This window comes from Phragmites australis, chromosome 11 (genome assembly GCF_958298935.1).
Source record: "Phragmites australis chromosome 11, lpPhrAust1.1, whole genome shotgun sequence".
Taxonomy (NCBI): Eukaryota; Viridiplantae; Streptophyta; class Magnoliopsida; order Poales; family Poaceae; genus Phragmites; species Phragmites australis.
This window is the reverse complement of record NC_084931.1, coordinates 29,548,989-29,618,424: the sequence shown is the minus strand read 5'-3', so window position 1 is coordinate 29,618,424 and position 69,436 is coordinate 29,548,989. Positions and strand designations below refer to the sequence as shown.

General features: G+C 44.3%; 7 protein-coding genes and 2 non-coding genes across 10 annotated transcripts; 4 read left to right on the top strand and 5 right to left on the bottom strand.

Moving 5' to 3' along the window:
- The first annotated feature begins 6,298 nt into the window (after nt 1–6,298).
- Nucleotides 6,299–11,075, top strand: LOC133884609 (sulfite reductase [ferredoxin], chloroplastic). Its single transcript, XM_062324075.1, has 8 exons — nt 6,299–6,577; nt 7,251–8,033; nt 8,137–8,433; nt 8,758–8,955; nt 9,238–9,372; nt 9,466–9,582; nt 9,712–9,870; nt 10,734–11,075. The coding sequence occupies exons 1-8, from the start codon at nt 6,410–6,412 to the stop codon at nt 10,788–10,790; spliced, it is 1,914 nt and encodes a 637-aa protein (XP_062180059.1). The 5' UTR covers nt 6,299–6,409; the 3' UTR covers nt 10,791–11,075.
- Nucleotides 11,076–15,485: 4,410 nt separating this feature from the next.
- Nucleotides 15,486–16,890, bottom strand: LOC133883955 (uncharacterized). The gene has a single exon (XM_062323365.1). It carries the CDS (start codon nt 16,643–16,645, stop codon nt 15,794–15,796), a length of 852 nt encoding a protein of 283 aa, XP_062179349.1. The 5' UTR covers nt 16,646–16,890; the 3' UTR covers nt 15,486–15,793.
- A 10,223-nt stretch (nt 16,891–27,113) lies between these two features.
- On the bottom strand, nt 27,114–27,252 carry LOC133885959 (small nucleolar RNA Z247). Its single transcript, XR_009903291.1, has one exon. It is a non-coding gene; the product is annotated as a small nucleolar RNA Z247 (small nucleolar RNA).
- Nucleotides 27,253–34,385: 7,133 nt separating this feature from the next.
- Nucleotides 34,386–39,557, top strand: LOC133885475 (secretory carrier-associated membrane protein 3). The gene is made up of 12 exons (XM_062325197.1): nt 34,386–34,560; nt 35,324–35,422; nt 35,712–35,774; nt 36,319–36,352; nt 36,805–36,927; nt 37,244–37,306; nt 37,411–37,504; nt 37,607–37,652; nt 37,761–37,828; nt 38,555–38,603; nt 38,997–39,062; nt 39,177–39,557. The coding sequence occupies exons 1-12, from the start codon at nt 34,504–34,506 to the stop codon at nt 39,261–39,263; spliced, it is 849 nt and encodes a 282-aa protein (XP_062181181.1). The 5' UTR covers nt 34,386–34,503; the 3' UTR covers nt 39,264–39,557.
- Nucleotides 39,558–40,580: 1,023 nt separating this feature from the next.
- LOC133885444 (H/ACA ribonucleoprotein complex non-core subunit NAF1-like) lies at nt 40,581–44,245 on the top strand. Its single transcript, XM_062325163.1, has 3 exons — nt 40,581–41,528; nt 42,061–42,138; nt 42,783–44,245. Exons 1-3 carry the CDS (start codon nt 40,821–40,823, stop codon nt 44,019–44,021), a joined length of 2,025 nt encoding a protein of 674 aa, XP_062181147.1. The 5' UTR covers nt 40,581–40,820; the 3' UTR covers nt 44,022–44,245.
- Nucleotides 44,246–47,694: 3,449 nt separating this feature from the next.
- On the top strand, nt 47,695–50,281 carry LOC133883876 (uncharacterized). Its single transcript, XM_062323264.1, has 6 exons — nt 47,695–48,131; nt 48,820–48,897; nt 48,986–49,020; nt 49,106–49,161; nt 49,656–49,763; nt 49,946–50,281. The coding sequence occupies exons 1-6, from the start codon at nt 47,763–47,765 to the stop codon at nt 50,002–50,004; spliced, it is 705 nt and encodes a 234-aa protein (XP_062179248.1). The 5' UTR covers nt 47,695–47,762; the 3' UTR covers nt 50,005–50,281.
- Nucleotides 50,282–52,668: 2,387 nt separating this feature from the next.
- Nucleotides 52,669–52,740, bottom strand: TRNAD-GUC (transfer RNA aspartic acid (anticodon GUC)). The gene has a single exon. It is a non-coding gene; the product is annotated as a tRNA-Asp (tRNA).
- Nucleotides 52,741–53,338: 598 nt separating this feature from the next.
- Nucleotides 53,339–57,115, bottom strand: LOC133885600 (probable 1-acyl-sn-glycerol-3-phosphate acyltransferase 5). 2 transcript variants are annotated; one of them, XM_062325329.1, is made up of 5 exons: nt 56,801–57,115; nt 56,501–56,649; nt 54,935–55,674; nt 54,465–54,595; nt 53,340–54,056 (listed from the first exon to the last, which is right to left on the bottom strand). In XM_062325329.1, the coding sequence occupies exons 3-5, from the start codon at nt 55,573–55,575 to the stop codon at nt 53,617–53,619; spliced, it is 1,212 nt and encodes a 403-aa protein (XP_062181313.1). In that variant the 5' UTR covers nt 55,576–55,674; nt 56,501–56,649; nt 56,801–57,115; the 3' UTR covers nt 53,340–53,616. The 2 variants fall into 2 exon arrangements, with proteins under 2 accessions (XP_062181314.1, XP_062181313.1); XM_062325330.1 differs by lacking the exon at nt 56,501–56,649 and having other exon boundaries at nt 53,339–54,056.
- A 610-nt stretch (nt 57,116–57,725) lies between these two features.
- On the bottom strand, nt 57,726–61,279 carry LOC133885764 (cyclic nucleotide-gated ion channel 4-like). Its single transcript, XM_062325509.1, has 4 exons — nt 60,549–61,279; nt 59,383–59,598; nt 58,473–59,222; nt 57,726–58,386 (listed from the first exon to the last, which is right to left on the bottom strand). The coding sequence occupies exons 1-4, from the start codon at nt 61,122–61,124 to the stop codon at nt 57,874–57,876; spliced, it is 2,055 nt and encodes a 684-aa protein (XP_062181493.1). The 5' UTR covers nt 61,125–61,279; the 3' UTR covers nt 57,726–57,873.
- Nucleotides 61,280–69,436: the final 8,157 nt, after the last annotated feature.

The following is a 69,436-nucleotide window of genomic DNA, read 5'->3' as shown; positions in this document are numbered from 1 at the left end:
CTACAGTCTATAGAACCTGAAGATCAGTGAGCATAGAGACAACAGATCAGGCCATAGCTGCAGGCGAGCTGGGCATGGGCAGCTAGTCGTGTATCGACGTACGGGCACGATGTACCTACTGAGTTGTGAGCTGGGCGACGGGGCCGGGTCTTCAGAGCTTGAGGGCGGAGGCATGACCGTGTGAGGTCGCGAGCATGGTGTCGCCGTTGTGGGCTGGCGGCGAGCACTGGAGCCTGGAGGAGTGGAGTCATCATGCCGTCGTGGAGACTGGAGCGGCGCCTGGAGCCCCGACGTCCGGTGGTGATGGCTGATGGTTGTTGTCTAGATCCAGCGGTGCACGTGGTCGAGTGGACGGCTCAGTACCTCACAGTTGGGGGCTGGAGGTTCTAGGGTAGGGCAGCCAACAACAACTGGGGTCTCATGTCTAGAGTGAAAATGGATCAGATACGGATGAATAATAGTCATCCCCGTAAGCAGCAAGCGCTAAAAGGGAAGTGCCTTATCGCCGGGATGAGTCTACTTCTTAGCTGCTCTTAAAGTTGAAACTAAAATGAATACAAAAATTCTGTATAAGCAAATAAATATGAATAGTATCATAAACAGATACAATGCAAATATGAATTGAATACAAATACGAATCTAGATATCTATCAAATTATAAAGACCCCTTAAATTGTGTGTATAAAAATAACAAAATGACAATATAGTATAACATCACACATAAGGGAAATAAATTATATGTATAAAAATAATAAAAATAATAATATAGTCTAAGTATTTAGGGCTATGGTGGGTTGTTGCCCTGCTGGCGATGGTGATGGGTTTGTTCTTCAATAGGCTGGATGAATATGATATTATTTGTATCATTATCCAGATATTATCCGTATCCGACTCAAAACACGTTTTATGTTTCTGTATCCTTATCCAGATAAAAAATATGCATATCCGTATGCAATTCGGAAATATCCATATCCATTTTTCAGATTCAGAGCGGAAAATATCTGAACCGTTTTCAAGCCTACTCAGGTCTGGTCGTCTCTGAATTGGACTGGGTCACCATGGGTACTCTACTATATTTTTTGGGTGTGCCCCGGTCCACTCGGGGACCCACTGAATCCGCCCATGTTATTAAGGAGGACGCTTTCGTCACATTATCTTATACCAGGTATTATATGAGAATTATTTTTATCCCCTCACAAATTAGTCATCATCTTAATCATGCTCACAACATGGCTACAGATGACCAACTCTGATTGAACGATCCCTTCCACCCTCATATCCAGGTACTCGTCATTCTCCTCCTTACTGAAATTTTATGATCATATTATGAATCTTGTGAATGCAAATATCTTTTTTGTTATGCATTGTTTTACTTCTTTGGGTTGCTATATCCTGAATTGGTTCTATGTGTATGAAACACGTGTTCAGCTACTAGTTGAGAAAATAAAAAGACTGCGACGTGGTCCAGTGACGGCCCATAATTTTTAATTTGGGGTATACATACTATATAGTATATATCTTTTTTAGAACCATAAATATTAAATAATTATAAAATTCAAATAAAATTGTTCATAATAATAATATTATATAAGGTATTATAAAGCAGCTGCAAAATAAAATAAAATTACAATACAACTTTATGATTCTTCATCTTTTAAAATATAGTTATGATGTCATCATCCTCAACCTGCATATAGTAATATTAAGCATATGAGCATGTGAGCAAATACACACAAAAAAAAGTACAACAAAAACATAACATAAATCGCAAAGAAAAAAGAATGCAGGACATAATCTCCTTTTGCGTATAAGATACATGATGCTGTTAAATTTCTGGAAAACGTTCAGGCATTTCCTTCAGTTGTCGTCCACACAACCTATATGACACACGTGGTTGTATATATTTAGTTCAAACAGGTTTCTTATTTTTAGCTAACTCTTATACTAATTATAAGTCTTCCTCTATTTTCCATGGCTCTGTTCCCTTCCTCCCCCCTGCATATATCCTTGCACATCATCCTTGTTCTGATAGGGCAGTCCAATATTTCTCAGAGTCATCAATCCTCATGTCCTGAGAGGCATTGTTGAATCCCCCCGGGAAGCAAGAGACCGTTGTGACATTACATCAGAAGTGCATTCCTCAATTGACTCTCATTTCCCAAAATTATGGTTCACTGGTTTCATCAGATTACACTGAATCGTCTCCCTCACACACAAAATTAATTATTCAATTGATCGCTTGTCTTTGATAAGAAGAGCCATTTATCTCAGCTAAAAAAAACTAGATTTTACTGATTCACAGTTTCAACCTACGGTTACCATAATTTCACTTTGGTTATGGACTGATTTTCTGTCCAGAAAAGGCTATAAAGCTCCTTTCTTGCCAATCTGATTCATCAGATCAATATGAAATTTGCACATCAGGCGCACATACAAACTATGACATATAGGGAAAAAATTATCTAAAATTTTAGATATACATATGTACACCATGTCCCTGAGTAAGCCCGCCACTCACCGTTGACACCTTGACAGCATGCGGCATCGCAGCAAAAGGACAATAAAACAACAAGGTGCAGACATGGAGCTCTGGAAACGAATTCTACGAGACCCGATCTGATACTAATCTGAGAGACCTTCGCTCTTTATGTGACATGTGGTTAGTCACAATCTCAAAGCGATGTGCCCTAATTCCATCTCAATCCTGCTAAACTACGTCGTTTCTCCGTTAGAGCCTTACGGCGTGAGTCGAGCGCGGCGGCGAGAGGATTTCCTCGATCGTGTCGATCGCGTCGCTCACGGCGACGGGAGGATTTCCTCGCTCGCGTCGCTCGTGACCGGAGGGAGCGCTTCGTCGATCGCGTCGATCGAGTCGCACGCTGCGGCGGGAGGCAGTAGCATCTCATCTTCGATCGAGTCGAGCGAGCTGCTTCAGCCCATCCTCACGGCCACAGGAGGCAGCAGCATCTCATGTAGCTGTCAGTGGGAGTATCTAAAAGTTTTGTCTAGCTCTTCAGGTTATTTGATTAGCTTGGTGTTAACTCCTAATGAATCAATTACTTGTGAGGCCCATCAATGCAACGTGAGGTGTATTTTGGTTGCTGTTCTTGAGCGCTTCGTTGGACCCTTCCCTTTGCACATTTGCTCTGTTGTGATGAATGAATTGGTACTGCTTTGGCGACTGCTTTGTTTCTCTCCACTTTAACTGCTATACTGTCGTGGGCAGGTGTGCTCGTATGTCACAGCTGCCTATCCATGGCGATGTGGGCGAAAGCTCATGTCCCAATTTTGAGGTTGGTGATGGAGATTTCAACTCTGATGATGATAAATTTGAAAAAGTTGCTCCTGCAAATTTGGAGGTAAGTGATTTATATAAAATGAAGTACATTGCTATGAACCACGGTGCTCCAGCAAATAACACTTGATTTGATATATACCTTTGGTGTAGGTTAATGATCAAAATGTTTCTAGTGAACTTGTGCCAAAGGTTGGCTTGACCTTTAATTCAGAGGATGATGCATACAAGTTCTATAATGCATATGCCAGAAAGATCGGGTTCAATATTAGGAAGAGCCATACTAAACATCGTGTAGATGGCACATTATCTTCCAAGTACTTTGTTTGCAGTAACGAAGGTCAGAAGAACACTAGTCAGATATATCAACCAAAGAAAGAACGTGCTACAACAAGGTCATCTTGTAATGCTCATGTTCATTTCTATATTTCCCAGGATGGTATTTGGATGATGCAGAAAGTCTTCCTTGCTCATAATCACAGTTTTGTCAGTCCAAACAAGGCACATATGCTTAGATCACAACGAAGGTCAGAAAGATCGGGTTCAATATTAGGAAGAGCCATACTAAACATCGTGTAGATGGCACATTATCTTCCAAGTACTTTGTTTGCAGTAACGAAGGTCAGAAGAACACTAGTCAGATATATCAACCAAAGAAAGAACGTGCTACAACAAGGTCATCTTGTAATGCTCATGTTCATTTCTATATTTCCCAGGATGGTATTTGGATGATGCAGAAAGTCTTCCTTGCTCATAATCACAGTTTTGTCAGTCCAAACAAGGCACATATGCTTAGATCACAACAACATATGTCAAATGCCGATGAACATATCATTAGCAAGATGCGTGAAGCAGGAGTTAGGCCAGCTGAAATATATGATTTTTTTCAACGGTGGTCCGGTAGAGCAGAGAATGTGAATTTCTTAAAAATGGATTGCAATAACTTCATCGGTCGTGAGCGCAAAAAATACTTGGAAACACAAGATGCACAAACCCTATTGGAATACCTGGAGAATAAACAGGCTGAAGATCCTTCTTTTTACTATGCCGTGGAAATAGATAAAGAGGATGGTAGAATATCTAATTTCTTTTGGGCCGATGGTCATGCAATTATAGATTATGCTTGTTTTGGGGATGTCATGTGCGTTGACACTACATTTCAAACAAATAAGTCTGAGATGCCATTTGCTCCAATTCTTGGAACAAATCATCACAGGCAGACTATTGTTTTTGGAGCTGCACTGTTATTCGATGAAAGTGCCGAGTTGTTCATTTGGCTATTTAGTACCTTTTTGAAAGTAATGTCTGGGAAGCAACCTGAAACAATTTTCATAGATCAATGTGCTGCAATGGCAAAGGCAATTAAGATTGTATTACCAAACTCAAGCCACCGTCTTTGCCTGTGGCACATATACCAGAATGCTGCAAAACATCTCAGTCATGTAATCTCCAACAATCATGATTTTCTCAAGGACTTTAAGAGTTGCATATATGAAGAAAGATCACTGGCACATTTTAACATGAAGTAGCAAGAGTTATTGACTACTTACAACCTTGAAAATAATTCATGGTTGGAAAATTTATATGCATTGCATGAGAAATGGGCCACTGTCTACCGCCATGATTCATTTTGTGCAGACATGACATCCACTCAAAGGAGTGAAGGTATGAATAATGTGTTCAAGAAAACTTTTCGTAGGAAATTTTCCATTTCAGAACTCTTGGTAGAATATGATAAGTGTGTTGCACGCCTCCGTGGAAATGAGTTATATGAAGACTACAAATCACGGAATTCAGATCCGGTTCTTTGTATTAGTAACTTGCCTTTGTTGAAGACGACTGCTGAATCATATACAAGAAATATGTATACTATTTTTGAGGAGGAATTTTAAAAAGCAATTTGTTCTATCATGCACATTGCAAAATAGTGAAGGGACAACAAGCACGTACAAGATAATGTCTATGGATCGAAGCGAGGATGAAGCTACAGTTATATTTAATTCAGATGATATGCAAATGTTGTGTTCTTGCAAGAAGTACAATTGTTTTGGTATGTGCATATGTTGGAGAAGTTCCCAAATATAATTATATTTATTTATCTCTTATAGTTTTTTAACTATGCAGGTATGTTATGCAAGCATGTACTAAAAGTCTTCAACCACAACGATATTCCACAGAATCTGGCAATAATCTGCAATAGGCATGTCAGCTGCGACCATGATATTTTGCCAATAGGCTACAAGTCCCAGCGCCATCAATGATGACGTTCTCGCTTGCCTCGTGGCTCAGAATGAGCAGCTAATTATCCGGTGCGGCTAATTATCCAAGAGCAAGGAGGAGACCAGGAGGCCACTGTCACACCAAAAAACAGGAGCAGCCACACGAGATCCAGGTCCACAAACAAAAGATTGCCTCTGATCTCATTTCTGACCTCACTCCGGTCGTGCGGTGTGGCTGCGGACCGCGCGGAAAGGGAAGGGAAAGGAGGAGAGGGTAGGAAATCCAGCTTTTGGCAACGAAAAAGACGTCCAGGTTCAATGCACCCACACGAACCCGGACGAATCCAGCGCCATTCCCGCCGCACCCGCAAGCGCACCTTGGCCGGCCGCCTCGTGCCTACGAGCAGACAAAAATGTAGTCAAATGTAAACGCTACGAGGCCCCGATCGCGCTCCCCTAGTGTCCTTGACGGGTGGGGTCTCTGTAGAGCAGGTCCACCTGTCACTCGGCGGAATGTGACGCGTGGTTAGCACAGTTGTCAGGTGTGGACCGCGCGATGATGCTTCGCCACCGCCGTTCCCGGAGTCCACCACCCTCACACGCCCGCACCGCGTGCATACACCGCGACCCGTTTGTTTCCATGACATACGGGGCCCACTCCCGTCCCCGTCCGCAACAATTCGAAGTTTCTCCGTACACCGCGTCCACGGGATGATCTCCACTCGCTTACCCCGGTGGGGCCGGGGGCGCTCGCCCCCTCCCCAATAAAGCCCCGTGCCCGTTGTCTCGAGCGGCCCCTCGACCGCCGCACGAACAAGTATCTCTCGCTCGCTCGCTCGCCGGTCGCCACTACACCGCCGCACCTCCGTCCAAGCGCTCCTTCCGGGCTCCGGCGATGTCGGCGGCGGTCGGGGGCGCGGAGTTCCACGGGTTCCGGGGCGCGGCGGCGCGGCTCCCCAGGTCGCGGATGCTCGGGAGGCCGCTCCGGGTGGCGCCACCCGGCGCTTCCCCGGCGGGCGGCGGCGGGGGGTCTTCCGCGGGCAGCATACGCGCCGTCTCCGCGGTGAGTGCTCTTCTGAGGTTTCGTGTTTTTGCGGGAGAGATTCCTCGGGCCGGGGCGTTTGGAACGGCGCCATTTTTAGGGGATCATGGTTTTTGTTTTTTATGGGAATTAAGGAATGTTCTGTTGAAAATGATACGGCGAAATGTGATTTCAACCTGCGGTTTTGGGTGAATTTGTCGTTTCTTTGGTTAGCTTGTACATGATTTACGCTGGTGTTGGTGTATTTGTCCAGTGGTGATGGTGTTGGATACTTGGATACAGTATGGACTATTGATTGTGTTTCTCAGGAATTCTAGAACTAGCAAGGAAGAGACAAATTTTGTTAAAATTAGTTGTTCTTTCCAGTATTTTCGTATTGTAGTAGCAAGTAAGAGACAAATTTTGTTAAAATTAGTTGTTCTTTCCAGTATTTTCGTATTGTACTAGAATGTTTCCTGCGAAAGCAGTCACATAAGCTCTGTCATCAGTGGAAAAGGTTCCATTTGAAAACGTAAATAAACTTTTTCCAACAAAAAAACATTGTATCATATTCGTCTCTATACCCTGGAATGTTGGTTAAAACTTCAGCTATAATGTGTATTGCGAATTCCATTTTATAGAAAATGCTCTGCAATTACAGAACACTTTACACTTATGTTACCTAAAGTTCTGAACCCGTGAATCGTGCCTGCAGCCTCTGAAGAAGGATGCATCTGAAGTTAAGCGAAGCAAGGTTGAGATAATCAAGGAAAAGAGCAACTTTCTCCGGTACCCTTTGAATGAGGAGTTGGTCTCAGATGCCCCAAATATCAACGAGAGTGCTGTCCAGTTGATTAAGTTTCATGGAAGCTATCAGCAGTCTGATCGAGATGTTCGCGGGCAAAAGAATTACTCATTTATGCTCCGAACAAAAAATCCTTGTGGAAAAGTTCCAAACCAGCTTTACTTGGCTATGGATACACTAGCTGATGAGTTTGGCATTGGAACACTCCGTTTGACGACCAGGCAAACGTTCCAGCTGCATGGCGTTCTTAAGAAGAACTTGAAGACTGTTCTCAGCACTGTGATAAAGAATATGGGCTCAACATTGGGCGCTTGTGGAGATCTCAATAGGAATGTGCTTGCACCTGCAGCACCTTATGTCAGAAAAGATATTCTTTTTGCTCAACAAACAGCAGAGAACATTGCAGCACTTCTTACACCACAATCGGGGGCTTATTATGACCTGTGGGTGGATGGAGAGAAGATAATGTCAGCCGAAGAACCTCCTGAGGTCACAAAAGCCCGCAATGACAACTCGCATGGAACAAACTTCCCTGACTCCCCTGAGCCTATCTACGGCACCCAGTATCTGCCGAGGAAGTTCAAGGTTGCAGTTACTGCAGCTGGTGATAACTCTGTTGATATTCTGACCAACGACGTTGGTGTTGTTGTTGTTTCAGATGATGCAGGAGAACCTGTTGGCTTTAACATTTATGTAAGGCCTATGAAGAACCATCTGCAACCCATCTCTGCATTTGGAACGCTTTTCTCTTACCTGTTAATTCATTCTATAATGTCTCTCTTACCCTATTTTCCAGGTTGGAGGCGGCATGGGAAGGACACACCGAGTGGAAACTACATTCCCTCGGCTGGCTGATCCACTGGGTTATGTTCCAAAAGAAGATATATTATATGCTATTAAGGCCATTGTTGTCACACAGAGAGAAAATGGAAGAAGGGATGACCGCAAGTATAGCAGGATGAAGTATTTAATTGACCGCTGGGGAATTGACAAGTTTCGGGCTGAAGTTGAAAAATATTATGGGAAGAAGTTTGAAAGTTTCCGACCATTGCCAGAATGGCAGTTCAACAGCTACCTCGGCTGGCAGGAGCAGGTATAATTCCTTTGTTGTCTTAGGCAATCCATGCTAATATGTGTTCTTTTTTAAAAAGAGAAACTGATGGTACCTTGTTAGGAAGGATGCTCCAATATGTTGTAAAAAAAATATTCGTTTACAATGAAGTATCAAATGTTCTGTTACTTCCCTTAATACTTCTAATTTTTACATAACATACTTACTTTTGCCTTTACTTTGTGGTCTAGAAAAGAGCATTTGATAAGTCTGTTAAGCCACTTACATATCTTGCTCAGTCACAACATCTGTACTTGAATTAGCTATTTATTGATCTCTAACTTACCTCTGTTTTGTTTATTGTAGGGTGATGGGAAATTATTCTATGGGGTGCATGTTGATAATGGCCGTGTTGGTGGGCAAGCAAAGAAAACTTTACGAGAGATAATTGAGAAGTATGATTTGGATGTTAGTATTACCCCAAACCAAAATCTTATTTTATGTGGGATCGATCAGGCATGGAGAGAACCCATCACTGCAGCTCTTGCTCAAGCTGGCCTGTTGGTAAGGTTTTCATTCTCTATTTCATATGCCTGGTTTGTAATGTACAAATATATTTTCGTGGTGTACATTAAATTCTTTCAGTGCTCCTTGCTTCTTCTGCTGCTCCTCTTAATACCATTGTTCTTCGTATTACTACTTCACCACATACTGATGCTTTTCTCACACTAAAAATTCCCAAGAAACTATAAGCACACATGATTGCTTTCCACTATAAGTTGGATTTCTGCAACATTGTGGCATTCTGGTGGAATATGCCTAATGTTGGGGTGTTCATGTATGTAGGAACCAAAGGACGTAGACCCCCTGAATTTAACTGCCATGGCATGCCCTGCCTTGCCACTGTGCCCTTTGGCACAAACAGAAGCTGAACGAGGGATCCTGCCCATTCTTAAACGAATTAGAGCAGTTTTTGATAAGGTATTTATCTGTTATGTTGTGAAAAATCAGTTTAATAGTTATATAGTGTGTATTAGAGCCTTGTCATTTGATATTACTGTATCTGCTTAATAGGTTGGTATCAAGGATTATGAGTCCGTGGTTGTGAGGATAACTGGCTGCCCTAATGGATGTGCTAGACCATATATGGCAGAGCTTGGTTTTGTTGGTGATGGCCCGAAAAGTTACCAGGTAATAAGAATAGTGAGATATTTTGTACATCGTTTTGGTTACATTCACTTGGCTACCATAGATCTGGCTGTACTCTTTGCTTTTCGGTTTCTTTCTTATTTACTGTACTCTTTTTTACTACGACCATAGATCTGGCTGGGTGGAACACCAAACCAAAGTACCCTAGCAGAATCGTTTATGAATAAAGTGAAGCTCGATGACATTGAGAAGGTTTTGGAACCACTGTTTTCCTATTGGAATAGCACACGACAAGAAGGTGAATCTTTTGGAAGCTTCACAAATCGAACGGTAAGTGGATTCTATTCTTTGTGCATATACTGTTCCTGTTAGTAATTTGATCCATTTGGAAGGAAAACGGATCCTATGATTTGAAGGAAAGTCACGGATAAATGGTATTTTTCGTGAGAGGACAAACAGTAATTTGCAGTTAGCTACTGCAGCACGAGTATTGTTCATGAGGATACTGTGCTTATTCTACTGTATCAGTGGTACTGTAGCAGTAAAGTGTCGTACTTCACCAATGAATCTTGACCGTCCATTTCCAATCCAACGGTTCACATACTCCTGACACAGTGGCACTACTTACTAGTCACTGGAAAACCAACTAGATAGCTTAATCTTCACTTTTATGTATTTGTATTTCCCATCAGGAGAAAGGCTATATGAATGTGCATACTAATTCAGAATTTACGGCATGATTGCACCTGCATGTTCTGTTTGAATTGATAGTAAGATACCAAGCTGCCTATCATCAACTGCAACCATTGTACCAAGGTGCTAGTAGAGTTATCCATGAAACAAGCCTGTGTTTTCAACAGCAGCTTAAATACCAGTATGGATCACTAAGAACATGTTTATCATCAATCATGTTGGACTCCTACATGCTAATATTTGATAATGTCAATTGATTTGCTGGGGGGGGGGGGGGGGAGGGGCAAATCTTTGTCAGAATTTTCAGATGGTGGGATTGCAATCATTGAATGGTGTGCTTTCTATAAACTGGGTGAACACTCGTGATTTCCACTAGTGAAGCCAAACTATCATGTTGCGAATTCTATTTTGCATATGTTCTTTTTGGACTTGCTCTAGTCCTTTATTTATTTCGAGAACTGGCTTTTACTTCGTTATCTCATCCATCGCTTGCATTTCAGGGATTCGACAAATTGAAAGAGGTGGTGAACAAGTGGCAATCACCATTGGCCGCTTGAAGAATTGCTTTGTTGGATAAGTTCCAGGGTCCCAGCACAATTTTGGCCACGGGATTGAAGGGTTCTGAAAAGAGGGTGAAAGTTTGACAATAGTAAAATGAAGGCTCGGTTTTAGCTTGTTCCTTGTGTTTGATCGGTTGGGCAATCGAATTTTTTGTGTGTACTTTGAAGGAAACTTCCGTCAATTTGAGAATAAATTCCTCTCAAAGTTGTACCTGAGAATAAATTGGGGCAAGGTAGTGAGTCTTGCCATTTTATTAAAAAAATTAACCTCCTGAAAAATAATCCTCCAATAAGAATGGCATGTAGGGTCAATGTTCCAAATATAAGACCAACCCCCCGCGCCCTTTTGTGAGTACATTCTCTAAGCATGGGAGGCAGAGGTACAGAGCATCTGCGCCCATTGGGAGCTCACCAAGCATTTTTTTTTGCGGCAGCCTAGCTTAATGCATGTACATCAGCGATAGCAAGCGGACATCGAGCGGAAGACAACGTCGTGGCGATGTTTCCACAGCCACCAGCAGCACAACCGGATGAGTGGGCGGAGGGCACCGTCGGGGGCAGTGCAAGGTCCCACAGGTGGTCGACGTCCTGCTCGGAAATTTGAACCCCAAAGCGCGCCCAGGAACCCTGCGAGAAAGAGCAACCGACGATCAAGTGCGATTGCCCGCACACTTCTCGGGCATCGTCATCAACACAGTGAGTGTGTCGTGCTCCGGCGACCACGGGCACGTCCGAGGTGTCGCGCAGGCTGACGCCCACGAGAACTGGTTGCAGGCGCACGAGCTCGGCTTCGGCTTCCGGTGTCAGGCGGGGGACGAGGTAGCTCTGTTGGCCGGCTTCCATCAGGACCATCACCCGGCGAACGTAGATCACGGGGCGGGCAGCGTGGGTGGGGAGAAGAGCGCCGGGATCGCACTGCTGAGCGGCCCGAGGGGCAGTCAGCAATCATGCCGAAGGGAGGTGAGTTTTGCCATTGTTCTGGACAGACTGAATATGGGCTCTGGTGCAGGGTTTGAAAATGCGACGATAACCGCTCGGTTATCGTGGTTATTGGCTAATTCAGTCCGCACCGTATTTAAAAATCGAACGGTTATTGATCAAGCTCAAATTCAAAATTTTGATAAAAATTTAACCAATTTTTACGAATTTCACTAAATTACTGTATAATTACCGCGGTTGCCAACTTTAAGCGTTTTCAAGTCCATCGAATTTGTGAACACTGCTATGGTGCAGCGGTTCTGGAAAGAAATAGGCATTTGATTTCCAGTTTTTGGTGGGCCAGATCCGCACGAGATACGGACCATCACCTTCTCCTCTTTGGGTCTTTGCATTGAAGCCCAGCCATAAGTGATGTGCTGCTCGTTCTGGCCTTTTGGGCTGGGGCAGTGGGGGAGGGACTGCGTGTTTTGCTGCGTGCTCGTGCTAGAACATGAAAGGTTGCGGTATCCCGACGAGTTTTTTTTTATGTTTATATTTTCTAACCTAAATAATTAAATAAATGCACCCCGGATGAAAAAATTACAAAAATAAACCTACCGCCCCTCTCTCCAAAAAATACTACTTTTATAAGTTCTAACAATTGTCAGTATCTCAAATAAATTTCCAAAAATCTAGAAAAATTCACTAATATTTTTCTTATATGAGGGACTAATTTTTCAAAATTATTTGCAGCCATAGATTATATGGTGAAAAATGAGTTCTTTTGTAATATTCTATTTATATGTATTTTTATTATTTTATGTGATATTCTTCTTTTAATTCAATTTGATCCGGACTCAGATCTGGTTACCATGAAAGGCATTGTGTTGGAATATGTTGAACATACATTGTTGAGGTAGCTCTCGAAAGAAAGAGGTAGCTGGTACTCTAAAGGCCGAGGAGAAAAAGTAGAGGTTGAAGACATCTCGCAGGAAGAGTGGTTCAACAAGTATATACCATTGAGTTTGTTACTACCAATGTATTTCACGTAAGGTATTCATGTGCCGTATGCTACGTGTATCGTATCGTTGTATTACAGTTTATGAGGGTGTTGTCAATTTAGTATAACTAGAAGTAATGTAACCCGATGTCTTGTCTTAGTCTTATATAATATTTCTTTATACCATACAGTCAATGGGTGTATATGTTTGAATTCAAATTGAATTAAAAGAAAAATGTCACATTAAATAATAAAAATACATATAAATAGAGCATTATAAATGAACTCACTTTTTCACCATATAACATATGGCTACATATTATTTTAAAAATTAGTCCATTATATAAGAAAAATATTAGTGAATTTTTCTAAATTTTTAGAAAATTATTTGAGGTACTGACAATTGTTAGAAGTTATAAAAGTAACAATTTTTTTTTAGAATTTTAGTTTAAATTCTACACATATTTTTTTAGTAAATCTAATTAAAATAGGTTCCATATGGATTATGGAACACGTAAAAAAAATTAGAATTTTTTAGAAACAAAAGACTACTTTAGCCTGTGAACAGTATTTTTTTTAAAAAAGTAATTTCATTAACTAGAGGCCAACATCAGCGGCCACAAGAGCACTTACATCAGCTGGAGTTGTATCATGCCAGACTAGAACATCTCCTACCTGAAACCTAACACCCAAACTGACTAGTTTATGAGCTACCCTATTACAAGAACGAGGACAGTACGAAACCCGAACATCAGTAAACCTAGTGAACAGTAATTTTTGGCGCTACGGTAAGTGTCTAACCGCCCGGGTCTATTTTGCAGATTTTTTTTCTTCTGAAATACATTTATTTAATTATTTATGTTAAAAATATAAAAAAACTCGTATCCCAACAACAACGAAAGCTGCAACACGGTGAAAAAGGCCGAGCCTGACGAGCCTCGTGTCACTGTGCGCATGTCGGCACGCGAGTGCCCTTTTCCCCACGTCTGGATCGAGAAACTGCTGCCACTGCCCAGGCGAATGGGGGCTCGTCTCAGCCGCCGCACCTGCACCCGTCACCCCAGGCTGCAAAGCTGGGCAAGTGGCGGGCAAAAGCGCGGCCTCTCTGGCGCGCGCAGCACGCCGACGGCCCACCCCGTCTCGGACTCTCGGCCCTAAAAGATCCGACGCGATCTCCCCGCCGTACGCGGCGGAAAGCGACCGGAGAAAACGTTGCGGTGCAGTGCAGAGGCGACCACTTTACCGCTGTCTCCGTCTACCCCCCAGCAGTGGTGGAGAGCTACGGAGGCGCGAGCGGTGGGGGCGGGGACGGACAATGGCGCGGCGTGATAGGAATCGGAAAAGGAGACCGGGAGAAGCACGCGAGGATCACAGGCGGCGGGTACGGCGGGCACGTCAACGCGCGCGCGGAAAGGCGCGAACAGAACCCGTGATCCCAATCCGCACGCGCTGCCACTCACGCCGCTGTCCACTGCGCCGCGCGGCAGCGGCAGTGAGAGCGCCGCTGCAGCGACTCCGCTCGCCTTCTGCCCGGGGATCACGTCGGTGCAGTGGCCGTCGTACTGCTCCAGCAGCTTGGGCTATGTTTCGATGACGGATACGTGTTACCTACCTAGACCGAGATCGAGCTGTTAGCAATATCGTCCAGACGATATCAAGTGGATAGTAGTACCAAGGACCGACAATTGTCCGTGCAGTAGCGTACGTTTGTCAATCGCAGTGCGCTTTCGATGCTTGGCCCCAACTAAAACAAGCATGGAAGAAAGAATAAATTTCATAAACTAGTACTATAAAACTACAATTTCTAAGATTTATTTCACAAACTATAATTATTTATGTTTTTTATAATACAATTTTTTTCTGATCCCATTCGCCAAACATTGATATGTGAGATCAGACTAAAAAATTATAATTTTATATTAAAAAACACAAATAGTTATAGTTTTATAAAATAGATCTTAAAAACATAATTTTATATTATAAAATATAAATAATTTAGTTGTAGATTTGTGAAATTTACTCAAGAAGAAACGGGTCACGGTTCAGCTGCAAAGCTGAATATGCTGGCACGAATTATCCCATCGCATTGGTCGGCAATTCGGTGGCACGGACATGGCGAGAGGACTCTATGTTGGCTACGTGTAGAGTAGAGTACCTGCTTGCTGTGGAACTGATCCTCTGACGTTGGCTTAGCTACGTCAGATTGCAGTCCGCGTTCTAAGCGCAGAGAAAATATTGGCAGCAATGATACTCGAAACTATTTTGAAAAGCAACAACTAAAAATTCGTGTGATCTCATACCAAAAAGAACAAGCATGAAGTAGTATTACGCGTGACAAACCAAAATTTGTGTGATCTCATCTCATACCAAAAAGATTCAGCATGGGTAGTATTACTTACGAACAGCTAAAATTCCTGTGATCTCACGTAAGAAAGAACAAGCACGGAGTCGATTTACTTACTTATTGGATCCATGGTGCACTGCGTTGGCCTTTTCTTCCATCTCAAGAGTGCAGAACTTGTTTTGATGGCAACAGGGAACTAGATCTTCAATCAATTGCTTCTTGCATCGCTTTCCATCAGTATCTTTTTTCCCCCTTTGGAAGTGACAAGAGAAGTTAAAGGATCGCCCTTTTTCTTGAATCATGAAGTAACGGAGGCCCTATTCACGTAGGAGTAACATTCTGCGAGAGTTGCACCATCTGTTCTGTAGAAATACTGCTTGCTGGTGATTGCCAATTGGGCGCATGTTAGGGAATGGTAAATGAACACAAATGGAGAACCTTACCAGCTCTGAACGGCTCAATTTTGCAACAAGAAACAAAAGATTACAACTTAACAGGAAGTAATCAGCGAGGTACTCTACAGATTATTACATCAAGGACAAGGACACGAGGAGACCACAACAGCGCATCACATAAAGCCACGCGGCTAACATAGCCTGGGAGTGATTTTCTCCCGGGGATAAAAAAGCCAACCCAGGGGAAACATTAGCAACGAGATTACTCATCAAATTATGCTGCTGGCTAGGTACTCTATGGAGTAGTTAAACTTGCTCAAAAGGGAGGAGGGGAGGATTAGCGCTACAGGAAGATGAAGCATTCCATCGCCACCAAGGGGTTGTCCAAGGACTCCTTCCCTTCGCCGTCGCCGGCGGCGGTGGCGGCAGCATTATCCTGCGCTCGCGGCGGCGCCGGTGGAGATGCAGAATACGCAGGCCCGAGAAGCTGCATCGGCGGCGAGAGCTGGGGAGGCGCGGGCGCCTCCTGCCCATGCCGCGGCGACGGGCGGCCGCACGGCCTCGCCGTGACAGGCGGCTTACACTGTGCGCCGGAGGTGGCGGCGGCGCCCGCGCCCGCAGCGCGGCGCTGGTCCTGCGGCCGCTTCGCTGCCGGCGACGGAGACCTCCGGCCAGGCCGCTCACCGGGGTCGCGCCGCCGCTGCGTAGGCGGCGGCGAGGGGGACGCGCGCCCGCCACCGGGGCGCCCTGTGCCGGGGGCAGTGGCAGCACCTCGGTCCCGCCTGGCGCGGCCGAGCTCGCCGGACACGGCTGCGCGCCTCATGGCCGGCACCTTCGCCGGAGACCGCTCGGGGCCCGCAGCCGTTGTCGCGGCCGACGACTCCGACTTCTCGTCGCCGGAAGGCCCGGAACGCGCTGCCCCCACGGCCCTACGTGCCATACCACCATCCCTCACCCTCGCACCGCCGCCCTTCGCCTTGGGCGCCGTCCCCCCTGCTTCTTGCCCCACCGATGCAGCCACTCGCCGAGGCCTGGGCCTCGGCTTGGCCTTCGGGGTCTCCGAGAGCACCTCCTTGACCTTCTCCTCCTCAGGCGGCGGGGGCGGCGGGTCGCGCGCCTCCGACCGCCGGCGAGAGTAAGCCTCCCCCGCCGTGCCCAGCGGCTCGTCGCACTTCTTGCTCACCCAGCAGCCCATTGCCTCCCTTGTCCTCCTTGCCTTCTTGCTGTGCTACGCGGCCATTTCCCGAGAGCTGGGGCCTGGAGCAGGTTCTGGCCGGTGCTGGTGAGGGATGACCAGATGAGCGAGCGGGAGCAGGACTGCAGGAGGGGTAGTTTGGGAAGTTGTGGCGAGAACGCCGAGGGGAGAGCGTGGCGTTGGGTTTCCCTCCCGTTGTGCTTTGAGTTGTCTGAGGAGAACCGGGAGTCAAAAGGGCTGAGTGAGCAGAGTTTGTTGTGTGATGCGGCCATGCGGGCTTAAAATTAAGGACGCGGACGCACGTGCATCCATGTATTTTTTCTGGTAAAAAATGTTTTGAACAGACTTTTCTTTTCTAATACTACATTCATTTTTAAATAACTGTCACCATTAACTTTAAGTATCAATATTTGACCGTCAATTTTTTACAAATACACATATAAACCATTCTAAATATACAACATACTTAAACTATTTTTTATAGCAAATCTAACAATACTATTTTTATTTTACTTGCTTAAATATTTTCAAAATTATTGTTAGTCAAAGTTACTAGTTTCTACAGTATCAGTGCCAATTATTTAAAAACGGAGGTAGTAATATCTTATATTGCGTGAATGGGTGTAAACAAGAAAATTCTGTTTCGCACGTGCGGGGTGCGCTGCTCGCGCCTCTCGGCAGGCCCACTTCCGATTTTTGGAAGATTATTTTAAAAAACCTCTCTCTTAAATAAATTCGAGCAAACTTTTCTGATTAATATTTACTAAAAAAATTCTCAAAATTTTTCTCGTTAATTTGTTCAGATAACTTATTCAGAAAAATTTCCCAAAAATAGAAAGACGTGAGAAGAAAATTTTTCTAAAAATGGAAAGGTGAGAGGAGCTATCAAAAAATTGCTACTTCTGCACGTGGCGCGTGCGAATTAGCCTTGTCCGTGTAAACAACACATGTTCTTTCCCCATACAGCTTTCCTTATTCACCATATATATATATATATATATATATATATATATAAAGAATTCAAAAGGCAATTTAAATCCGTGTGAAAATAAAAATAAATCAATCTACTGCATGTTTCCAAGAAAAAAAAACAATGTGTATGCTTTTCTAGGTTTTAGAGAGCAAATTACCTCTGTCAGTGTAATAGGTAGAGAGGAGCCCTACCTAGTGGGGCTCACGCTGCTAAGTGTCAGTTGAACGGTTGGCGTCATCAAGACCACAACTTCACTTCATGACCAAGGTAGTGCTCAGACGACCAACTCCCTAGTTGAGGGAAAAGCTCCTACTGATCGCAAAATAGATACTCACCTATCTAGTCAAAATCAAATTTAATATCGTCCATTTGAGTTTTTTTATTCTCTAGGCACCTCCTTTCAGCAATCATGATCGAGCAGACGTAAAGTTGGAGTGATCTATCCCATAGTTACGAAAGGGCCTCGCAAGCGAACGTGACAGTGCTCGGCAAACGTGACAGGGCCTGCAAGGCAATCAGAGCAGGATGGACGTGCATAACCCATATAATGATGATATAAGAGTAATTGGTTTCGCCAGGAGTAGGTTTGCTGCATGGCTTGACACGATACGTTTGTTTCTTCTTCTTTTCCCCTGTTATATAAAGGGAAGGACCCAGCTTGTAGAGTAGAGTCTGTAATAAGTTCATTCAATTCATAAGAAAATATACATGATATAGGACTATTATTCAATGAGAGGTCTGAAACTAGATAAATCATCGCGTTCTTACGTCTATTTGATTCAACCATGAGAAACACCAATCAACACGCCTATCGTTCGATACATCCTGAATTCATTATTAGGGATCATCTCCTATAGCCTCAAATTTGCAAAAGCAAACCAGTGAGACACATAAGAAAAAAAATTATTTAATTTTACAATCAAATCTTTACCAACTCATATAGCAAGTTTGTTTTATTTACAAATAAATTAATCCATACAGAATTCAGATTATTTACAAATAAATCCATAGAAAATCATAAGAAAGTGTATCTTTTACGAGCGTACGACAACGTTTTTGAAATAAACAAGATGCATGAGTGTATACATATATGCATGAAATAATGGATTAAAAAATAAAAGAAAAAAGAAAGAGAAAACAGGCCGGCCTGCTCCTTTCTTTCCCAAGCCAGCCAACGTCTTATCCCACTCTCTCGTCTCTCTAGGCCGCAGCCACCTGAGCCGGCCCATGCCCTCTTATCTCTCCCTCCGGGCCACAGCCTCCCAAGCCGGTCCACGTGGACCTTGGCCCAAAGCTATCCTCCCTCTCCTCTCTCACCCACACCGTGGCGTGGCGCAGCCCAAGAGGAGGACACCTTTTCTCCTAGAAATTCTCCTATCAGGAGATGAGATAGGGAGATTTTTTCTTTCACGAATTTATATAGGACGGAAATGAGACGAAGACGGAAAGACACTACTTATCCCTGCTCCCAGATATCACATACACACACAGATATATATATATATATATAAATATTATATTACATAGAGTAAATAATAAATTACTATTTTTTTTTCTAATATACGATATTTAATCAATCTTGTATTAATTACCCTCGTATGCATCAATAAATTATTTATTTATACTACATATATATTGTTAATATATATAAATAATCAAATATAATTCAATTTTACATCTTTATTGGAGATCCAATTCTCATAAAATTTCCCGCAGAGATAGGGAAAGGAAAAATCTTCCCCCAATAACTAAATAGAGACGGGAATGAGGAAGCATTTCCCGGCAGGGATTGACCCGTTGCCATCCCTACGACCGAACCACCGCCGCAATGGCTGGTTTCCTCCCTCCCCTGCTTCAATCTCCCAATGAGTCGCCCTGATCCTCAACAGAGTTTTCCCTATCTCTAATCAAAATCTTGTTTGATCTCTACACGGGTTCAATTGGAACTCCCTCCGAGCCAATCGGGTAGAATCAAGTTGCCTTAAGCTTTCCCAAATCCTAACTAACTCGGGGGGATTTCTTTGTTCCGTAGCCCTAACCTCGGCCTATATATAGGAAGGGGAGGTTGTGCAGAGAGGGGGAGACCGAATTGCTTTTGGTCGATGATGCTACAATTCATTTAATGGTCAATGATGTGGAAGAGACGGATGTTACTGTTCTATAATGAAATCTTATTATTTATTGTTGTGTTATCTTCTTTACAGCTATGCAGGCTGGAAGACTGTCGAAAGTGATGATTATCCGGCACAGCTTAATGGAAGGTTGTCTGTTGAGACAGACGTAATTGATTTAAGGTTTCGCGAAGCAATTAGAACAATCGCCAGATGTTAGTCAGATGAGTGTGTGGCCTAATCTGATGTAAAAGTAGAAACTAGCTTTTATGATTTTAGATGAAATTAATAAATATCAGTATTTCCTTTACATTCATATCTAATATTTTGTATACGATGTGTATACCGGCACATCCGTGCTTTATCTACTATTCTTAGCAGATATGCTGGCGAGAGCACGTTTCTCTTGCGCAACAACGAGTAAATTCAAGAGAAAATTTGTTTAAATCTAAAAGCGAATCTAGCGAGCTCGTGGCTAAGGACAAGATTATTACTCCAAATGGACCGCTCCGAAGCCCAGAGCAGTGGGGCGGCAGCGGCAGGCTGGAGGGTACCGGTTGCGGGATTGGTGCTTGTGGCGGCCAGTAGGGGTCGGTGGGATGGATCGAACGGGAGGGCGCAGGCATTATGTACGAGGCAGAGGGCCATCTCAGCATCGATGTGCTGGTTGTTGGGGGCAACGAGCGATGGTGCTCACAGCATGCGGGTGCCCCTCGAGGTTCCGCAACCGTAGGTAGGCCCTCTCCGCCGCGCGCAGATCTAAGGTGGACATCCACCTCCTGGACGACATGGGCAGGGTGAGGGCTGAGAAGAGAGATGGAGCATGGCGCTTGCCTAGCTCGAACCCGCGGTGGAGCAATGAAGAGAGAGGGGAGGGAAGGCCTCACGATCCTCGATTTGGGCTTGATTTGAGCCGAGAGTTGATCGATTCGATAGAGAGCTCGAGTGCTCGCAGTGCTTCTGGATGAGATCGAGAGGCCTCATTCAATGAAGACAAAGACGAGAGGCCACGTTGGGTTGCGAGGCCCACGGAGGAGATTTTTCTTGGAGCTTCACACATCAAACGAATTAATTAGTTTGGTTTCTTTAACAATATAGTCATCTATATATACTAGAATAGGCAGACATTTCAATAAACTAGCTACATTATTTTTTCCTAATTAAATACGGATCCACATGTAATAAGTATTAAAAAATATACATACATCTTGAAATGCGTTGTGGACTGATTATTCATTCTTAACTAGTTTTTATCTCTTATCATATTAACTCTCTTTCGTATAGACAAAAATAATGACGTGAATATATTTACACCTAACTGATATGGATTATTAAAGATAGTGTTAGCTGTTCGGTACCAACCCGGTCAAATCGCCAAATCAGCCCGTCGAAACCGCAGAGATGGTTTCTATGCAAGTTGGGTTGGATCGCGGTTTGAACCAGCCAACCTGTCTAATCTAGCTAGGCAGCACCTAGCAGAGCAGATGCTAAGCTCGAGTTCTTCTGCTAGCATGGATGCCATTTTGCATCGGCACCCTCGCTTAGCCCAACTGCCAGGACTACTGCTTCCGCCTTGCCGCGGACCTCTCGGCGCCATCGTGATCGCCCGGGACTACCACCTCGCTTCGGAGCATCGCCTCCCCGCTGCCATCGAGGAGACGAGGATGGCGCCATGGCTCTCTTGTGGTTGGCCTCGCAGGCGGAAGCTGACTCGTACGGTGACGACCCCTCACTCACCGAGGCCACCGATTTTGGCCAGTTCTTCATCTTCGGGGACTTGGTGTAAAATTTCACCGAATTTTTGGAAATTTTGTAAATTTTAGAGGGAACAAAATATTAAATTTTGAAATTTTATTTCGCTAGCATGTAAGACTCACATAAGTAGAGAACGAAAAATGATCGAAATTTCGATAAATCTCGTTTTTTGCCGTGAAAAAAATTGTAAAACGAAATTAAAATTCGTGATGACAACATCACACACTAGCTCACCGTGTGGTTCGGCGCAGACGTCGGCCGAGCGGAGGTGGCGCTCGCCAGCTTCAGGGGCTATGTCTAGCCAACTATACACATGTGGAGTGCAGGTGAACGGATAATAAAAGGCTGCAGCCATGGATTCTTCAGTCTGCAGGCATGGAGATGGTTAATGGAATAATGGCGGTGACGCTGTTTTCTTTTTCTTTTTGAGAGGACGGCGATGCTTTAGGTTGAAGACGGTGTAGTGTTTGGCTTTGTTTCTTACTATCCACCTGCCCACAGAGCAATTAAAGCACCGAACGGTTCAAACCGCCTAAACCAGTTTACTTAAGGTGTACTGCACGTTTCTCAACTGAAGAAAGGCTTGCCGCCAGCTACTCCTGTGCAAGTGTCCCTGCCTACGTCCTAGGAGATCGAGCACGTCGAGCTAGCGGTGCCGAAACGGGTGCTACAATGCATATTGTACCGCGAGGGTTCTAAAGCAACTAATCAAGTTCTGGTACAGTGGACAAGTATGTCACTGAAAGTGGCAACTTGGAAGGATGAAGCGGAGTTGCGGCATCGTTTGCCCCTATCCACGGCTTTAGGGCAAGCCGAGACTCAAGGAGAAAGGATGTCAGGGACTCTGATCAACACCCTGGACCTCAAGCTTGGATGGCATGAAGAATGATACCCAAGGAGAAGGGGCCAAGGATCAGCGCACGCGTGTCTAAGCCGAGCTCTCGCTACCCCGTGGCCGACTGGGCCGTGTAGTAGCCTAACAGGCTAGATAGGCTCCGGTGGGGGTTTAAGATTAGGGCAAGACGTATGGTTGAGCATGACTGTTGTGATCTGGTAAACAATACGGGGAAACCTGTCCCTCTGTTCTTCCCTAACCCTGTGTTGTCTTTTCCAATTCCCTTTAATCCTCTGCTCTGGATCTTCCTCTTCCCTATATCACCGGATTGGTACGTAACAGACTAGGATCATCCTTTTGATCTGGGAATTTATTACCACAAGACTAGGACAAACGTTCTGTACGGGGGTAGAGTATTACATTCAATCATGACCACTAGAACCACCGCCCTGGTCCACATCAGGCGCGGCCGCGGGTGCCATCGCCGTCGTGCACGGCGAGATGCATCAGCAACGACGATTGGGGAAGTCACAGCACGTGCCGCCAGTGTAGCCCTTGCCATCGGCTCTGCAAATAATTGCGCACTGGTCCGGCCACAAGCACCACCCATGAAAGTTGCCTCTTAGACCACGGCCAACGGCTTTTATTCGGGGACGAAAATACCGTTATAGAAGGAATGACCTTGGAAATTCCTTTATGATGGGAAACTAGAAGGAAAATTGTTGGAATTTTGAAAGGAAGCTGTTGGAGATGAGAGGTGTTAAGATCAGAGGCGCAGTAGGGGGAACCGCTGACCCTATCTTGGGCTCAGCGTGCTGCATGTTAGATGGGATCGGAAAAGCCCCGATCGTGGCTTACATATAGCGGGGGTCAACCTGGGAATACCGGCCAAGGGAGTTGTTACAAGTCTATCTTCTATTCCTTAACAATGAAGACCTATTCCTTTGGCCGAGTACACCAGGTAGATGAGATTACAACGCATGCACGCATGCATACATATCAAATATACACTACATCTAACAGCCTCCCTCAATCATAACCGTACTAGGTTAAGATTGTACTTGAAATTCTCCAAGAGTCGATCTGAGAGTGGTTTTGTAAATCCATCAGCAACTTGATCACCTGAAGAAATAAAATCAACTTCCAGTAATTTCCAAGACACTCTCTCCCTGACAAAATGATAGTCAACCTCTATATGTTTGGTTCTAGCATGGAACACAGGATTAGCTGTCAAGTATTTAGCACCCAAATTATCACACCATAACTTAGCAGCCCATGGACTACTGATATTTAATTCTCAAAGAAGAGTCTGTATCCACATCACCTCTGCTGTAGCATTGGCCAGAGCCTTGTATTCAGACTCAGTACTGGACCGTGATACTGTACCTTGCTTTCGGGCACTCCATGACACAAGATTGGACCCCAAAAACACAGCAAAGCCTCCAGTTGATCTCCTGTCATCTGTGCTTCCTGCCCAGTCTGCATCTGAAAAAGCACTAACCAGAGTAGAGGTTGATCTATGTATCTTAAGTCCCAACTTGGTACACTGTTTCAGATATCTTAAAATTCGTTTCACCGCTGCCCAATGAACAGTGGTTGGTGCATGAAGAAACTGACAAACCTTGTTCACTGAATATGCAATGTCTGGTCTAGTGAGAGTTAGATACTGTAAAGCACCTACTATACTCTTGTACTGTGTTGCATCATTAGGACCGAGAGGTGTACCCTCATGTATAGATAATTTCTCACTAGTGCTTAATGGAGTTGTAACTGTTTTGCAGTCTGACATGCCAACCCTTTTTAATAAATCAGAGGCATACTTATCTTGTGTTAGTATAATCCCATCACGTACCTTTGTTACTTCAATGCCAAGGAAATAATGGAGTTCTCCTAAATCCTTCAGTGCAAACTCACTCTGAAGATCTTGAAGTAGTGTTGTTGTCCCTTTCTCTGTGGAACTTGCGACTATAATATCATCAACATAAACTAACACAAATATAGTAATGCCTCCCTTGCTATAGAAGAACAGAGAGGTGTCTGCCTTGGATGCCTGGAATCCAAGAGAAATCAATTTAGCACTCAGCCGAGAGTGCCATGCCCTCGGTGCTTGTTTCAGCCCGTACAACGCCTTGTCCAGCTTACAGACATAGTTTGGTTTGGAGGAATCTTCAAATCCTAGAGGTTGCTGCATGTAAACCTCCTCTTCCAGGAATCCATGAAGAAATGCATTCTGCACATCAAGTTGTCGAAGGCTCCATCCACGGGAGACGGCAATAGACAATATAGCACGAATAGTGGCAGATTTAACGACAGGACTGAATGTATCCTCATAATCTATTCCATACCTTTGTTTGAATCCTTTAGCCACCAAGCGAGCTTTATATCTGTCCAAGCTTCCATCTGATTTTCTTTTAACCTTGTACACCCATTTACATCCTATCACATTTCTCCCTTTTTGTGGTGGAACTAAATACCATGTTTTGTTTTTCATCAATGCACTATACTCAGTATTCATGGCTGCGCTCCAATTCTTATCTTCAAGAGCTTCATCAACACTGCAGGGCTCACCAGTGGAGGTTAGAAAACTGTATCTAACTGTGCTATCAGTATATACCTTTTCTTTCCTAATCCCATGCTGCAGACGCGTGCGAGGTCTGTCCACTGGTGCAGCACTCGGATCACCATTCGCCTCAACCACAGAGGATCCAGGCGATGGTGTTGTTGCATGCACAGGCGATGATGAAGACGCCAAGTTAGGCCCACCTGGGCCCCTCTCGGTCGGTAGCAGAGGGGACACGGAGTGCTCGCCCCCCGTCGTGGCAGGCTGGGACTGGCGAGGACCACCAGCGCCCGGTGCAGGAGTTGGTGCTGATCCGCCTGCCGCGATCCGAGGAAGGGATCCCGAGGGGGATCCACTGTCACCGCTGTCAGGTCCTGGCGCCGGATCTTCTTCGTGTTCTGAAGCAGCAGAAGGCACCTGATTTGTAGATGAACTGTGCTCCAAATTTCCTGTATTTTCTGCTGGATCTTCTTCATTTAACTCAACAACAGAATTAGCATTAGCAGGAGGACGATTAGTAAATTGATCTACAGCTGCTACACCCCTAGGATTAAGCAAAGTTGGATGAAGGAGATCAATTTCAGAACGTAAACGGGCACCAGCATTGGAATGTAACTCAGAGAAGGGAAAAATATTCTCATCAAATACCACATCCCTAGAGATGTAAACACGGCCGGAGGAAATTTCAAGGAACTTGAAGCCTTTGTGAAGACTGCTGTAGCCAATAAAAACACATCGTTTTGATCTGTACTCAAGCTTGTGAGAGTTATAGGGACGTAGATTTGGCCAGCATGCACAACCAAAAACACGAAGAGTAGAATAATCGGGTTCCTGCTCAAAAAGACGTTTGAAAGGTGTGGAGTTCTGTATGGTTCGACTAGGAATTCTGTTGATTAAATAGGTAGCTGTAAGAAAAGCTTCATCGCAGAATTTTAAGGGCATAGATGCATGCGATAAAAGAGATAGACTAACTTCTACAATATGACGATGTTTTCTTTCAGCGGAACCATTTTGCTGATGAGCATAGGGACATGATACATGATGAGCTATCCCAATTTTATTGAAGAAGGAATTAAGCTTCTGATACTACCCTCCCCAGTCTGTTTGCATAGCAAGGATTTTCCTGTTGAACAATTTTTCAACAAGAGTCTGAAATTCTTGGAACTTATGAAAAACTTCAGATTTATATTTTAGCAGATAGATCCAGGTAAATTTGCTATAATCATCAATGAAACTCACATAATATTTATTCCGACCAATTGATTCTGGTGCAGGACCCCAGACATCAGAAAACACAAGTTCCAAGGGAAATTTAGAAACACTAGATGACCTTGAATAAGGTAACTGATGACTCTTAGCTTGCTGGCAAGCATCACACACAGACTCACTAGTTGACTGCTCTAAGACAGGAAGATTATTGTTGCTAATAACTTGCTTAACAATTGCTGATGCAGGATGACCTAAACGGCTGTGCCACCTCGACAAGGAGACTCTGGTGGCACTGCAGGCTTGCTTTATTGAATGTGCAGGAAGAGGGTACAGGCCTTTCTCACATCTTCCTCTAAGAATGGTACTCTTCGTTGCCTGATCCTTAATTAAAAAGAAACTGGGGTGAAATTCTAGATAAGCAGAATTATCAGAAGCTAGTTTATGAACAGAAACAAGGTTCTTTGTGGCTTGTGGAACATATAAGACATTTTTTAGACGAATATCACGATTTGGGGCATGAACAGTAGTATGACCAATACGACTAATGTCCATACCTGCGTCGTTGGCAGTGTGAATTTGATCACCACCATGATACTTGTTCTTGACCGTCAACTTCTCCAGTTCTCCTGTGATGTGATCTGTGGCGCCCGTGTCGATGTACCAGATGGTGTCGACGGTGTATGAGCTGGTGGCGGCCGCAACTAGCTTTGGATCTGGCACATAGTCCTCCTCAAACCTGTGCCAATAGATTTCTGCTGTATGCCCTTTCTTGTAACATACCTGGCACAAGGGCCGATCATCTTCTGTATTCTGAGGTGCCGCACGACTATTGTTGCTGTTGAAGCCACGCGCACCTCCTCTTGGTGGTCCACCGTTGCCGCGACCGCGCTGAGATCCACGGTCGCGACCGCCACCGCGCTGTTGCCCTCCTTGGCCACGCGGTCCGCCTCGATTACCACCACGGCCACGGCTTGCTGCATTGGCCGCTCCATTGCTAGAGTTCCCGTATGTGAGATCCATACGAGTCTCAAAGTTGAGCAGCTGCGAATACAGCTCCCCAACTGTGATCAGTTCTACCCTTGCTGTAAGGGCAGTTACCAGCGACGTGAAGTCTTCGCCGAGCCCGGTGATGATGTACTCCACCAGTTCTTCATCGTCGAGACGTCGTCCTGCCGCCGCCATCTCATCTCCCAGCGACTTCATCTTGGCGAAGTACTCAGCAACACTTGAGTTGCCCTTCTTGGTTGTGGCGAGCGCAATGCGCACATTCACGGTTCGCGCTCGAGTCTGCGAGGCAAACGTCTCCTCGATGATCTTCCATGCTGCCGCCGCAGTCTCGCACGCAGATACTTGTATCATCACGTCCTTGGACAGGGATGTGAGGAGGAAGCTGAGAACTTGTTGATCCGCCGCCTCCCATTCTTCATACGCCGGATTCAGCGTCTTCACTTCTTTGTCATCTGTCTTAGTGATCAGATGAGTTTCTGGTGCTGCAGAGTCGCCAGTGAGATGACCCTGGAGCCGAGCGCCGCGTACGGCTGCCTTGACCTGCGCCTTCCATAAGGTGTGATTGGACTTGGTGAGCTTTTCAGCGATGATGTGGCCGGCGAGAGGATTTCCAACCGAAGAAGAGCTCGCCATGGTGGAGGATGGAAGATTGATCTACTGAGATTCAATCTTTTAATTGGCTCTGATACCATGTTAAGATCAGAGGCGCAGTAGGGGGAACCGCTGACCCTATCTTGGGCTCAGCGTGCTGCATGTTAGATGGGATTGGAAAAGCCCCGATCGTGGCTTACATATAGCGGGGGTCAACCTGAGAATACCGGCCAAGGGAGTTGTTACAAGTCTATCTTCTATTCCTTAACAATGAAGACCTATTCCTTTGACCGAGTACATCAGGTAGATGAGATTACAACGCATGCACGCATGCATACATATCAAATATACACTACATCTAACAAAGTGAATATGAACGAGGAAAGGAATCGGGAAGAAAACGAAATGAAGAAAATATAGTTGGAGATGATCTTAAATAACATCAGTTTATCACGTGAACACGCGCTATGTCTGCATGAACAACGCACACACGACGACACGCAGAAAGGTTAGCCAAAGCATCCAACAACAAAGTGGCCGATTGAGTTGCGACTTCTTAGTTCATGCATGCACGTAGTGGTGGTCATAACGAGTAGGAGGATGACGACAACGGCTACAGAGATATTCATCCGTGAAGACTCCATTGCCTTGAATTTTTTTGTGTGCCGAAGAAGAATGATCGGATAGCGAATGAGTGAAAGCCCAGAGCCTCCCAGCATGGCAATATATTATCAGATGTGGAAGAGCAGAAATTAAAGGATGCTCCAAAACCCTACTGCAGCAACTATAGCAGAAAATTAATTGTTAACATTACAAACATGCCCTTCTTATGGTAAGGCTGTGATTTTTAGACAAAAGGATAGCCCTGTTTTTATTGAAAGTAAAATACTCATAATAAAGTAAGACTACAAATTAATCCTCCTGTAAAGTCTCCTTTTGAGCGTCTAGCTGGCTGCAAGGGTCTTCTCCGACATCGATGTTCCCAAACCTGTACTGGCTGGCAGAATATGCGTAAGAAGAGATCAGTGGCGGACTCCTTTTGAGAACGATATTTGGATCCGCGACATTGAACATGATCTGACGGAGGCATTACCGTATGCGTGGCCCCCTACAGCTTAAGGCCTCGTTTGGCTAGGCCTGGATCGCCCGGGATTGGGGCTCAATCCCGCCCTCGCGGGGAACAGAAACCACGGGTGGGAATGGATCCCGAGGTGCACCGAAAATGCATTTGGCACGGGCGGGAGTTGGAATGAATCCGTCCCAAGCCTCGCCAATCCACGGGAGAAATCAGCACCCCAAGCCCAGACCGGGAACAATTCATTCTCTTTTGTGTCGGTCATCCTCGTTGGCGGCATCGGCACTCGCTCTCTCGTGAGCGTCACCTCCAACGGCGAGGCTGCGGTCCCTGCCCTCCTGGCAACCTAAGTCTCTTCCCCTCCTCGTGCTCCCCGCTTCCCCGCTGACGCGCCCACACCGCCGCCGGGCCCGATCCCCGCGCCCAAGTCAAAAATCCAAGCCGAGGCCCTGTACCCAACGACAAATCTCGTCGCCAGTTCCCTTCTCACCGCTCAGGCCCAACGCCTTCACGGCCAGTGGTGCTACAACGTTTTCCGTAGCGCCATCAAGTGGGAAAAGATTCAGTGCGCCTGCTTCTCCCAAGACAGCGGCATGCTCTGGTTCACTGCTGTCAACGACCGTCGCATCGCCGTCGTCGTCCCCAACGACGTCGACCTCATCGAGATACTCGTCATCAACGGCGTCGACATCTCCATCTCTGAGGGTGACACCGTGAGGCCCGACTGCTTCCTCGCATTCATCGGCAACCTCCTCTTCCCCCATCCTTGTGCTTCAGCTATCGAGCACTACGGCCGCAGCGTCCAGCGTGCGTGTTCAGCAGCCAGCAGCATGCGAAGTCCACGCTGCCGACCCTACAGAATCGGATACGAATGAGAGTTCAGTCTACCAGATGGCGAATGAGAGTTCGAGACAGAATTGAAGAGGTGTGCACACGCTGCATGTTCGATGAAATGTGTGAGCGGTGAGAAATTGCAGAAATTTCATCAATGTTCTTTTTGCTTGACATTTGTGAGCTGCTTTGAGTTCTTTTTTTCCTGGAATTTATAGTTCTTCTAGGTTCAAACTATTTTTAACCTTTTTCAAATTCTTTTGAATGGACGGGATTAGTTCCTAAACAGCTCGCAAATGATCACTTGGATTATAATTTGGTTTGGTTTTAAACCCGTTGTGGATTGGATGGTTGGAGGTCGATTAACCCAATCCAAGGGCGTGGGTTATTCCATCAACGTGCCAAACTAGGCCTAAGGGATGATCCGTGATATTGAACGGTTTTCTTCGCAGCTAATGAAAGCCCCTTTAGACCCTTAATAATTTGTTCCTATGGATGAAAGAGAGGAAGAAGAAAAAAAGAGAGGAAGAAAAGGAAAGTAAGAGGAAGAGAGGTGTGGATGAGCCTCAGATCCTTTATCTCTGCCACTGGCTTAAACCATTTGAAAAATCATAGAAGAACACCACTACTCGTCGTTACATGAGTCTAGAAACAGTCTCGCAACAACCAGAATCCCCCGACCACACTAACGTGACTCTACAATTGTGTGGAGATAGAACACAAGATTTGCTCGTTAATTCCAACTGCCAATTATTGTACCTACAAAAGTAGGAGTGACACCGCCTTTGTTCCGGTTGCTCGGCAATGGTTGTCGACCCAAAGCTTCCCTTGTAACTCGAGCACCACTCGGCATGTTTTATTGGTTTCGACCCTAGTGAAGCAGCCATATCCTCCACTCAGCTCAGCATGGTTCAATTAGAAAATTTGCTACCTCAGTTGGTCCCAAACAAATCCAGAGTTCCGAAATTTTTGTTGCTATGTTCCACTCACTGATTCGAATTTGTTCGAGTAGTTAGCATTCCTTAGCTATGCTGCTACCTGCATGTAATTGAGGGAGGTTTCTCCCTGACCCTTGTACTCAATGGCTTAAGTTAATATATGCCTGGTTTCTAAAAAAGGTTGGGTTGTCGACTTGTGGAATGGATTTACAGGCTGCAGTGTCGGCCACGTTGTAAAACTTAGGTGGATTAGAGAAGAGAACAAAGAGTGTGGGTTTGTCAAGTAGGTCAGCTCGAGACAATTTACCTACAATGTTGCAGGTTAAGTAGGGAGACTACCTTTAGAATCGTCTAAAAGATTTATATAGAGACTTAATTTCAACGGTATTTCCTTTTTCGTAATTACCGTGTCTGTGCGATTTTTTTTTTATCATTAGTAGAGGACACATAAAACTTTAGAAAATGTGTTGTGGCAATTTGTAGCAATCTCTCAACTAAAAGGCTATACATAATCGCACCACCATATCATGTTAAATCCTTAGGTCCAATATTTTACTCATGAGTGCCATGTATGATGCACTCTTGCAAATTTGTGCTTTTTAGGGTCTTAATTTTTAGTCTACGCCGCTTAGAAAATTGAAGGCTTCTAGGCTTCTTACTCGTCGTGTACTGGAGTTGTTGAAACAACTTTGATAGGAAAAGGGGCTTTCATGCTTCCTTCAAATGCAGTGGTGCGGTTGCCCCGTGCTACGAAGTGTAAATCTCCTTATATGACGGATATAATATATTTGCTGGTAGAATACTCTCTCTGTTCATAAATAATCTATGTATTTTTAGAAAAATCAATTTTTATGTATTTTGATTAATATTTAATTAAGTTCTAAAAATATTTAGTACATAAAAATATACAATTAAGTTTATAATTTACAATAATTTCACACATACTTATATAGATTTTGTAGTTATAAATAATATATTTATAAGAAAATCTTAGTTAAAAACTAATTTTAAAAACTGAGCCTAAAAGTTTACTATTTCTGAACGTGTAATAGGTTACACAACAATAGTAGAGACCGGAAACTAAACGTCGTAATATTTATATTTGTACAACTCTAGGTTTATTTATTAGGGCGATGATTGGTGGATTTGAACATGACAACATCAGCGATGATTTGTTGCGACGTAGAGTCCAATGCGATGGCAAAGGCTATGTAGCAACATTTGACGAGCTTGGACTGGTCCGATTTATGCTTTTTTTCTGAATTGATTTTTTATGTCTTTGTTCTAGTTCAACACGAGAGCTCTTGTAAATCATTTTTTTAGTGTGGTGATGGAGATGTAAATGTAAGAATACTCTCATCAGAGTTCATATGTAAGGGTAAGACTATACTCACCAGTGCTTTTAGCTTGGGCTGGTCCGATTTATGCTTCTTTTTCTGAATTGATTTTTTTTATTTCTTTGTTGAAGTTCAACACGAGAGCTCTTGGAAATCATTTCTGAGTGTGGTGGCAGAGATATAAAGGTAAAACTATACTCACCAGAGTTCAAATACCGGTGTCTCATATATGTAAGTGTTTTTTAGCGGTATTATCTGTAAGTTATGACAGTGAGCGTACTTGAGTCTTAATGATTTAAGGGGGAGTGATATACTTGGTGAATGCTTCAACAAGGATTAGGGAATTGTCAACTCCTCGATAACTCGGATAAAAATCGGTGTTCTCTTGTATATCTTTCTACTTTTTTCATATTTAATTTGAGCATTTACATTCTTGTAAGCTTTAAATTCCGCAATTTGCTTACTGTCTTTGCTTGCTTATTTTGTTATCTTGCTCTATCTTGTTCGCGGAGTTACATTATATTTATCTAGGATAAGGTTGCTACTGATTTTAGTTTTTAGTAAAAGTATTTTTAATTAAAGCCCAATTCACCCTCTTTCTCTTTGGTCATTCGATCCTTTCATAAGAAGCTTGTGAAAGCAGCTTTTAATAATCCATCATCAAAATTGCTATCATCCGACAATATGTTGTTGGATAGCTCACTTAGCTTTTGATCTTCTAAAAGACCAAATTGTCTATCAAACCTGAGGTAGAATTACCCACCACTACCCTTCCTTTACCTCGCTACCTAAGCACCTCTGGACCCCTGAACAGATCTTGCTCCAGCCTTCCGGCAAACCTAGCACCACCACTATGGAGGATTTCGGCTCCACCGACGTGGTTGACATTGCCCTCTCCTACTAGGACGGCCTGCAAGCATCTCCCTCCCCCTCAGCATCTCGCGGTGCGCAACTATTCTCAGGCGTTGTGGCAGGCCAAGGCGATGAGGCGGCGCACAACTCGTTCCCCAGTGACGACGTGATGAGCTACTTCCCTGGCGATGACAGCTCTCTGTAAGGAATTATCCAAATAGTATTCTAATTAATCATTAAATTGATTATGTACTTAATCATGACTTCAATGATTAATCAGAATACCTCTCTGGTAGTCCCGGTACGTGTTTTGTGGCTAAGATCGAAACACATGCTTTTTCAACAAATCAATTACAACAAATCTTAACAAAGAGCGAGTAATTTAATTATATTGTAAGTTCTTAAGCATCCACAATTTCTTACTATTTACATCAAAAGAGAGTTAATAGGAGACTAAAACTAATCAACTTCTAGACAAAAGAGAACTTTGCAGCAGAAGCTAAAACTATAAACAATAAAAGGAGGATGGAGCCATATACCTTTAGGCTCTCTCACAAAAATACAACCACTGAGTAGTTGCCTACTCGTGCCCATCACCACCATCGGTGGACGTAAAGTAGCCAAAGATTAGCTTTATCTCGTCGGTAGCACCTGAAAGAGCAGCGTGAGTACAAAAATACTCATAAGACTTAATACATATTTGATACTTATAGATAACCTAACTTCAAGGATTATGAATTAGAATATTAGCAAGAATACGATCACATAGTTAAGTAAATTTTTATGCGAAAGTAAAATTTTATAAAAACATGTGCGTATATCTAGATTTAACCAACGCAACTATCTAACTTATAACCATCAATTGAACACATATGTAAAAAGAACCTTGGTAATAAGTTGTGTCAACAACCATTTCAACATCTCAATAACCGGATGGTCATCTCCTGCATAGACTCATCCAGCTAGGACGTGTTTGGATGAGTGGCTCAGCTCGTGCATGCACCCGCTCATGCAGTACGCTCGTGAAGACATTCGTTTGGATGTCTGGATGGCCTGCACCCGCTCATGCAGCTGCATCCGCCCAGCCAGGCTCGGGGAAACGCCGAAATCAGTCGTTTCCGGTGGGCCTGGCTGGGAACACTGTGCGTATGATTTTTTTATTTAAAATTTAATTTTATGTAAAGGTCTAAAAATTCTAAATATTTTTGTGAGTAAATTAGAGGTCACTAACAACCCATTTTAATTAGTTTGATCTAAAAAACCTAAGTCAATATTTAATTAAAATTCTCTAAAAATCATAAAAAATTCACTAATATTCTTATCCGATGATATACTAATTTATAAAAATATTTTCAACATAGGTTATTTGGTAAAAAAACGAGTTTCTTTGTAATACAACATATACTCATGCAGACAACCAAACACAATCTATTTTCAATCAGACTGAACACATGCAACTAACCAAACAAACCCAACTATATCTCTCTAACCTATCTCAACTTAACATGTATAACTCATACAGCTAGACTGAAGTATACATTCAACCAAAACCCCTAGCAAAACGCAAGCTAAGTCCTGCACCGTACGGCCAGTCTGGCCTTTCGCATTCCTGGGCCGCCTAACAGGCTTGCTGACCCCACCTGTCATAGCAACAACCCCCTGCCACTCTCGTTTCTCTTACCCCATACTCGAAACACGCAGGCAGGGAGGTGAGCGGTACGCTACCAGCGCAGCGGTTGGCCACCACACCACGCCGGCGGAGGAGGGGGCAGCGGCGGCGGCGATGGCCGGGAAGCAAGGCCGCAACGGCTTCGAGGACGACAACGTGAACCCCTTCGCGGTGAGTGCTCCTCGCGCTACACGCCCCACCACCCTGTCTCTACTCTCTACAGCCTTTCTACTCGCGTAGATCTCGGGGTTCTTATCCGATCCAATCAGCTTCCGCTGCGCTCGCATTTGGTATCCGGCTCTTGATGGTTCATCGCGCGCTGGATCTGAGCTCTGGAGGGGGGGGGGGGGGCGATGGCGAGATGCAGATTTGCGCGCTTGGAGCTTGGTAATCACGTGCGCTGTATAGGTTGCGCAGGGTGCTTGGGGAGCGGTTGCTTAGCTCTAGATCTGTTCGTTCCCATGCGTTGAACTAGGTTGCGAAGTAGATGACCGATAGCCTGTTTTGCGAGGTTGGAAGTGAGATATGCGGTTACGCGTTTAGCTACCTTAGTTGTTGGAACTCGGGATCTGGTGTCATTAGCTTGCTAATGCGATGTGGGACCTTTTACTGTGATGCAAGGGCATCTCCCAGCTTTGCTGCTCAGGTGCCATCTTATATTACTTGCAATGTTTTGATCGTGCATATTTACTGATCGTTGGGCAATGCAAGCCAAAGTTTCAGCTACAATCATGAGGCAATTCTTCTACCCAGCTTCAATTGCAACTGTTGACCTTTTTTTTTTGTTTTAGTTAGTTTCCTTCATCGGCTTTTCATTTTGTAGCAGGTTTAGTTGTAGCTCGTAGAAAATAATATGGTTACCAAGTTGCGTTACGTGGAGACTTCTAATTCTGCATCTGTTTTTTTAACAACATGACTCATTTGTCTTCTGCAGGGAGGAAGTGTTCCACCTGCCACCAATTCTCGACTCTCACCTCTATCACATGAACCAGCAGATTTCTACAATGTGGACATTCCTCTCGATTCGACTAAGGTACTTGTAATCCAAATGAATGTTGAGCATTGCACAGTTGCACCGTATGGAAGTTTTGAGAATATTTTCGCCACTTAAGAGTCAAGAGAATTGTGTTAACTGAGCTTTTTTCTGTAACTGGGCACATGCACTCTTCATCATGGATTTTGTCAATTTTCATGTCCAAATAGCATACCATGTAATTCCTTTATTGTGCTATTTGTGTGCCAAGTTAGTTTTGATTATTTATACGGTTAATTTGTTTGCGGATGATTCCTCATGTGATACATCCATCGGTATCTACATTTAGGATCTCAAGAAAAAGGAGAAAGAACTTCAGGCTATGGAGGCTGAACTAAACAAAAGAGAAAGGGTATGTGCCTTCGATTACAGAATTTTCAGCCTTTTCTATGCCTTTTGCCAGTTATAGCAATTCTGATAAATTAAATACAAGCTATGTCACGCGTAGTCCTGAAAACAATATGTTTCATAACTTACTCTAGGATGTGCAATTTACCTCTGCTACCGGAGGCATTTGCTTTATTAAGATATCCAATGAAACCATAAATGATATTTATTGCCAAAGCATTCCTACTCCAGACAGTACTCAAATATTTCATTTTAGATAACCAGGTTGATTTGTATATGATTTATATTGATTACCAAAACACTCCTGCTTCGTACGGTGCTCAAAGATTTCATTTGAGAGGGCCATGTTGCTTTACATGTATAGTGTGTTGATTTTTTGAGCGAGATATCTTAGCATTTTGACTCAAATAAGGAAATTTCCGCTGTGTCCCATACTCCCATGTGTTTGAAACTTTGAATCCATGTTCCATATGTTTACTGTATGCAGTGCACTGTTCTTTCTTTAAATTTCTGGTCTGATTCTTTTTTATGTGTCTCCATTGGCCTAGGAATTGAAAAGGAAGGAAGAGGCAGCATCCCGAGGTACATTTCATATTCATTCCTGTTTTCGAATAGCTGTTTATTTCGCTTTGGTACATTTGCAGCAAAAAAATTTGAACTCATAAGAAAGATATTGCTTAAGGTAATGGGTTTATTGAGGAAATTTACTGAGAACTGATGTCTGTCACTCAACTCGGGCGAAGCATTGAGTGTTATTTCTATGTTCGGTTATTGGCGATATTTTCTGAGAAGATTACTTTTCCTAAATTATGTTTGCAAATATCATTAAGTATGTCTTCCAATTTGATTTGTGTGTGTTTTTTGGCCTTTTAAAAAGGAAAAATGTTTTTTCTTCTCATAAAGCAAATAAGATTGGATACTTATTTCGCATTGCCTGTTAGAATGGGATTGAACTGTTTGTGGCCAAGCACCCTGAAGAAATCTGGCTCGCTATTTATTTTCCCTAACCTTTATCACTTATTTGTTTTTTGCAGCTGGCATTGTGATAGAAGAGAAAAATTGGCCACCCTTTTTCCCTCTCATCCATCACAATATTTCAAATGAGATACCTATTCATCTACAAAGGATGCAGTACCTTGCATTTTCGTCATTTTTGGGTAAGCTCTTACAATGTCCAAAATGTGTTGATCAGTACTAATGTGCTGTGCTGCCTTTGTCCTTTTTTTTAGCTTAAGTATGTTTCATTGATCTTTTTACATATTATCCATTAACAGTGTCACTACCCCAATAGGGAGTGAAGGTGATAAGCCTCCACTCCTTTTCTTATTGCATAAATAATTTATCATGTTCATTTGATTGGTGGATTGATGAATTTCGCAGACAAGGAAATTCTGATATATAATGGCTAGTTTGTTCATTTGGCATGCATTTCTCAACTGAAGTTCTCTTTTCCAATGCTTGGATCTCATGCAGGACTGACAGCGTGCCTGTTTTGGAATGTCATAGCAACTACAACAGCATGGATTAAAGGGGAAGGTAAAGTTAAAGTGTACCATATTGACATCTCGTCTATCTTCTTCAAATCAGCACTTGTTACCTTACTGACGCTTCAAACTAATATGACTTCTCTTCTTCTACAGGTGTTATCATCTGGCTGCTTGCCATTATCTACTTCATATCTGGTGTGCCCGGGGCTTATGTGTTATGGTATCGCCCTCTTTATAATGCTATGAGGTTGAGCATATGCATTCGTCCTTTAGTATGACACCTTTTTTTTTTCACCTTTTCAATTGTTTGTCATGACTATATCTTGTTTTGTTTGACTGTCTGTTGCAGAACTGAGAGCGCTTTGAAGTTTGGGTGGTTTTTTCTGTTTTACATGGTAAGATACCGACATACAATAAACTAAAGGTTCCACACAGTCACCTCTTAGCATTAATTGTTCATACAGTTACTGCATGCCTTGCTGACGATCTTTGCCCATTTCCAGATTCATATAATCTTCTGCGTGTGGGCAGCTGTGGCTCCTCCATTTCCTTTCAAAGGAAAATCATTGGCGTAAGTCTCATGTATTACTGAAAGAATACTTGGTTTTTTACTTCCTGAGATGCAATAACTCATTACTGTTGTAAGTTCTCTATGAAGTTAGCTGCGAGGAGCTATATTTATCCCTAGTCATAATTTTATTCCATTTTTTTTATTTCACTTAAGAAATGGTGTAAGATTGTGCATGCTCGAGGTCAAGCGACAAGTTCATGAACCCATTTGTTGCCTTCTCCTGGGTTGTGGTCAATATTGATATTCACAAGGAACCATTGCAGAGATACAATTGTTGCCCCCAAATTTTCGGCATGAACACACTCACACACTTTGTTATTCTGGAACTGGATGTATAAGGATGTATAGGGATAGAACTTAAAATCAGGTACTTGCTAAAGTTGAGATCGTTATATTTCTTGCTAAACATGTGACCATGTCACTCTTAAGTTTCACTGACATTAATTGATAAGACATGGACCACTTGGTTTATAAGAACCCCAACGCCACCAGTGCTGTACTAGTAGTACAATTTAAAGAAGTTATTAATGCTATTGATAAAGTTTGGTTGGTGTTAGCAGCATTGAAAATTTTGATATATTTTGGGTGCTGCAAATCTTGACGTTGTCATCTAAACTTATTGGGACAAAACTCTGGTTGATTTAGACCTTTTCTACCACAGCATGCTCTCTTTGTTTACGTCCAAGTTTATTTGTAGTACTAACTATTTCTTTGCTGTTTCATCAGTGGGATTTTACCTGCAATTGATGTCATAAGCAAGAGTGCTATCGTGGGGGTAAGTCTACATCAGCATTTAGCCTTATTATGTGGTTATTAAGTTTACTGTCATGACTCAGTTTACTTACATGGCTTTACTTTACTCGGTTTCATGAGCTACGAATTTATTTACCGAAGGAGTGATATGTATGATGTTAGTACTTTCTATAGCACTAGCAGAGTCAACTATATAGACAGTGGAATCCTTGCATTTTGCAGCAGACCTCTTGTATCATTTCCTCAGCACTCATGCACCAATGATCCTTATAAGCACTTGATAGCATTTGCTGTCTGCTTTAGTTCCTTAAACTGCACGCTTAATCAAAAGTTGCTGCATTTAATAGTCATATGCTGGATTGGCATAGCTTATTTAGTTTCTTACTGATTTCCATTTCTTATTTGCATTTGACAGATATTTTACTTTGTTGGATTTGGTTTGTTCTGCCTTGAATCACTTCTGAGCATCGGTGTCATTCAGGTGATTGAATTTATTCTTTATTCAAATGAACCCTTCATTTCAGTCATTTCAATTAGGATAGTTGTTATGTTCTTCATATCTCTTGATCACCGAACTATTACACCCAACGTGCAGCAAGTATACATGTACTTCCGTGGAAGTGGAAAAGCCGCAGAGATGAAACGTGAGGCAGCGCGTGGTGCTCTAAGTTCCGCCTTCTGATGAAAATACGTCAGTCTGATTATAGCCAGTTGGTGGATAGAAGGAAACAGGGTTGTGTCAATTGAGGCATGGGTTCTTATACATCACTGCAGTACGCGGATTTGGATGGTCGAAAGCGTACATCTGATCATCCTTTTGCTGAACAATCCTCGTATGGATGCGTCAGGGTATTGGTTTCCATTTCTTGCCACGGTTTAGATGTGGATTATAGGGGATACGGTCGATTTTGGTGGTGCAATAGTCGAATACAATGTATTTGCATACGCTTGCTTGTGAGTGAAATTGCTTGGTTTATTTCCTGGCGTCATGCTTTGTCGGCCAAGACATCCGCTTCTATGATACAGTATGACCGATGCTCCCTGCTATGTTGCTTTCATCTCCAATGCATCTGCTATGTCGTCCTGTCTGTCGGCGTTGCGCTGTAATCTCGTCGAAACGAGGAAAAAGTTCATTTAAAAATACTTTTGAGGCCTCATCTTAGTTTGAATTTTAACTTTGAACTAGAAAATGGTCTACTTTACAACTAAACTCTCAAAACAGGCTACCACACAGCCCTCGTCCTAAACCACAGTGTTCAACCCTCATCCGAAACCAGTGTTTTTTGTTAAAATATTACGTGGCGACACGTTGGATTCTCACTGTCAACTTTAGTCATCAACATATAGACAAAATTCAGCGATTAAAATAAAAGCGTTCGTAAATTCATATCATCAGAAATCACTATGGTTTAGTGCTATACTTCAGGCAGTTATGAGAGTTTAAGGCTATAAAATGGACAGTTTCATACTTATATTTGAAAATGAACCAATGTCAGAGTTTAGGGTTTAAAAGCGAACCTTTTCTTTAGCTAAACCATATAAATTGCATTTCAAACCAAACACTCTAGTTTTTTGGGTTCTCAACTTCCCTACAAGCCAACTTCTTCAGAAACTAGGCTCTATGTCTAAAAATACTAGGGGCAAAAGCTTTGTCAAAAAAGGGCCATACTCTTTTTGGTATGGAAAAACTGTTTGAAAGGCTCTATTCCTGCGTTTGTTCCTATGTTTTGCATTTTATTTTATTTTATTTCTTTGCACTTGATTTATTTTTCAAAAGACATTTATGTTAATTTGGAGCACAGCCATTGCATGATACCCATTGTATCGGTGAACTGCACCTGGTAATAGTCGTTGAACTGCATTAGAGGTTGCAACAAGGCTCTAGCCCTGGAATACTGGATCAAAAAAGATTAAAAACAAAACAAAAAGAAAGAAAGAAAAAAGACAAAAAAAGAAGAAAGAAGGCTCTGGCTCCAAATGCAGCTGCCCTCCTCTCCTACTTCACAGCATAGTCCATACCCGCCGCCACAAGGTCTAAAACCCTAAACCCCCCGAGCTAGCGATAAAGCAAGAATGGCGCCGCCGCCGCAACACCTCCCACCCCATCCCCAAAGCCCTACCCCAGCCTCCCCCACCCATGGCGCGGCATCCTAAGCCCCCGTCCCCCTCCCCGCCCCCGCGTTCGCCACCGGACTCGGACCCCGGCGCCGGCTTCGATCCCGTCGACTTCGACTAGGCCATGTGGGGCGAGCTGGGGGGCAAGGGCCTCGGTCCCGCCGAGGAGGCGGTGGCTCCGCACTCGCCGGAGCCGACGACGACCTCCGACGACGCTGGGAAGGCCTCGGGTGGTTCGGCGGTGCCCAATAGCTGCGAGTTTGGTGTGAAGGAGGAGCCCGTCGAGGAGGACGGGTCGCTCGGCCAGGCTGGAAATTTTTGCGGCGAAGAAATTGACGAGAAGGCTGAGATGGTGAGCGGCGGATTGGGCGAGCTGCTTGCTCCGGATCAGCTTCTGACGTCGGGGATTAGTGATTTGGCTGTGAAAGAGGATGTTTCGGAGGGAGCGGTTGCCATGGAGATGGTTGCCGCACCTACTGATGTTGAGACGAATACCGCAGTGTCTGCGAAAGAGGAAGGCGGAGGCGACAAGGAGGAGCATGAAAGCAGCGAGGATGAATCGGATAGTAGCGAAGAGGAGGATGAGTCGAGCGAGGGTTCCTCCAGCAGCGAGGATGAGGAAGAGCAGAGGTCCAAGAAGGATGTGGATTCAAGTGAAGCCTTGTCCAGTAGTGACGAGGAGGAAGAGCTAGGAGTCAAGATGCACAGTGGTGCTGGTGGAACCAAAGGTGGTGGCCTGGAGGCCCTCCTCGAGGAGGGTGAATTGATGATTGGGAGCGATGAGGAGGGCGACGAGCCTAAGGGTCCTATCAAGTCCAAACACGAAGCAGAGGTATTGCGTTGTCGTATCTTCATCTTGTGATATGCATCTTCACTTGATACTCATTAGGTGCCATTATCTTGCCGCAGTGGTGCACTAATAGTTCGCGAATGGGTTGCGATTAGGTTTCTATTTGGTGTAATGACCTTGAAAGAAACTTTTGTTACATAGTTGATTTTGGAAGAGTAGCCTATACTTGGTATTAAATAGAAGTTTATTGTTGTGATTGTTAATTTGTTCATACTGATACCCTGTACTGTCTGTAAGGCTATAATAGTCGTAGAGATTGTGTGGTAGCACACTAATCTGTGTTGCTATGCAGTTCCAGTGCTAAAGTCAATTGTTTCAAACAGCGCATTCAGTTGCCATAAGAATGCACAAAAGGATATAAGCTGCCGTTTTTCAATTTTCCTGAAGTTTCAAACAGCGCATTCAGTTGCCATAAGAATGCACAAAAGGATATAAGCTGCCGTTTTTCAATTTTCCTGAAGTTTTTTTTTTCTGTTATTAGTGTGTGTCTTCTAATGGTATATATACATTGCAGGTTCTTCCTCCTGTCCCAAAAATTGAAATACAGTTGGAACCACATCATCAGACTCTTCCAGTGGGAACTATCTCAGCTGTAAGTCTTTTACTTATAGTTTGTTGTTTTCCTCTAAACCTTTGTCAAAAAAGCTGTATTCTTTAGTGTTTTATACTTACCCAGTGGAGTTATACTCTAAAGTTTTGTTTTCACATATCATGCACAAAAAAGCTGTGTTCTTTTGTTTTGAGAGCTTTGGGAGTGCCGGCTCCTTTTTTCATGTCATGATCATCTGTTGAAGATTAAACTAATGCACTTCATTTGTCTAGGTACTAAAAACAGTAGTTATTTTTTGGAAGATAATGGAGCAAATATTTTGTTTTTGGATTCAACTGTGGGTTTCTGTGCCCACTTGACTATATTTCATTACTTCAAAACCATGAAACTTGCACAAAGCTGCCCCAGGCCTGCAAAAATTCAGGTGCCTCGGCATGGAGTGGTGGGTTTGCTATGCAGGGTGGGTTTGGAGGGTTTTGTGGTTAGCTGCTTACACTAAGCTGTTGATTAGACCGGTTAATAACTGGACCTGTTAGCAGCTGTTAGCATTTTCAGTAGCTTACTTCTCAGTTGTGGTGTTTGAGATTGTTGTCAGATAATGGTCGATCTAGTCCTTGATTCGCGAAATGCAGTCTATTATGTATGAGTTCATATCCTGACTGTTTGCCTATCTGCTATCTATCCAGGTAATGGGTGAGAGGGTTATTGTTGAAGGGTCAGTCCAACACAACCCCCTGAATGAGGGCTCAATTCTCTGGCTAACAGAAATCAGGACACCACTTGGTATTGTTGATGAATTGTTTGGACCTGTGAAAAACCCATACTACCTCGTGCGATACAACTCTGAGGAAGAAGTGCCTGGTGGGATCAGTGTAGGAACCAGTGTCTCTTTTATAGCAGAATTTGCAGATCACATCCTGAATATGAAGGAGCTTTATGCAAAAGGCTACGATGCATCTGGAGACAATGATGAGGTTCAAGAAGATGAACTTGAATTCTCTGATGATGAGAAGGAGGCTGAGTTCAAAAGGTCATTACATCAAGCAAAAAGGCAGACTGATAGACAGCATGAGCCTAATAAACCTTCTGGTGATAAGAAGAGATCACAGCCCAGAGGTGCCGGATTTCGGAAAGACATGCCACCAAGGAACCGAGAAACACTAACACCAGGTCACCAGTCACAGCCTCGTTTTCAATGCTCAGATAGGGCTCCTGCAGTTGCTGAAAATATGGCCCGGTCATTGGGGCCTCAAAACATTTCTATGCGTGCTCCAACAATGCTGCCACCTCCCCCGACGAATCCTGCCATGCCATCACCTGTTCATCTTGCAAATCAGATGGGTGGTTGCTTCATGAATCCAGTGCAGTTCTTGCCGCAGCAATCAAACATGATTTGGCCTGGCAGGCTTCCACCACCGCCCCATCCTAACATGGGGGTAGAAGGAGCCGCCCTTGCTGCCAATATCATGCAGAACCTCCTCGCTGGAGCTAACCAGTTCCGGCAACAGTTCCAGAATCAGAATTTCGGTGGCTTCCCGAACCAAATGGCGATGCCCTTTCCGCAGTTTATGCCCCAGACCGGAGTGCCTGCAAATCCAATGCCGTTTGGTGGACCTCCTGTGAATTCCCCATTTGGTTCGGCACCTCAAGTGCCTATGGGACAAGGCAACTTTGGCCAGCCTCCACACATGGCCGGGGATAGGCAGGAACAGGGACACCCTCCTGGATTTCCCGCCAACTCACAAGGATTTGCAAACCTGGCGCAACCCCATGGAGATGGAGAACAGCCACCTGCGCAGTTCCATTCCGGGAAGTTAAATCAGGGGAGCTCGTCCTTCCGCTGCAGAAGGCCGCAGCAACACGTTGGCCGGCATTCCTCTGGCAGAGGTGCCTCTGCCAGTAGAGGCGGCCGGCATCGCAGATAGGTGGGCGGGGTGCTTTGCACCTGTGTAATTTTGACTCTTGTCGAACTTGGCTTAAATTCAGTGTGCGTGTTCCCGTGTATTCTTAGACGAGATAATGTGATCAGGTTGCTGTAATACCAGAGTTGTTTCCTGTAATGTTGCTGCAATACCAGAGTTGTTTCTTGTAATGTTGCTTTCTCGCATCGGTCGATACCATGCGAGATATAGCCTGCGGCAGTGCTGGCCAAGTGAACCGGTACGGGCATGCCTAGGCTAGGCTGGTTAGGCCTGGCTATATAACTGGGCTGGACTGTGCTGTGCTAGCCCATAGGCCAGAGGCTCAGCTCATGGTATAGCTTGTGAGGCATCAGCCGGCCTGAGCATGGTCGGTCGGCGGGGTGGCAGTCGGGGAATATATATATATATATATATATATATATATATATATATATATATATATATATATATATATATATATATATATATATATATATATATATATATATATATATATATATATATTAATTACAACCCATGAGCAGTTACTATTCACATTGCGTATATTTTTCAGTTACAATTTTAGGTAGAACAGTTACAATTTTACGTTCAAAAATATATAATTGTAACACGAGAAGCTAACACTGTGAATTACAATTTGTTATTCGTACTGCACATATCTCTCAGTTACAACTCGATACATTATGAGTTACAACTTGTTAGGTAGATCAGTTACAACTTCACGTCCAAAAATGCATAATTGCAATATGAGAAGCTAACACTGTGAGTTACAACTTGTTATTCGTACTGCGTACATCCCCAGTTACAACCCGAAACATTGTGAGTTACAACCCGAAATACTGTGAGTTACAACTTGTAGGGTGTGCGCAGATATGAACTACAGTGAGCATACCTGCAGAATATACATATAGTATATATATACATACATACACACACCCGATGATCGGGTGACATCTTATGAGTTCCGACTGGCAACATATTTAATAATGGGGAAGAGTAAGGTCTCGCCTGTTCAGCGGGCGATACCTTCATTCAATTTAATTCAACTGCACAACTATATATATAATTAGTTTTTTTAATATAACTACCTTTTTAGTGACTATTGTGATACTTCTAGGTACGAAGTCTGTTACTTATGTGAGTGTTTATAATAGTCAAAATATTTAGAGGAATGGATGATGGCACCATTGAAGTTCTTCATCGAGGTCATACGTCTGACCTTTAATCATATATTACACGACAGAGCTTCACGCATCATATCCTATAGCTTGGAGATATTCTACACATATGACATACGCTTCTTCATGTGTGCCAACTACCAGTACGACAAGCCTCGACATAAACCGTATGAATACCCACCAATATAGCGATATAGATCACTCATGTGGCACTTTCCACATGATTTAATGCACTCTCTTACTAATCTTCTCTCTTGTTTCTTTTATCCAATCTTCTCCACCTATCTGCGACTTCATGCAATGGCTCGATATAGAGCAAAATGAGGACCAGAAGCGATGGGTGGACATAAAGATGCAATGGAGGAGTGAAGCTTTACCAACGCCGCGAGTACGAGCGACATAAGGAGGAACTACGGATGAAGCGGTATGAGGAGGAGCGCATTGGGAACGCCACAAAGGAGCGTGTCGCGGCTCAAGCACGTGAAGTAGAGAGGGAAAGGAAGAAGGAGAGCGCTTGTTGCGCTAAGGCAGGGGGATCTGATGCCCTAAGAAATGACAAATGTTCTAAGTACACTCAGTAGAGATCATCTATTGTATCTCGATCTATTTCCATTTTCTAAGGCATGTTAGGTTTAGCAGCGGGATGGTATTAGGTTAGTTTTTAGGTGTACCGCATATGCCAATGTTTATTGTCATCTCTTACGGTTATGATCCATTCGCATAGCGATAAAAAACTCCATGTTCCGTGTAATGTTTATTAGCGTATGTGAATTTCGTACCGGATTATATGATATTTGTGCTTCATAACTACTGTTGTTCGACAAATTAGATTTTGTATTCTCACAAAACCACTTTGTAAAAAAATTCCACACACTTTTACACAAACTAAATAATTTTTTTAGAAAATAAATGTGCAATATTTTTCAATTTATTGAATACAAATTCTATTAAAAAAAACTAATTATACATATAGTTCTGAATTAAAACGAATGAAGGTATCGCTCATTGAATAAGTGAGAGTAAGGTCTTGCCTATTCATCGGGCGAGAGGAAGGTCTCACTCCTTAAACGGACGAGAGGAAGGTCTCGCCCGTTCAGCGGGCGAGAGGAACATGCGAGACCTCTCGCCCGCTCATTCTTTTCCCCAATTATTAAATACGCTGCCAATCGAGACCCATAAGGTGTCGTCCGTTCAACGGACGAGATCTTATTTTTACTCGTTGAACGGACGATGGTAGGATAGACTTAATTATTTTTAAAATGGACATATAATCTTGAAAAATTTGGAAAACAAATATAAAAAAAATTCAACGGTCAGGAGAGGTGGCACGGCGAGGCAGTGGCGGGGCTGGGCTGAGCCATGCCCATGCCATACTGGCTTATTGTGCCAACCCAGCTCATTTACCGTCATGCTGTATTTGGGTCGAGCTGAAAATTTCGTGTCTCGTGCCGACCCACTTGGCCAGCACTACCTGTGGTTGCCGCTGGGTGTGCTCATCTTCGGCTCCGTCACGCTGTGATCTTAGGTAGTGTTTGGTTCATGGGACGGGGTGGGACGGAGCGGTTCCATCCCATTTTTGAGCTGTTTGGTTAGAGTTCAGTGGGACGGGATGGTTCTGAATCAGAGAATATTCTTTAAAGATTCGGGACGGATCCGTTCCAAAAAAAAGGCTGAACGCAGCCATCCCACTTGGGACGGGTCACTGACAGTGGACCCGAAATCTAAAATATACTCGTTTCATCCCACCCACCAAACAAACATCTGATTCCGGACCATCCCATTCTATCTCTAAATACATAAATGAAATCATCCCATCCCACCTCACTCTCCAACCAAACACTACCTTAACTATCCAACGGCCGTGCCCAAGAGTTGTTGCCATATGCTCTGTCATGGCCCCAGGTGAGACTTGCACGGTGGCGGCGAGAAGGACGGGCAGGCGTCGGGCCGGAGGCATGCGGCACCGCCGCACCGGTGGGATGGATGAGTGCGCGTGACGATTATTCAGACGTGCGGCTGCCTAGCGCCTACTGTGTCAGAACGCGAGCACAGAGCCAATTTCCACCCAGGATCTTGTAATAACCGGTGCTAGACTTCTAGTACGTATCAACCCAAAATTTTGGATTGCTTGGCCACATAGAAATGCTCGGTGACTTCGAAGTTAAAAGTGAGAGATTTTTTCCTGAAGAAAATTGAAAAATTCCGGTAATTCTAGAAAAAAAAAGCTGTTAAAGGCAGTATTGCTCTAGCAAACGCTATCTCATCCAAGGCTCTTTGCACTTTACTTGTTGGCACAAGTCATTACGCTGTAGTTTGGTTTGGGTTCAGCCAATGGTGAATTGACAAAATAGCTGTGTTTCCAATTGTTCATCCAGTAGAGCGTCATATCTGGAACATTACTGCGGACTGCAGAGACTTCTCTTCCCCGGCTGCTTGCTGTTTCACCACAAAAAACTGTGGAATGAAAACCCAAGGAATAAAATGAAGATGAAAAAAAATCGAATTTACAAGATCAGCGTATCCCTGAAGAAGAATCTTCTCAAAGCGTCCGACTCCCTTCCCCTCCATGGCCTCACTCCAGCCTACTCTCCTCACTTCCTCCCCGCTCTGCGGCTGTGCGCATGCTCTCCTCGACCGAAGGATCAGGAAATTACCTCCAAGAATCTCAAATGGGGCCTGTTCCACGGCGAGACCGTCGGTCCGGAGCGAGTTCTTGGGGAAAGGTGGGGTCTTGGCTTGGTGGACGGCGGGAAGGCAGCGCCGGCGGCTTGGTGTGGCAGGAGCCGGGAGAGGGCCCTTCTTTGGCGGCGGCGGGAGGCGTATGGACAAGGGCACGAGCCGGGTCGTGGGGAACCTCGCTTTCGCCGCCCTCTTGACGTACCTCGCCGTGACCGGCCAGCTACGGTGGGTTCTTGACGCCATCGTCTCCCTCTGGGTACGAAAATTCTTCCTGCTGAGATGAACTTTAAACGGGTTAAAATTGCTGAGTAGTTTGTTTCGATGAAACGTTTAGAATTAGCGGCACTATGTTGTTTTAATTGCTTCTTCGATGCCTGACGGAAACACATGTCAGCTCAGCGCCTCAGCTGGAAATGCCTCGCTTGTGGTAAACTAGGCAGCTAAAATCGATACCTGCAATTGACCTACCAAGAATGCGGTGCATTTTTACAGTATGATTTTCTAGAGCATGCTGTACTATCTTCTCAGCTGACTTCAATTTTTGGTCAGTTTACATTTCCACCAAGTATTGTTTGTTTAGTAGGGCTAAGATCTACCGTACCAGTATTGGCTTGCTAGCCCGTAATTGCACACTGCTTCATTGACTCATGGAAAGTGAAACCTTGAGCATTGGGATTCCACAAAACCTAGAGACTGGAAATTAGAAACCTTGATTTAGATTACCCTATGGAGCTAATAACATTGATAAGTTTAGGCTAGCGATTTTGAATACCAAAAAAAGGATTGACTCTGCTAGAATAGCATTGATAAGCTTGTACGATTAAGAATTCAGCTTTTACATGCCACAAAAGGTCATTCAATCTTCATGTTTTTCATTCATCCACGATTTTAATTGTTTAAATTGACAATTTAATTTTGGATTTTGACATCTCTTGTGACAACAGCTCCTCACGATACTGCTGCCTATTTTGGCTCTGGGTGCATTTTTCTTCTTTGCAGGGCAAGATATACTCCAGGGCGATGTAAGTCACCCCATAAATTTGGTATTAGCAATTCCTGCTTTCTTCTGTTAATGTTGCCATATTCATGTTCTGTTTCTTTTGTTGGCAGTGTCCGAACTGCGGGAGAAGCTTCCAGATACTAAAGTAAGCATAAACGGAATTATATTAAACTTCTCCTATCATAGATTTGTACTTAAGGTGAATGTTGATTAGCTTAATTGCATTATAGGTCAGCTTTGAATGATGGTCCACAACTCTGTCCTTATTGCACCCAACCTTTCTCTGGTAGGCAAGACATTGTTTTCCCCCCCTATTTCCAGTTAACTGATAAATGAACTGTCGTACTTTCGCATGTTCATTTCCCCGCTGTGTGTCTTTTATGTCTTAGAAGAACCAATTCCTGGATGCACAGGTTTTTCGGTATAACCATATTAAGAATGCTGCTACCAGAAAATTATAGTGAACCTATAGTTGTACATCTGTTGATGCAGTGTAGATCTGGTATCACAACAGTGTTATGTTCAAGCTATGCTCCAAACCTTTTTAATCATTACTGAAGTATGTGCTATAAATTTGCAATTGAAAAGACAATGACACTTTTAAGTGATGGCATGAATTACTTCTCTTTTCCAATTTATGCTACCATCAGCCAAATGAGAATGGTCATGGAATCTGAATGTCTCCATTAGTCAAACCTATCATTCCTTTGTTTAGCATCTTTCTCGCTTGTCTGTGAGGAAACTTCTGTTGGAGCTAAGACATCCTTGTACATGATACAGTTCAGGGCAACAAGTTTGTTAGAGAATCTGCTAGATTTTCATCTGGAAGGGGCCCTACTGCTACAAACGCACAAGTGTTGAATGAGTTCTTCAATCGTGGCACGAAAGGTCCTACATTATTTATTTCCTTCTTTATCTTGCTTTTACTTGCATTTGAGCCATTTCAAGTGATTGATGACTGCCTATGCTTAGTAGATATACATTAATAAAAGCAAGCATTATGGTCATTGAACTTCTGCAAGCAATCTGGCTAGCTGATCAGTAACCACCCTTTGTGCTGGTGCGTGTAGGAAAGGCGCCTTTAGGAACAATTGTGGACGTCGAGGCTGAAGTCAAGGATGTCGAATGATACTTTCGCGGGATCGATCCTACATCAACACTTTTGGCAAATATATAGGTTGACACTGCATATAGTAGCAGGGTAGCGTGACTGGAACTGATGAGTTGTGCGTACGTGAAACCGGAACAGGAGTAGGAACATGGCGTGTTTAATTTTTTACTAAACAGACAAAGGAGATATAATATTAGTGATAGTTTGTAATATGATTCGTCATTTATGTTAAAATTAATGGGTCATAGTTGTAATCCGTCACTGATGATAAAGTAACAGGTCGTAGTTGTCATTAGTGATATGTCATTCTAAATCAGTCATAACTGATAGGTTAAGTTGTGATCTATCACTTATGACTCGGTACTAGTGATGAGTCATCTTAGACTATTCATAAGTGATAGTCATCTTAGACTATTCATAAGTGATGAGTTAAATTATGATCCGTCATAATGACTAACTTATTAGTGATGGGTTATCCTAGAAAGTCATTAGTGACAGGTTAAGTATTAACCTGTTACTAATGATCAGTTTGATGAAATAGAATAAACGAAGGAATCTTAACTAGTCAATTATAACTTGATCTATCACTAACGATTAACTTATCAGTGATGGGTCATCCTAGAGAATTATTAGTAACGCGTTAAGTATTGACCCGTCACTAATGACCAATTTGATGAAACAAAATGAATCTTAGTTAGTCAATCATTAGATGTATTAGTCATTCAGTTTGATGAAACATTACAGCCCATCAACTCTTTAAATTTTTTTTACGTACTTGTGACATATCTAATATATCCTTCATAATGTATCAATTATAAATCTAGTTACTATATTAATTAAAAATAATAACTATATAATAGTTATCGACCAATGTATATTTTCTCTATTCAACAGTAAAATTTGTATTTATTTGTAAACCATAAAATGTGTAGTAAAATGGTAAAAACAGATATCATTTCTAAAGCAATTTGATTTATAGTATTGTATTCACAGATATTTTTTATTTTTATTTTTATTTTTCTCTTATTTTCTTACTTTAGCAACATTAGAATAGGAATTATTGTATATTTCTACTAAGTTTGATGTAAGGGGAGCCTTCTATAGATACAAACGTGCATAGTAGAAACGGTGCAGAAACTTTTGAGGGGAATAACTTAATCTTCTAAACCATTTTTGGTCTTGAAAAATTCGCCATACCTGATAAGTTGGGGAGAAATGAATGTTATTTTTTTTAGATGTTCGTAGAGTCAAAAAATGTCGAAAATCGAAGTCCGTATGTAAAAATTATACTCGTTTAACTGAAGTCACTTTGGGTCGATTGTTTTGTGTGTTTATTTTATAATAAATATTAGTGACGAGTCATAAATATGATCTGTCACTTATTACAAATCATAAGTCAAAAAATCGATTTTTTTTATATTAAAAAAAACTTTTATCAGTCATAAGTGACGGATCACAGTTATGACATGTCACTTATTATATTAATTATTGACAGATTAAGTTTTAACCTGTCACCAATAGTGACGGATTCTTACCCGTCACTTATAACTGATCATCAGTGATGTGCTAAAACAGATCCGTCACCCATATCAATTATGATCAATCACTTTTAAGCTTTTTTTGCATAGTGCTTGTGTGTACATGAGAAGTTGGAACGGGAGTAGGAACAGACGAGTTGTGCGTGATCTTGTTGCAGATCGCTTCTAATTTAAAAGACCATCGATCGTGTGAGTGTCCATTGCTTGTGTATGCACGCCATCGCGCGATTCATTTCACAGCACATCTCATCTCTTGTTCGCCGGCGTGCTCCAACGTTGCCGGGCATCCGGACTAGCTAGGGTTGTTTTCTCTTACTGTTGGTAACACTCTATTTTACAACTAAGCATATATCAGCCAAAAAAATCAGATTTTTAGCAGCATATTCTCTGTAATTGCGATACAACTGGCATCACAATCACAGGCAAAAGATACAAATATAAACAGTATATGAAAATTTCTCACAGCACAACCACACTATACAGTTCTTTACAGCAGGTATAAAATTGATTCTCCTTCCAGCAAAACTTATTATGACATAAACAACATATTACCATAAACAGATGAGCTGGCGGGTCGCGTGACTGGAACAGATGAGTTGTGCGTGAAGCTGGAACAAGAGTAGGAGTATTTTGTGTGTACATGAGAAACGGGAACGGAAGTAGGTGCAGATGAATTCAAGGGCGAAGCTAGAGCTCAGTTCACTCTAGTGCAGCATTTAACATATGTTGAATGGGTCATTCACTTGCTGTGGGGCGAAACTAGAGCTCAGTTTATCCTAGTGCACCAATCAACATACACTGAATGAGTTATTCACTTACTGAAGCAAAAGGCTGTTATTTGATGCACGATGAGATATGGTCCTACAATTAGTAAAAAAAATAGATCTCGATATCAGTGCATCAAGATAGACCTATTGAGCTTCGCCCCTGCGTGAGTTGTGCGTGAACTTGCTGTAGATTGCTTTCTTTGTAGAGTATTACAGTTGCCACCGACCCGGACAGGCTCTCAAGTTAAAAAGACCTTCATATGAGTGTCTATTGATTGTGTAAGGCAAGATGCTTCGGCAGGACAACAACTATTAAGGAAGAACACGCGGAGTCTCACGTCCCGTTGACAAAAAGGGAAAGAAAAAAAAAAGAAGAACGCCGTTGCCGGGGATCGAACCCGGGTCACCCGCGTGACAGGCGGGAATACTCACCACTATACTACAACGACTTTGATGTCCAGTTTTCATCTTAATTCAAATAATTTTTGTCTCCTTTAAAGAAAGTAGCGAGCGGTTTTCTTGCAGGTGGGCCAGGGCCGGAACGATGGATGCATGCGGCAAAACACGATGAACGACACTGAAACAACGAACGAGGATGATGCATCCTGCCACATTCCTAGCGTCATCTTTCGGGCATAAATCATAATCGAGCCTTGCTTAGATGGAGCGTCCTCCCTTCACAACCTCACCACACCGCTCACGCCGTCGCCGGCCCGGCCGGATGGATGACTCCGACCGAACCCCAGCAGCCCCACGATCTTGGCTCCAGCGCCACGCTCTACGTGGGCTGTGGCGATCTGGCCTGCGGGCATGCAGCGACAGCGTGCTCGTCACCTCTTCGTGCGCCTACGGCCTCCGGTGCTGCCCTGGCCACAGTCCACAGTAGGAGCGCAGTCTCGCTATGAGCCCGTGATGCCACACGGGTTCGATCTCCGGCAACAGCGTAGCATATTTTTTTTGCTGTTCAAGGATATGGTGCTCTTAATTATAGTTTGATTTGTATGGATAGAAGTAGGTAACCGACGGAGCGAAGCAAAAGATGACTGCCGAACTGAGGAACTGGAATACACTGCAATTTAAAACACCTCTGTCTTTGTATCACCAACAAATTCAGCGTCTTCTTCAGAAGGAAATGGGAAACACAATCCAGCCATGAATTCGTCTGTGGAATTCTTGTGGTGCTCCCAGTTTTACATCTCGTGGCTCGACGAGCGTCACTCGGGTTATCACAGTTCCCAGTACCAAAACACATTGAACATATATGCACAGACACAGGACTCTGGTGGTACAAGCTGCGCCCAGGCAGATGTATAGACAAGTTACATTCAAGCTTGCTTCGCATCGATCCTCGCCTCTGGGGAACCTATTAGCTGCGGCAGATGTATAGAGTAGTAGGTGGCAAATGTAAGAAAAGCACAGCTAAATGCTAAGAAAATCTTGAACCATACAGACGAAAACAGGGTTAGGTACATGAGGATGCTAGTAACGCTGACTACTGCCGCAAAATTTGCAAAGCACTTGAGTGTTGACAGATCCCCTTCGGTTCCTTCATTCGGAAAGTGGCCTAGTGTTGAAAAATCAGACAGAAGTTTGTCCTTCAGTCTAAACCTCTCTATCAGCCAGTCAGCTACTTCATCTTCGGATGCTGGTATGTCAGAGACTTGGATACTTTCAATATGGATGTGGACTTCGAAAGGATCGATACCATATACATTGTCCAGAAAAGTTGGCAGTCGATGTTTATACGCGATTGTGATATCATATACTGCATTTATCAGCAAGGTAGAAGTCATGCTACCAAAAGAGTAAATCATCACAGAAAAATATTGCAAAGTATTCACACTAAACCACATCAAAGTGTAATGTTATAAACGTTTTTCAATGGTATAGAACTTATCAGCTTATGTTTGAGGCCTTCAGTAATAGTCAATTGCATGGGGTTTTCGCTTCATCTACTACAGTAAATTTTCCAGGATAGTGCAGGACTGGTAATGTACTTGGATTGTTATTTGACAACAACCATGTACTGGTTTGAACTGGCCAGAAAAGTGCAGTGTAAGGTGTCAACTTCTGATGAGTGCACAGATGTTAACATCCAGGACATGGCTGCCCAAATAGTTTGCAAATGCTACAATAAAAGTGAAATTTTCCAAAGGACAGTATGAACAATTACCAGCATATATGGAACTCCTCAGCTCTTGCAGACAGCAATTGAAACCCTTTGTCTTGGGAAGCAGTACATTTTTCAGAATAGGCAAACCATGCTCTGCTGCATACTCTTGACTTCTGATACATTTCTTCTCACTGAGATATTAATATTAGCACTAGTTAGCATCCACGGCGATAAAAAGGCAGGTGTGAAGCACAGTAAGTTCTCACTAATGCAAATCTAAAAAAAAAGTTCTCACTGAAGCAGAATGTTGTGGTCCATGCAACAACAAATAGCATGTATCTACCATACATAAAATATTTACTAAGAAAGTAGAACTCTGGAGTCTGGACCGCTTGAATTACCCAAAAAATCTAAATTATGGAAGGTGAATGATTCAACATATTCTTCAAGAATTCTGAAATGCAAACACAAATCATTGCCTGTGATTTAGACAAACATGTGGCAACAAACTGAATGGGAAGAGATCTTACGTATAATCAGTGCCTTCAGGGAAAACTGCCAACCAAAGGGGATCTTTGGGGTTCTTCAATTCTGAAAGCCTGCTTCGGATTATTGCTTCATCAATCTCCCACTTCCTCTCTACTGGGATGAACTCAATAATGTGAAACGCCCAACTAAAAACAGGTAACTTCATCAGGCTTTTCTTAAGGATATACTTGATACACTGCAAACGGCCTTTCCTAAGTGCAAAATCCCATAAGTACATCCAGTCAACCTCAGTCCTGTGGTTAGCAAATAACAGCACACGCTCTTTTGGGGGCACACTTTCACCAGAAAAAATAAACCTGGTCCTGTTAATCTTCTCGAACCAAAAAGGCCACATGGCTAACCACATCCCAAACAGAAAACATGTTGACTTTCTGCTGTAATGCACACTGAACAACCGTACAAGGAAAGTAGTTATAGGGGATAGATAAACCATCATCATAAATGCGGTTAATAGCATAATCACCAAACACAATACTCCACGGAAACATCTCATTGGAGTCAATGAGCGGTGTTTTGGTCCATTTTTCACGATGGAAGGACCAGGAGGATCAATGGTTTGCGCTTGATTCTGCTTTCCATTTGCATGATGTCCTTGGGATGCAGTTGAACTTGAACCGTCCATTTTTTATGGCTAAATGTTAATGCTTGTCCCTCTACGAAATTCACATCCCAAGCATCAATGGAACCATCTGAACTCCGCACATGATAGGAGTAGTAAGAACTGCAGAGGGTAATTGCAGATTTTTTGTAAGTATGCCAGTATTATCACAACTCAGAAAAAATAAGCTCTCTTGTGCTTGCTGGTTCAAATCTATAATTTCTGATAGGGAATTAGGGAGAGCTATTGAAAACAGGTATATTGAAAGTCTGACTGTTGAGACATGCATTATGCAAAAGATGTCAAAAATGCACTAGAGTCTACCACTGTACCCTGAACCCTCAATCCAAGACAACATCATCTGGCGATAACTAAATGAAAAACAGATTAGGACTAGTCAAATTCGCAGTTTGGAGCTACATCTCCACTTCCCTTTTTCTTTATGCGCACCTGCCAGTACCAACAAATACAAACAAATCAAGAATTTATGTTTGTGTAAGTGCATCCATCTGAGTGCGGTGGCAAAATGATCCATCTAAAATTGCCCTTCAACTATGGCAGTGATCTAATCTGGAAATGGTGACAGCAGTCCACCACTATGTGCGATGTCAGAACAGCACTTTCAAGCTATCACAGCGAACTAATCTGGATATGGACACTCGTGGGATTTTCTTTTTCTAATACTTAAGTAACAGAATCACACCAGTCCACTACCAAGCTCTGCACTGACAGCATAAAATCATTTTTCTCGTCCCAGCACGCAGAAGCCAGCCAACCAACCACTTGTCGGGCACGAGCAACCCTAACCCTACCTTAACCAATCCTAGCACCCGAAATAGAAACTTCCCACGACGGCCACCTGAAGCATCATCCGGGCGGATTCGCGAGGAACCGGAGGGGAGAGGGGAGAGGCTACCGAAGCGGAGACAGGGAAGGAGGCGGGGATTACCGGAGACGGGGTCGCCGGCGTCTGCGGCGGGCAGAGCAGGCGATTCGGGTGGGATTCAGAGTGGGGGCTTTGCGGTGTCTGGGACTCTCTCTCTCTCTCTCAGGTGGGTGGAGGGGAAAGCGATAGGTGTGGAGCACTGGAGCGTCCTGCTGTGTTGGAGGAGAGGATTTAAAGTGGATATGGATGCGTAAATGCAACTCCGTATTCTTTGCACACTTATTTAGGCGGGCAACGGCTTAGATCTAGACCGGATATAGTAATAACATATTCGAAATTCGATTCGGAAAATTCGATTCGGACCTGAGTTGTCTGACGGGTGGAAAATTGTCTTCAACTCTGAATCCGGTAGGGACCCGCGGGTGTGGTGGTGGCAGGGTGCCCAAGGCGGGCGCGTCGCGCGGCGGCACGGGCGGAGGCGTGATGGCCGGAGGCGAGCAGCGGCGGACGCGGGGCGGCCAACGGTGGGCATGGGGGGCGGGCGGCGGCCGAGAGATGGGTGGGCGTGAGCGGACACGGGGCGATTGGTAGCAGTTGGGACTCGGGAGGTGGGTGGGCGTGGGGCGAGCAGTAGCGAGCGCTGGTGTCCGCTGGCGGGTGGACGACGGGAGCCGGGAGTCGAGATCTTTGCCATGTGTTATATGATTCGAAGGTTCTTCTTGAGTATATGCTTAATATACTATGATCGGATTGTGGAATCATTTGGCAAGTTGATAAGCTTCTGGTTCTTACAAGAAAGGATTTTAGGGCAATTATGCTCGCGTGAATACGTTCAACATTACTAATTTTTGGCGCTGCAAGGAAACCATAGGATTGGAAGAAAAAATCTGAGACCTTTTACGCTTTTAGAGCTTCCTTGGACCCTTCCAATCATATGGCACACGGCAAAAATCTATATTATATAAAACACAATTTATTTTTACATCATCTCTTCTTCGTACTCTACTCCTATTTAATAAATACCTTTAAAATTCAAATAAATTACTCACTTTAATTATTCACCTTATTTCTCTAGCATTCCCGTCTCTTACTGGCTACAGATATAAGACATATTTTATTAATTAAAATAAATAAAAAAATTAGGAGGAAAAATAGTAGATAACCTCTTCCTAATTTTTTAGATCTCATATTAAATTAATCTACGGTATCGCTGCTGACGTATTCGTTCAGTGACGCTCGTATTACGCATCCATATCTACGTATCTTGAATTTGTAATTGATGTCATCATATTTAATATTTATATTTTTTATTATAATACACGAGTACTTAACTAAGTAAGTAAATAATGTGCAACCTGCGATGTGTCTCGTGCAGGAGCAGGGTATCCATTTCGTTCAATCTGCATGGACGAGATCACAAGACGACCTCGAAAGGCTTAGAAGTCGTCGTCCTGGTTGGGCTTGGGCGAGGTGAGGATGGCGGTGTACAGCCGGAGCTTCTCCTCCCCGAGAGACGAGCACCGTGACAGCGGCCGTCGCGGACGGATGAAGGAGAGCGACGCGAGCGTCTTGCGGTGCTTGTACCGGCGCCACGCGAGCTGCACCGCGACGGCCGCCCAGGTGCGCCACCCGGGCGAGTAGTAGCGCGCGCTGCGGCGCACCTTGTCGTTGGTGAACGTGTACCGGAAGTGCTGTGTCACGTACTTGAGGTCGCCCGCGTCCAGCCCGAATGCCTCCGTGCTCTCCAGCGTCACCAGCGTCGCAGACGACGCCGGCAGCCGCTCATGGAACGGCCTGCGCAGGCACCACGACAGCAGCTCGTCGCCGCTGAAGTTGCCCGGACCCAGCATGCAACAGCTCGTCGCGCCGTTCCGCAACACCTGGCTGCACTGCAGGTGCCCCCGCACGATGAACAGCATCCTCTGCACCGGGTCCCCCTCCCTCACGATCTGAACAAACGTCACAAGAACATCTTCAGATCGATCGGCATTGCAGTCTTGCAATGCGTTTGCGACGAGTTCATTCTGCAACTTACGGTTTCTCCCTTAGGGAAGATGAGCGACTTGACCCTGTCGCAGATGTTCTCGAGGACGAGGTCGTCCATGTGCTGGAAGAGCGGCACCTGGCGGACGAGGTCGAGGCAGAGGTGGTACTTGATGTCCCGGCGGAGGCCCTCGGGGAGGTCGCGCACGATCTGGGTCTCGTCGACGCCGCGCGTGGCCGCCCACCGCTGCCGCTCGAACTGCCGCACCCGGTGCCGGAAGCTCTGCGGCAGGTTCTTGCGCTTCATCCACCACTCCACGCTCCGCAGCCGCGTGTGCATCGCCTGCTTCTTGGACGTCGTCGCGTTCCAAAACACCTTGATGTTGCCGATGAGCATCGTGACGAGGATCAGCCCGCCCGTGATGGTGATGATGTTGAACACGATCTCCAGCCACTCCGTCGTGCTCTCCAGATTCCCGAAAGTGCTGAGCGTCATGAGGCCCCAGAAGATGGGGAGCAGCATCCGCTCCAGCCGGCTCGGGTTGCCCACGAGCATGACGGTCCACTTGTACGCCCCGTACTGGTAGTTGTCGCCGCTGGAGAGGCACACGCCCCTGGCCTGCGCGTTCTGGGACCAGACGAGCCTGTCGCCACCGACGGGCGCCGCGGCAGCGCCACCGTAGTACAACGGGGCGGCGCAGGCCACCGCACTGGACGCGCACCCGGGCAGCTGGTGGCACTGCTCTTTGAGGCACTTGGTGGCCCTCTGGACGCCGAGCAGGTACCAGCACGCGCCCACAGCCTGCAGATCAAAAGAACAGATCAATACTAGCATGTTCATTAGGCAATGGCATCCAATGCTAGCTGCTGCATGTGTGGTGCACAGAGAGGGGAGAATCATGCATGGAGCTGACGCGAGCAGTGGTGGTGCGACGAGGACGATGACAATAATGACGTCTCACATGGGCGGCGACGAAGTAGGCCATGAGGTTGAGCACGATGCCCCACCAGATGGTGCCGAAGACGTAGCCGGACTGGCCCTGCATCCGGCGGAGGAAGCGCGCCGCGTGGTAGATCTTGGGCAGGTACTCGAGCAGGAACGCCACCAGCAGCACCGTCATCACCGACGTCGTCGACCCCGCGCGGATCATCGCCGGCGCCGCCACCCACACCGCCACCTGCGGCATATACATCGTCCAATTAGCGCACGGCACGATCGATGCGACGAGCAACACAAAAGGAATTAGCTGTTTTGGTGGCGTGATGATCCTACTGAGTTTTTTTTTTTCTACGCGCAGTTTTCGCGATTTGATTAGGACGTACGCCACTGCAAGACTACATTATTAATTTGCCAACTGATTGCTGGTCCAATCGGCACCAATGTTATCACTCATGTCGTTGTACCGTTAAAAAAGGTTATGGTTCAAATCTCACTGGCTAGAATTAAGGTACTCCTAGCTAGTGTTTTTTTTACCATTTTTTTATCTTGTGACATCTGAAGTCGAACTAACGAACAATATTATATGTTAACCAAGTGCCCCCCCCCCCCCCGGGTCTATTTTTTTATTATCAGTGAAACTAGTACTAGGTGACCAAAAACTGACGAATCCTGCAACTAGTCATGGCAACGAACTAAACACTCTGTAAAAATATAAATCCATCACATGCCGTATTATTGAGAGGAGAAAAACGATAACTTCCAGCTAGGACCCAATTCATCATATATATATTTATGTGAACCAACAAAGTCAGTGAGCAACAATCACTCACACTTAAAAACAACGATAGTTGAACATTAAAGAGAGAAATCATGCAATTTTGCATCAACAGAATGAACCTAATCACGTAACTAAGCAAAAAGTAGATCATCGAGCAGAGTTCATGCCTTATATATGATCTGATCACACAACAAATACGTATAGAGAATTTATGTTGAAGTTGTGGTGCCATGGCATGATGGCAACGCCAATACGTGTATAGAATTAATGGGTACACTCCTTAAAGCAGATGGTTATAGACATGATTAGTAGAACAAGGTTTAAACAAGTAAATCCCAGAGAAAGAAAAAAAAGGTTCAAACAAGTAAGAAGAGTGACGACTATCTAATGAGTATAAACTAGTAACGCACCTGCATCACGGGGAGGATGACGAAGAAGTCCACTACCATCCCTTTCCTGGACCTCCCGTCCACCGGGAGCTTGCGTGCGGCGGGCTCGGCGCCCTCCTCCTCCGCGGCCGCCTGCTGCTCCTCGTCGTCCGCGACGTCCCCGCGCTTATTCCGCGCTGCGGAGCGTGCCGCGCAGCGGAGCTGCGTGGCGAAGTTCCACGCGTGCATGGCGTCCACCGCGCAGCGCAGCGCGGTGACCGCGGCGGCCAGCCAGGCGTCGAGGAAGACGCACATGAGCGGTCCGCTCACGGACACGGCGTACAGGAAGAGCGGGTCCACCATGAGGCCCGCCGCGCAGGCAAGGAGGTAGGCGCGGTTCCACTCCCGGACCCACCTCGCCCGCGGGTCCAGCGCCCACGTCGCGCCCAGTCCGAGGCTCCACGGCGCGCGCCGCCCCCGCCCCCTCCGGCGCCGGCTCTTGCCGTGGACGCCGCTGGCTTGGGTCGCCGTCGCTTCTTGGTCCCTCCTCCGCGCGTCATCGTAAGGGGATGCCGAGGACGAGGAAGGCGACGAGCGCGTGGAGAGATCATTCGACATGGCGGTGCAGGTGCAGCCGCGCCGATGAGCTGTCCGTGGATGCCGCCGCAGCAGAGGAGGACAACATGAGCCTGTGGGAAGCGAAGGCCGTGTCGCGACCCGCGTGACGGCGTGAGATGGACGGGTAGCTTGTAGCTTAGCCACCTCGTGTTCGTGTGGTAGTACATCGGTACGTCCGTACATATGCGAGGGCGGCGTGCATTACACTGCACTGAAATGACCAAACTGCCCTCCACTCCAAGCGTGCAGTGTTGTCTCTGAAAGTGCGATATGGATCGGTCGGTGGGAGATCCATTTTAATTTATGAAAATCATTTATTTTTATTTGGGATGGCGAAAATAAATGATTAGTGAACTGGATTAAGGATGAACCCACTCGCAGAAAAAGGCGGATGTGCATGTTTTTGAATTTTTTAGTCGACGTCTTTGTACCGTTGAAATTGAATTCAACAGTGAATCTTCTTTCTTCAACATTCATCTCCGATGTTTACCTCCCCGTGCCTCCCACCTACACCCGTCTTTGGCCACGTTCCTGCTGCTAGATCCATCGCTGCTCACCACCGCTTTAACTCAACGTCTTTACCCCTCTTTTTTTAGCACTAGCCCATCGGTTATCTTTCACCGCTCGCAGCCGATGGTATCTCCACTGCCTCACGCCCCCCTCCTCTGTTGAACTGACTAGTTTTATCGGACAACTTTTAAACCCGAGAAGCACACTAGTGACTTAAAAAATCCCCTCCTCTAACCTTAAACCTTGTCGACATAGCGTACACGTCTGATCATCACTTATATATTTCAGACACCTAAAATTTAGAAAGCTTGAAAAAAAAAGATCAATCTTATCTATCCGACCTGACGCAGCTTTCCAAAGCTCGAAATGTTTACACTGGAGCAGTGCCCCATCTCATAGGAGAAATTGAAGCGCCCCGTATTAATTGCTCGTACAGTGAAATGTCTTGCATGATTGTTTTCCAAAACGAATATTCCTTTTTCGGAGAGGTAGAAAAGAACGTCTCGCATAATTGCGTCGACAGCGTCGCGTACATGCGAGGCGTACAGGCTGGTCTAAGGCAGGCAGGGAGCAAGGGGTTGGACCCAGCCGGCGGCTGACAGCGTAGCGTGGCGGTGGCCATCAGGGGCGAACTCAAGAATTAGATATGAAAAAAACCAATTAAATATAAAAGAGACTAATTAAATTAGAAATTAGACTAAACTGTAGTTAACACATGCTGATTAGTACTTCATTAGCTAGATGACATCGTTTTTAGAGGTGTCAGACCTCCTCCAGCCATACCGTGGCTTCGCCATTATGGCCATCGCCATCGCACTTGCTAGGTCTCTTCTGCTAGCACGGGGATCCTTTGCCGTCCCTTCTACTAGCCCATCAATGGAAAAAAATCTATGCTGCTAGCATATTATCGGTCTTAAATATGAATTTGAAAACGTTAATTTTTATCTAAATAAAAATTATCTTACATAGTTATTAATCATATATAATTAGTGTTAAGTGAGTCTCGTCTCCTCATAGTTTTTCCCCTTCTCATCAACTGATCATCCGATCCTCACGTTTTGGACCAGAACTAGCTAATTATTAAGTCATGAATGTGGTGATGCGGATATAAATTGCCATGATTATGCAAACGTACTACTATATCGTTTCTGAAATATTCGGTCTATTAATTTTGACCAAACCACAGGAATTGATTATTGGCTGGCCGGTAGGTGCATGATACACGGACCAGTTATATATGAAAACATAAAAAGAAAACAATACAGGGATAGAGAGCATAATTAATTACTCTATCAAATAAGACTCGTTGCACTGCTGCCTTGCAATGTTCTGAAGCCACATGATTGGAGATCTCATCCAACTCGTTATTTGCATTAAGTGAACACGGCCGGATTATTGTCACTAGGAGACTGGTTGATCTACAGATGCACCACCTAACTCATATTTTTCGAATCTTATAGGACAATGATGCTCGGATTATTGGGGGTATAATTACTATGAAATCCTACTGAATATGATCGCAATGAGATGGATACAACTAGAAGCAATATTAAATACATGCAAAAAGGAGCACCACAACAAAATGGGGGTCATTTGGCGATTTGGTCGACGCATATTGGCCCCAGAAAAAGACGAGCCACCGTACGGGTCGACGTGTTTGTACTCAGCGTGATTCCAGCTCAAAGATGGGCACTGGAATTTACGAGACAAATGAAGGAAAATTTCTATATGTACATATGGTTTATTATGATTATTTATTTACATTGAGATTTATATTGATAAATTATGGAAAAAAATCATAAGGATATATGAGGATAATCAAGAGATGGATTAATATCAAGTGGTATGTATGAACAGTTAAGATAATAAGTGTGTACATAGGCCCATATAATTTTGCATTTCCAGATCTAAAGACATACATGCTTATCTGACGGGGAATTATTTTATGAACTGTCCGCGCACCCTCGTGACAGCACGAAGCCTCTGTCGCTTTGAACATTATTCCCCTTACACGATCCATTTAGTTTCTTTTTTCTCGAATAAAATTTCCCTGCTTGAGTTTATGAAGAAGCTATTGATCAACCAATCGGTTGTAGGAAGGAGAATCTGATGATTACAACAGGCGATCGAGTGGATCGTGGAGGATGGAAATTTCCTAGCAAGTTCCTGTACCTTGGTCGCATGCATGTGGAGTCTACCGTGCACTCGAATATGTACCGTCCTCTCACATCCATGCATCGCCTTCACATTTTGAATCATGCACGACTCCGGGATCGACCGAAAGTCCATCTCTTGCAGCATATATATGCGAGACATTATGTAGATCGAAGGATGGCAGTCACTACGTTGCCTCCTTGGTACCCATAACCTCGAGGACGATGCACTGTCTAAATGACGCAAGAATGTTTTCAAGTGGTCCGATCTAGATTTGTGCAGTTTGATTAGCATAGAACCACGTGAACTTATAAAGACATGCATGTGAAGTGTGTGGTTAACCCAACAACCGAAGCTCCGTAACCGTAAGGGGAGCAGCGCTCAAGTTCATGCATGTTTGTCAGATCATTTTGAGTGAGGACATGCGGACCTCAGCACAGCAAGGATCTCGCGCAGAGACGCCACCGTGCAGCTCAACCAACGACGGCGCCGTTGATGCAGACCCACTGGCCGGGGGCACAGGGCGGCGCAGGTGATGTTCGGGTTCGGTCCAGGAACTGGCCGACGGTCAGCTGCGCGCCCCGCGCCACCGAGCCGCACGTCTCGCCGGCCTTCACGGCGTGCACCTCGCCGCAGCTCACCCTGATGGCCGGCGGCACCAGGCCAGCTAACGCCCGGTGACCGGCGGGACCGCGCGCCCTGCCCTGCCGCCCGCCGTCGGCGAGGGCCACCCCCGCGAGAAGTAGCGCCGCGACGACGGGCGCCAGAAGCGGCGCGGCGCGGCGCGGTGGGGTTGCCGTCGCGTGGCGGATCGGCCGACTGGGCAGAGCGCGCAGGAAGTAAAGATAGAGCTGACGCTCTGATCGATCGAAAGTTAGGAGGTCCAATGCTGAAGTGAACAGGCACAGTAATCACTGAAACGAGCTGTGTTTTGTAGCTTGTTCTTGCAGAGGAAACGGCGACTACTGAACGAGCCAGGAGCGAGCTACAGCTTCACTCCAAGGGGAAAAAAACGAAAAAAAGAGAGAGAGAAAATGTCACATATTAAAGCCCGGTCCAACTTCACTCTGCGGCCTGCAAGGCTGTAACTGAAGACCAAACATACAAACATGGGCCCAAAGACAGAAAGGCTCCGAACTCTGATTGAGAGTTAACCGCGGCGCTGCGGTTCTTGGGAAATGTCAGCACGCCGCATGTCGTCTATCTATCTATTTGTTGATTTTTTTCATCTATTTCATAATTATTCTTTCACATACTTCTCCAATACAAATTTTAACATAAATAAAGTTCTAGTAAACTATATGTGCGTAAGGATTAGTGAAAATTTCCGTGTTCCAGCAAAGATTTTGAGCAGATCTCCGCCTGCGCCTCAGTGTCTCATCTGGGCATCTGTCTAATGGAGCTAATAACCATCACATCGGCACCTTTTCGGCAGCCCAGGCAGGTAGGCAGGCAGGCGTGCGTGCACGTAAACATAAGGTGCCGGATGTAGTCCAGCGGCTAACCCCCTACTGGCATTCTGCCTGCGTCCACATTTCGGTCCCGTACTAACCAAGCCTTCCAGGCTTTGATTGAACCGATTAGTTGATCTTCCTTTTGCCAACCCTACCCAATCAATGCCACTCTATCTATCCTCTCCTTCAATTGGTTTCTGCTTCGAAAAACCAAGATCTGAAAAAGAAACGCAGAGCATGCAGTTCCACGTACGAGCTGAGAAGGTGAACGTTGCAACAGCCACATGCATGCATGTTTCCCGCCGTTGTTAACAGAGCCGTTCGACCTCGCCGGAGGCAAAAGCAACCTTTCTTTCCTTGGTCGCTTCCTCTCCCCCTCCGGCACGGCCAGTGCGTACGGCCGGCGTCCGGTCCGCGCGCGGCAGCTCGAGGGGACCAGACCGGGGCCAAAGCAGCACGCACACCCACCGCGTCGTGCCACTACGGCTTTACCTCGTTGAGGAGATGGAGCATGCAGCATCTTCATCGATCCCCACATCCACGCCAGGCGCCGATCGACGACGGCGGCGGCGGACCGTGCGACCAACACATGCAGCGCGCGGCACGCAGCCTGCAGCCGCATGCTAGGCTAGCAGCTGCCGCGGCGCGGAGGGGAGGGCTGGGCAGGTATATTTTTGGCGCGCGGCTGTGGCCGGCATGGATGCGAATCCCAGTTCAGATGCATCCAATCTTCTCGATCACTACTGCCCATCGGTATCTACGCTACGCTGGCTGATCTGTGTGTGCGTGATCCTGTGCCATGTGCCAGGACAATGAAGTGCCTGCAGCGTTTCTCCTTTCGGGCCTCCTGCGCCAGTGTGGCCTCCCACCTAAAGCCTGCCCTGCTCCCTCCCCGTTTCAGCACGGTCATACGTGCTCTCCTTTTGGGGATCCATATCTCGTGTTATCAATCTCTTTCCTGCTCTTTTTTATCGAGAGAAAGACGAGAAATGCAGTCTCTAGTCTTGCAAACAAGCATGTGGTCCTCCAGGGAGACTGCAAGCCTGCTACTGGTCACGCAGCAGGGAGGCCAGGCCGGCTGGCAAATCTGTGGCAGTGGATCAGGCTGTTGCAAGCACTGGCAGTGGCAGTTCTCACCAATGGCATGGCACCTAGTGGCTTTAACCAAGTATCTCTTTTGGGATGGCTACCGATTGCTTTTGCTACCCTGGGCGAGCGCAGGTGCAGGGGGGACTCTAGGGAAGGAAAGCTGGGCAGTGCAAAAGGAGAAGCCCTTTTGCTCGCCCTCCTATCACCACTGCACCTAGGGCTTGCAAAACGGCTACCGGATGCAGTTGATCCTATCAAGAAAGTGTTACAGCTAGTAACTCTAGGGTAGTTTGAGTATCCAACTCTTCTTCCTGTATATATCTATGAGTTGTCCATCTGCATCTCGTGCTAATTTTCTAATTAAAGAACTCAACTTGTGCCAAATTAAGGCACAAAAATTAAGGCACTTTTTTATCAAACAATTTAAGTGATCGTTAAGTTCTTCAAAATGCAAATGAATGAGCTAAACAAGAAACGGGGCAGTCGCATATGGTGCGCAAATAACCTGAACCTTGCAAGTTACTATATCCCCTGGTAAAATCGGGCTATGCACGGCGACCAGCTTCATCACTGATCTACCGAAGATGAGTCGGCGTATCTTGGATGCCTCATTCATGCCTGCCCCACACAGAAAAGAAAGTGCTAGAGGCATCTTTGAAGGGGAGAAGGCTGCAAGGCTATGACTTCTCAGTAGGATTTTTAAATTTTGTGTAGAGCCAATCATTCTTTGCATGGTAGGATCCAAATTGCCAGACCTCCAAGCACAGCGTGTGCATGGCTGCATATAGGAAGAAAGCATCAAACGGTCGCTGAAACAGATCCTCTCATCTTGGATGAACTGTTGGTCTACTACTCCTGACAAGCCAAAGTAATTTTTTTCATCAATTCCTCTCTTCTATTCTGGAACAAAAACAAGGGAAATGCACTCCAGGAAAATTAAAACAGAGATTGAAAAACTCAATTTGCTACACCAGTATATATCTAATCTATAGAACACATCAAGCCTGATTTTGTGATGCAACCCATCACATACTAGGAGTATCTCTGAAGATGTGTGATCTGTGTGCGCTATCATGTCCCATAAAAATCTGATGGTGCATGTGTGTGCTCGAGCTGGCCCTGAACCTTCTGCACCCATCTCGTGATCTACTGGACTGGAGACATGATGATGAGCACAATATGTAGCGTCACCTGCTCGTCCCTTCAGGTCAAAAATACTGCAGCGCGCTCTCTCTTTCATATATATATATATATATATATATTCTATTTAACTAAATAAGTTTTTAACGCGTAAAAAAAACAGTAAATTTATTCGACAACAGGAAAAGCTAGAAAAACCATCCTGTAACAGAAAAAAAAAGTAATTTTACTCATGTAACCGGAAAAAGCAATACCTACACCCCACTCCTGCAACCAGAAAAAAGTAATCCGTTGTTTTTCGGTCAAGAAATAAGGATTTTCCAGTTTTAGAATAACTATCTTCCCTTCATTGAATTTCTGCATCTAGAAAATCTATCACTTCTAACCAAAAAAAAATAAGTTCACTACTGCAACTGACCAAAACCATTGGCTCTATGATTTGCGCATCGTGGAGTTCGAAAATAAATACCATATGATTTGATCTGGCATGTCGTATCTCTCCAGGCCATTTGTACCCTCTCATTCTCTCTCCCCTCTTAGATGTAGCGAGTACGACATCAGATCCAGCGAACGCGAGGGAAGAACAACACCACCTCTCATGTGGATCTACCCAAATCTCCCCCGGTAGAACCATCCAATCAACGCCACATAGCTTCCTTTCTCATTCGATACAGGTAATAATCATATGATCAGATGCAGCTTTTGGTATTTTTTTTTAATTTCTGTTGAATTGAATGATTTAGTTATGTTCCAGTGGGTTTTGTGATTGGGCGCACAACGTTGGATCCGGCGAGTGAGGGGAAGAACGACACCGCCTCTCCTGTGGGCTTATCCAAATCTCTCTCGGTAAAACCATCCAATCAAGATCTCATAGCTTCGTTTCCCATTATATATAGATAATCAGACGATCAATTGTGTCATTTGGTTATTTTCCTAGTATTTTTGCTCAACTATTTAGTTATGTTCCAATAGATTTCTTAATTAGAGATTTAATTTCCACGTACTCTAGAGTTATCAATTATCAAGGTTTTGTGATTTTTTGGAAGGGGGTTTTTATATTGCATAGTTCTTGTCCAACTTATTCTATAAAGACGTGTTGTTATTTGCTGATCAATATTTAATCTGGCTAGTGACGATCCAGAGGAAGTGAAGGCTAGGCCAAAGAATTGGGGCATAAGCAGTAGCATGCACTGTCAAACTCTTTTTTCTCCTTTTGCACAGTTGCAATTCTTCCTTGATTAGCCGATGGTTGCTTTCATGAATATGTTATTATTTTCTTATTTAGACAGAAAATCTCACAGGGTGTTATTGCCTATGTACTCCATATATATATTGTCAAATAAATCAACACTTGCAAATTATTGGTTTCATTCTTTGTAACATATATTTTCTTGTCATGCAATAATTATTTTTTGGACACGCTAACATATGTTTTTCGATCACATCGACATATGTTTTTCTGTCATGTCTGGCTATGTTTCTGGTTCAAGCCGAGAGATGTTTTTCAGTCGAGGGATATGTGTTTTCTGGTTTTTTTAATAGGCGTTTTTCTACTTTATAACATGTGTTTTTTGGCTTTCTTATTTTATAATGTTTGTTTTCCTGTTTTATAATGTTTGCTTTCCTATTTTATAATAAGGATTCTCTAGTTACGAGATGAAAATTTAATACGTTTCCGACCCACAAACATGTCTGGTCACTTCAACACAACTTTCTTGTTTTCTAACATGTGTTTTCATGTTATTTAAAGTGTCTTTTCCTATTTTATAATATGTGTTTTCCTTTTTTTTTTCCATCCACGGGCATGCTGGGATGCTCCGACTAATTTAATTGGTCCGAACGCTAGCTCGTGAAATATTATTTAAGACGCAACACGTTAAATAGCATGGCCCTATATGTATGTATGCATGCATGAAAGTAATATGTATTTAAGTTATAACAAAATCAATTATGGATCGAATCAGA

Bases quoted from the DNA above. Each gene is read 5' to 3' on its own strand.
- LOC133884609 (XM_062324075.1), top strand. From the start codon at position 6,410: ATGTCGGCGGCGGTCGGGGGCGCGGAGTTCCACGGGTTCCGGGGCGCG. The intron at 6,578-7,250 runs GTGAGTGCTCTT...TCGTGCCTGCAG, and splicing joins GCATACGCGCCGTCTCCGCG to CCTCTGAAGAAGGATGCATC. The intron at 9,373-9,465 runs GTATTTATCTGT...TCTGCTTAATAG, and splicing joins TTAGAGCAGTTTTTGATAAG to GTTGGTATCAAGGATTATGA.
- LOC133883955 (XM_062323365.1), bottom strand. From the start codon at position 16,645: ATGGGCTGCTGGGTGAGCAAGAAGTGCGACGAGCCGCTGGGCACGGCG.
- LOC133885475 (XM_062325197.1), top strand. From the start codon at position 34,504: ATGGCCGGGAAGCAAGGCCGCAACGGCTTCGAGGACGACAACGTGAAC. The intron at 37,505-37,606 runs GTTGAGCATATG...TGTCTGTTGCAG, and splicing joins CCTCTTTATAATGCTATGAG to AACTGAGAGCGCTTTGAAGT. The intron at 38,604-38,996 runs GTAAGTCTACAT...TGCATTTGACAG, and splicing joins GCAAGAGTGCTATCGTGGGG to ATATTTTACTTTGTTGGATT.
- LOC133885444 (XM_062325163.1), top strand. From the start codon at position 40,821: ATGTGGGGCGAGCTGGGGGGCAAGGGCCTCGGTCCCGCCGAGGAGGCG. The intron at 41,529-42,060 runs GTATTGCGTTGT...TATACATTGCAG, and splicing joins AGTCCAAACACGAAGCAGAG to GTTCTTCCTCCTGTCCCAAA. The intron at 42,139-42,782 runs GTAAGTCTTTTA...CTATCTATCCAG, and splicing joins CAGTGGGAACTATCTCAGCT to GTAATGGGTGAGAGGGTTAT.
- LOC133883876 (XM_062323264.1), top strand. From the start codon at position 47,763: ATGGCCTCACTCCAGCCTACTCTCCTCACTTCCTCCCCGCTCTGCGGC. The intron at 49,162-49,655 runs GTAGGCAAGACA...TACATGATACAG, and splicing joins TTGCACCCAACCTTTCTCTG to TTCAGGGCAACAAGTTTGTT. The intron at 49,764-49,945 runs GTCCTACATTAT...TGGTGCGTGTAG, and splicing joins CTTCAATCGTGGCACGAAAG to GAAAGGCGCCTTTAGGAACA.
- LOC133885600 (XM_062325330.1), bottom strand. From the start codon at position 55,575: ATGGACGGTTCAAGTTCAACTGCATCCCAAGGACATCATGCAAATGGA. The intron at 54,596-54,934 runs GTAAGATCTCTT...TTAATATCTCAG, and splicing joins CCTGAAGGCACTGATTATAC to TGAGAAGAAATGTATCAGAA. The intron at 54,057-54,464 runs GTAATTGTTCAT...TGATAAATGCAG, and splicing joins GAGGAGTTCCATATATGCTG to TATATGATATCACAATCGCG.
- LOC133885764 (XM_062325509.1), bottom strand. From the start codon at position 61,124: ATGTCGAATGATCTCTCCACGCGCTCGTCGCCTTCCTCGTCCTCGGCA. The intron at 59,223-59,382 runs GTGAGACGTCAT...TTTGATCTGCAG, and splicing joins CCTACTTCGTCGCCGCCCAT to GCTGTGGGCGCGTGCTGGTA. The intron at 58,387-58,472 runs GTAAGTTGCAGA...ACGTTTGTTCAG, and splicing joins TCTTCCCTAAGGGAGAAACC to ATCGTGAGGGAGGGGGACCC.